At 48.0% G+C, this 72,089-nt stretch overlaps 2 protein-coding genes across 2 annotated transcripts; both read left to right on the forward strand.

Moving 5' to 3' along the window:
• The first annotated feature begins 348 nt into the window (after positions 1–348).
• Positions 349–18,433, forward strand: LOC129382669 (uncharacterized). Its single transcript, XM_055066769.2, has 5 exons — positions 349–536; positions 9,213–9,367; positions 10,922–10,992; positions 16,922–16,993; positions 18,189–18,433. The coding sequence occupies exons 1-5, from the start codon at positions 405–407 to the stop codon at positions 18,338–18,340; spliced, it is 582 nt and encodes a 193-aa protein (XP_054922744.1). The 5' UTR covers positions 349–404; the 3' UTR covers positions 18,341–18,433.
• A 19,337-nt stretch (positions 18,434–37,770) lies between these two features.
• LOC126523388 (uncharacterized) lies at positions 37,771–52,502 on the forward strand. Its single transcript, XM_055066724.2, has 5 exons — positions 37,771–37,905; positions 39,595–39,749; positions 43,074–43,144; positions 51,016–51,087; positions 52,291–52,502. Exons 1-5 carry the CDS (start codon positions 37,771–37,773, stop codon positions 52,440–52,442), a joined length of 585 nt encoding a protein of 194 aa, XP_054922699.1. The 3' UTR covers positions 52,443–52,502.
• The last annotated feature ends 19,587 nt before the right edge of the window (positions 52,503–72,089 follow it).

Below are 72,089 nucleotides of genomic sequence, written 5' to 3' on the forward strand. Positions count from 1 at the left end.
CACTCATGTCGCTCGGCACATGCACATGTCTCGGTTGTTGGGAATTTCAGCACACGTGCGTGCAATGGTGTCGCTGGAAATGAAGCTAAAACGTTCCAGGCACCTGTTCCAAGCACAAACGCAAAAAAGAAATGTTGATCGTGCTTAATGGTTCGAACGTGCTACGCCGCACCACGTGCGTGAAAGTGGCACCGGCGATGCGGCACAAATGTGAGCCCCACTGTGTTATGCCTAAAGAGTGAGTTCACTGAACCTTTGCCACGGCTGCGGCACGTGCGAGATGCCGCGCTAAATGTGCTATATAAAGCTCAGCAGCCTGAAATTAAGCAGCGTTCCAGCTACCAACTTTGCCGCCGTACTCTTTCTTTGAACCTTTGCTTCCGTGTACGTCCGTCTTCCCCGTCATGGCTTGGGTATGGCTTCTTTTGGCTGTCTTGTGCGCGCTTGGCGCTCGCTGCAGGGTGAGTTCTGGACTGACCGCGGAGTCATTGTTGCGGCAGAGGCCCGATCTGGCCGCCTACCAGGACGTCAAAAAGGTGAGGTCGCTGGGAGATCAACAGTTTGACGGTATGATTCACTTCCAGGCAACAAGAAACGTCTAGCCACGCAGAAAGCTTTGCTGAACATATTGTTTAGCTAACATGCTTAACTTTCCAGAGTTCCAGCACTTGCTAAAGTGCCTCGATGACTATTACAGCACAACTAAATCGCTTAATGCCCGATAAAAGTAAATCCGCTCGAGTCCAGATGATAAATATTCTAAATGGATTTTCCTGGAAACATTGGCCGCGTTCGCCATTTTTATGACGACCTCGTTTCGTGGCGGCTGTACGCTCCAAAGCTCGACCATCGTCACCGTGCGGTTATTTAGGGCTCTAAGCTCGAACAATCATCTTTATCGTTCAGCGATTATTGAACGGAAAGGTTCACTTTTCCGCCACGAACAGCAGCGATAGCGGGCTTTTGCAGCCCAAGATATTCGTCCAGACGGCATTTCCAAGAGGCATGCTGCTTTGCAACCGAAACCTACACCGAGCCTCTTTCTGCGGCGACCTGCGCTTCGAACTTTAAGTAAGTGCCATGAAAAATGGGTAATCCAATCTCACGTATTTGCGACAAGCCTCTAAAAAAGCTCAGTTGTATAATGCCCCACGTTCGCAGCGCCTTGAAGAAAACGCGTCGCACGGGAAACGTGAAAGATCCGGTAGTAGTGGTGCATGCTGTTCGTCGAAGCTGATAATAAAGGTCCACGCCCGCAACTGAAATTGTGCTAGTCAGGTCGCACGGCCTGCGCAGGCTGTCAATTCCAACTGAATATGATTGGCGTTCGCCACTGGGTCTTGAGGAATGGCTGCCGGGGCTGCTATTATGGGCTGTAGTCTTTGTCGTCTTTTCAGCCCTGCATGTCACCAAGGTCGGCTGCTGGGACCTCGTCAGCAAAGTGAAATCCGAGAACATGGTGGAAGTTGAAGCTGTGCACAGCGGAACAGCCGGGTTTTGTTCATTCTATCATGAAACCCGCGATCGTCGGTGAAATTTTCGGAGGTCTTTCAGTTTCGTCTTTAATTGCGGTCTCGGTCTAACTGCGTTGCCATGTCGGTCTAACTCGCGAAGTACAAGTGAAAGTATAGGTGGAAGATTTTCCGCGGCGTGAAACACGAAACACTGTTCATGTCCTTTCTTTTCGTGTCACCACTATCATCATCAAAGTCCTCTTCGCTTTCCCTTTCTCCTTTTGTTCCTCTTCTTTCCTTACCCAACACTGAGTAGCAAGCGAGATCATAGTAGTTCAGGCTTTTCTCTCACATCGTATAATATTGCTACGGGAAGGAAGAAGCGTGCGTCTATTTACAGATGGCTTTTAATGGCAGAGCCAATAAGCGTAGAGCATCGATAATACTGCACTCTTCGTCGTCTCCAAGGCCACCATAATCGTCCTCTTCTTCCCACATTACCGACTGTGACATCACCACCGTTGGAAAAAGCACCTTATTGGTGCGGCTCATCGGTCTGAGAAAGGTAAGGTTTGAGACGGCTGACGTGGATGATGTCAGAGAGAGGAGGTGAAGGCACCGTGGCATCCAGCGGAGACACTTCCTATGTGACAGGGGTCACCTGGCGAAGGAGGCGGTGAGTCACAGTATCGCGAGAGGAATTTCTCGGAAAGACCAACATGCCGAGTTGGATACCAAACTAGCACAAGAGCACCTGGTTCGTAGTTCACGTCTTGATGGCGCTGGTCGTAACGGCACTTCTGGCGTGTCTGTGAAGCAGAACGACGAATACGGGCAATCTGGCTATGACATCCCGAGTGTACTCTGTCGGCGAGCCGAGTGTGGTCGGAAGGAGTCTCGAAAGGCAAAGTCAGCTCACGGCCGAAGAGGAGATAGAAGAGTGAATAGCCAGCTGTGTCGTGGCGCGAGGAATTGTAGGCGAGCGTGACAAATGGTATAGCAATGTCCTAGTCGCGATGATCGCAGGAAAGATACATTGCTAGCATGTCAGTTATTGTGCGGTTCAGGCGTTCGGTAAGGCCGTTAGTTTGAGGATGGTAAGCGGTAGTAAGTTTGTCTTTAGTAGCACATGATCGAAGTAGGTCGTCTATGACTTTGGAAAGAAAGTATCTGCCGCGATCGGTGAGAAGGGGACGAGATGCATCGTGGTGCAAGATAACGTCGTGAAGCAAGAAATGAGCGACGTCTGTAGCGCAGCTGGTCGGTAGGGCTCTAGTAATGGCATAGCGAGTTGTATAGTCTGTAGTGACGGCAATCCACCTATTTCCGTCATTTGATATAGGGAATGGTCCGAGAAGATCAACGCCAACGCGAAAAAAAGGGTCGGCCGGTATATCCAAAGGCTGAAGCAGTCCGGCAGGAGGCACAGCTGGTCTTTTCCGGCGTTGACACGACTCACACGAGGCAACATAGCGCCGGACGGAGCGGTTGAGACGGGGCCAGAAAAACCGTCGCCGAATTCGGTCATAGGCCCGCGTGACGCCAAGGTGTCCAGCGGTGGGAACGCCGTGCAGTTGCTGCAGTACAATCTGTTGCAGATGAGACGGAATGACGGTTAGGAGCTCGGGCCCGTTGGGGTGCATGTTGCGGAGATACAGGATGCCATTTTGTAGTACGAACATGTGAAGGGATGGGTCAGACGGAGCAGAGAGCAGGCGTTCGATAATGGGGCGTAACGACTCATCGCGTCGTTGTTCAGCGCCAATGTCTTGCAAGGCAGGGAGCGAAAGAACGCAGATCGGTGCGACATCTACTAAACCGTCCGGTACATCGACGGGATGACGAGACAGGCAGTCGGCGTCCTGATGTAGACGACCCGTTCGTAATTCTGCAACCAGCCATCGACGTCAACGTTGTCGATACCGGAAAACATGCCAGGGTCACGAGGCTGGGCCAGGATGACCGTCCGTGGCGACGACGGGGCCATGGTTGAACTCTCTCTTTCGGATGACATGGCGGCCAGGTTACGTCCGCTGCGGAGTTCCGTCTTGCGCAAGTGATTACTCCGCACGTCCACCAATGATGCTACGGGAAGGAAGAAGCGTGCGTTCATTTACAGATGGCTTTTAATGGCTCAGCCAACAAGCGTAGAGCATCGATAATAGTATGGTATGATATGGTATTGCTTATGCGATGGCGCACACCCACTCTGGGGGATTGGCCAAGATTTGGATGAAATTAGGCAGTCTTTGTTAAATACTAAAATTGGTAAAGCTAACTGGAGGAAATGAACAAAAATAAAATGTTTAAGAATTCAAGACAATCTCTTTGCAGCAATTATAAATTCCTCCACGGTTGAGCAAACATCCCTGTGGCACTTTCCGAGAGGGGAGGCTCCTAGAGAAAGGATATTTATAATTCAAAAGCTTAAACCAAGCTGTGTAAATCTTGATTCTGGAATATTTTTTCTTAAAGAAGTAAACCGGCGGCAGAATATGAAAAAAAAAAGATATATTGTTTCATCTTCTCCACAGACTGGGCACAGAAGGGAGAGCACCAGACCAGCCCTGTGAAGATAGAAGTTTAATTTTGGTATTCGACAACGTAATCGGGTAAAGATGACTTCAGTTTTTCTGGTGTGAAAGGAATTTTTGGGCCAAGGGAATAGGAGGTGCCGATATTCTGAAATATTAGCTACAGCTGGGTTCAAGAAGTCTTGAATAATTGTATATCTCCTGAATCTAGTAGTCGTTAGGTAAGCTATTGTAGGAAGTAATGGTAATACAGGGCCACTGAGGGCCGGTCTCACGAGACTGTCAGCCATTTAGTCCATGACTAATCCTTTATGTCCAGGCACCCAAAGCAATCTAATTAAATTTATGTGGGCAGGCACTAGAAAATGAAATGTACGTAAAAGGTTAGTGACACCATTTGCTGTCAGCGAGGAACATTAGGATAAAGAATCTGTTATTATTACTACCGCCGATATTGACGAATTTAGTTTGCGTAAGGCTAGAACTACAGCTAGAAATTCAGCCAAAAATACGGAAAGGAAGTCCAGAATCCTGATTGCAAATGACCACTCTACAGCGGGAGAGAAAATGCCAATTCCAGATTTTTCTTCACACTGTGAGGCGTCTGTCGCAATGACCGTACTTATAGATAAACTCAACAAATGGTCCTGTAATAAGCCGTTTAATATATTGTTAGATAGAAGTTTTGCATTATTTGGGTAGATGTCCTAAAATATAATTTGTAGGTTCGCTCGCACATCTCAAATAGTCGGTACCTCCCAGAGACGTACATTTAAGGGATTGATCAATGTTTGTACGAAGACCATCTGTGGTGTATGAAAACGATGCCAGTGTACTCCGAAGAATATGGCAGGCTGGGAAATGGATATGTATTCCAATCATGTAATAGGGGATTCATACAATTTTAAGACTGTTTGCACCGTCAGTAAACGAAATCTGCACAATATTGAGGGCAACCTGACTTCTTGGTGTAGTATGTTATTGGCAACACATTTCGGTAATCCGCAACACAGTCGTAGGGCTTCCCGCTCAAGTAGAACAAGGGGACGTAATTTATAAGCGGGAGCACCAGAAAATAAAACACATCCGAATTCTAAAATGGGCCGCACATACATTTTGTATATCATTAAAAGTGCAACCATTCCGGACCGACTGTTGCACAACTTACGTAGCATACCAACTGCTCGCACTCCCTTTTTAACTATATGGTCAATATGGCCGAGCCAGCTGAGGGAACCGTCATATACTACACCTAAATATTTCACCGACTCCACTTGAGGTATAGTCTCGAGGCGATAGGACATCGATATGTTAACGGGATTGCTAAGATGGAAAACCAATATCGAGCATTTTATAACGTTAAGTGAAAGGCGAATTTTGTTTAACCAGGTTTCTATGGCGTTGAGGTAGTTCTGTAGTCGATAATATAGAGAGAATATCACTGTCTGATGCGAAGAAAGCAATGTCAATTGCGTATACGTATGTTTGTACATCTTGGTGAAGACGAATGGAACACATCAAAATATTAACTATTAATGGTGAATGACAGTTCCTTGAGGAACACCTCGTGATTGATTATATATACTCGAGGAAACGCCTCTTAGCAGTAAAATGCTCTCCCATTTAAAAATTCACCAATCCAGTGTGAAAAATAATTTGGAATCTAATATCTAAATATTAATATCTAATAAAATTAAGTGTTCTACACTGTCGTAGGCTTTGGAAATGTCTAATGTCGGAAGAGCACCTATTTGTCTCTGTCGCCGTGCTAATTTTATTCTACTTTCTAAGTCCACGTGAGCATGCCAAATTGAACATGACGGCCGGAATCCAATTTGGCAGGGGCTAAGCAAGTCTTTGTTCTGTATAAATTTAATCATATGGGCATATAGAATTCTTTCAATTAATTTAACCAAATTTGAAGTTAGCGCAATTGGCCTAATGTTATCTATTGTATATCCTTCCCCATGATTTTTAAGAATAGGGATGGCTTTAGCAATTTTCCACGTAGACGGAATCCATGAGAACCGAATTGAGTAATTTACAATAGCTAAAAGGTCATCAGAAGCTTCCTTAAATAAAATTCTGATCATAGTAGATATTACCCCATCCACGCCGGGAGCTGAATCTGGAAGCGGCTCCACGATTTCAGCCAATTCTAGCATGGCGATTTCCGTAAAATCATCTGACGCCCTTCGTAAGCGAGACCAACTTGGCAACACAGAATAAAATCTAATTTATAATCCCCTCACGATTTCTTCTAGTGATTGTTTCATTTCATCGCTACTTAAGATTATAGAGTCAATATTAATTTGACTCGGAAGAACTTTTCTACCGCGGAGAAAACGGAACAATGCAGGCTTATTTTTATTATTAGACAAGAAATCAAAATGCTTACAGTCGAATTCATCTTTGGCTTTAGAAAGTGTATGTTTGAAGACAGCTGGAAAAAATTTATAGTCACTCCAATTTTTGGGACTCTGGTTATGCAATAATTTTTTCCAAGCAGCCTTTCTCTAGTCTCGAGTGCATTCTTCATTCCACCAGGGACTGTAAGAGTTTCTTTTATTCAATCTAATCACAAATTGAGCCTTTTTTTGAGAACTTGCCAAAGCGGAACAGATAATCGTGGTTTTTTGTTCTGTAGGCGCACCAGACAGAGATGAAAGAACATTTCGCAAGCATTTTTTTAAAAATGTTGTAATTTATGAAAGTTCGAACCTGATCACTCATAAATGTTACAGGACGTGCAGCATCAAATACTGTTGGAAGGTGATCACTGCTTGTCGAACAATCAATAGTCGACCAAGAAGTTACGGAGAGACTCGGGCCACGGAATGTAAGACCTAGTGAAGAGTAAGATCGGCCTCTCACAAATGTAATAGATCCGGAGTCTACACACGTTAGTCGATTGTCCAACGACCAGTTGAACAATCGGGTGCCGCACAAATCTGTTCTTAAGCCCCATGAGATATGGTGAAAATTGAAATCACTTGTGATTACAATGTCACGTCCTCAAGAGTTAATAGCACTATCCAGTGTGCTAGTGTCCTGTGCGCCAGATGGAAAATATGCATTAACTACGGTAAAGGGACAACATCCCGGGAGAACCAGCTCTATCGCTAGGATTTCACACTCTGAAGTAGAAAGTTGAAATGAAATTTCAGCCCTATGGGAAATTTTAGATGAGATAAATGTAAATAATCCGCCACCTCTTGTAGGACGGTCTAATCGAAATGATGTGTAGAATTTCATTTGAAAAGATTTCTCAGGATTTAGCCACGTTTCTTGTAACATAATTAAATCAGGATTAAGTTGAGAAGTTAGACAAGTTAAATCTACTGAAGCAGAATATAAAGAGCGGCAGTTACACTGAAGCACTTTTAGTGATCCTGAAAGTGCCGCAGGCGAAACTGCCTTCTGCAGAATGTTTTCCTTTAGCACAACACTGAACTGACTTTTCTTAGCTTTTGAGTGAGGACCAGGGGAGGAGTCTTCATTAATAGAAGACACGGTTCTTTTATATGCTCGAGCATTTTGTCATCTCCAAATCTGTATTAACCAGATTACAAGTTGTAGGGCCCGCGGAAGAGGGAGCTGGAAGTTCAATATCATTATTGCAAGCATCGGCATTTGATCTTTCATGGTTAGTTTGGTGCTCAGGATCGACTGCTTGGGTTGTTACAGGAGCTGGGCAGGTAGTTTGCATCAAATGAGATAAATGACTAGAAACGGCTTGTGAGATACATTCACCAAGGCTCATTGCCAACGTTTCCATAGCTTTTGTAACTGCCTTTTCCACAGCGGCCTCTATAGTTGCAGTAAGTGATAGGTCCGTGGTAAGATTTTGTCTGCCTATTATCCCCGCATAGCCAGATGCCCTTTCTTTCACAAAGTTTATATCCTCCATCCTTGAGCAGTGTCGTCGATCAATTATTTAAATCACCTGTAATTCTTGAGCCCTAACAGAACAGTTTAAATAATTGGCTGGATGATTTCGATCACAGAGACTGCATCGCTCTTCTTGGGCACTACAATCACTTTGAACGTGTTCTTCCCCACATGCGCAACAACGTTGTCTTAATTTACACCCTGCCATACTAAGGCCGTAACACCAGTAATTACGGCATTGAATCAGACGCGACGCCAGGGGTTCAACTCTGAATACAAGGGGCCACACCTTTAGTTCTGATGTGCAGGAAGTTCCAGCAAAAGTTGCAATCACCGATTCTGTTGGGACCCGCTTATTGTCTACCACTAGAGTGCATCGGTAAACAGCAATTACTCCAGTCCCAGACAATCTCTCTAGTGTTTCAGCGGGAGAAAGATCAGCATCGACACCTCTGACTATTCCCTTAGTGCAGGCGAGGTGAGCAGGGATGTAGGCACTCACCGGTAATGACGCGAATGATGAGCACTTAAGCAAATCCGCGACACAGGACTGGTCTGGCGACCGACACACGATACCTCCGCAGCCGAACTGCCTCACTTCCGTGGTGGTCTGGTATGAAGAGGTAGCAGCATGCAGAGATTTCTGGATCGCCTGGAGGTTGGTCAGACGTACAAACTCTCCATTTGAAGGAACCAGAGCCACCGCGATGCTGCTCACACCACTGCGGATGAACAAATCTAGAGGTAATTCATTCGTTGGAATGAGGCCGCCCATGGGGAAAAACCCCTGCCGGGGGAGTTTATGGACATCAGCCTAGGATGAAGCTGGCTTTAGAATCAGTGAGAGCTCAACAAATAAGATTAGTAAAGCCTAATATCACCCAAAACCTGGCCAAGTGACAGAAGCCGCAGCGAGCGCAAGGTGGCTTCGTCGTCTCCAAGGCCACCAGTATCGTCCCCTTCTTCCCAAATTACCGACTGTGACAATCTATATATATATATATATATATATATATATATATATATATATATTGCAACTGCACAGCAGGATGATGAACTAGAGAAACAATGTATGTTGCCGTAGTTTCATTTGCCTTGACACGGAGAGTGTGGACGTTTATTGTCGAGCAAGGGCAGTGTTCTTCGCCCGTTATTGAAAGTTTCCTCATACAAGAAGTCATTGACGTTTTAAGCTAGGGCGTTCCACCTCTTTCTCAGCATTTATGCTGCACAAGCTGACAAAGAATTATGGAAATAGTGACAAGCGGTACGTCTTCAAAACGGTTGCAAAAGGTTGTAGTTTGTACTAGCTGCACGTACCCACTGGACGCAGTGCACGTCTCCGGGTGCCACCTGGTATCTTCTCTACCGAAACGAGAAGCAAGGACCCTTTGGGCCGGGTGACAGCTGCCTGAGGGACACCCAGATGAGCAAGGTGGTCGATGGGAAGGCCCTGTTCCGCTTGCGCTACGGCAATGGCCACGAAAGGTACGTATCGACTCACCTTCGGTGTCACGAACTTCGTGACCTTAGAAGGCCGCTGCAGAAACTCACTATAACCATACACGTTTATGCAGCCTTATATCATTGTACACCACTTTGTTGAAATGTCAACCCTATCAGCTACACATTTGAGTCGTAATTTGAACCGTCTCGCTCTAAAGCAGGAAGTTTGATTGAAAATGAACCTCAGGAGAAAAGCCATGCTAAAACTGGCGAACACTTGTTGCCGCACTTGCTGCGAGTGTATACGAATAGAAGAACAAAAATGCTTGCGCATCCAGATATTCCTGGGGACCCGATCCACAAAATCCTATTGTCCCGTGGTAGGCTCCTCCACTCAAGCTATGGTTATACATCTTCACATCGAGTAGGGTAGATGGGGCAGCCCGTACGGTCATGCACGTGCGAAATGAGCCGCACCGCTAAGTTTTAACAATTTGCGCTAACAAGAGCTTCTTTTTTTTTCACGGGAAGGAGCTCTTTCAAAACCTCAAACATGGCTTCTGTTCACCGAATGACGCTTGCCAAAATATGGGGGCGCATTTGAAGCGCAATAATTTTGCTGTTATTGTTAGAGGTTTCACGTAATTACCGGGTGCCTAACTTTCCCATCTGCTGTGCGTTGAGAACCAGTGTTGAGGTTTCTTGCAATGAGCAGTAATCGTCAACATGTTTCCGGTAAACTGTTGGCACCAAACAGAAATACTGACCGTATGCGTAACGTAATTGCTGCCGGAGTAGCTTACCTCTAACGTGTAACCAAAGAAACTCCTTTCTAATAATTGGACTATATAAGGTTCAAATGGCTACGGGCCGCTTCAAAGACTGCACACACCACCGAAATCAAACGTAGTGATTGCCACGGTTCGCCGAACCATACGTTCGTTTGCAGGCGACGAAACTATTCTGCCGTTTATAATTCGTATATCATTGAATTCGAGTACATTTCATGTGACATTAGCACACTTTCGTCTATAGCCGACAAATACTTCTCTTTGAATGCTAACAGAATGAATCACTTATGTAAAACAGGCGATATTCTGGCATTTTTTTTTAATAACTACATCTGACAATAGTTGACGGTGAGAAGTTCCTCCAGCGCAGGCACCGCTAAATGAAGTACATTTTCTTTCAAGGAGTCAACGTTGAATCAAGCCTCGTAGCCAGTGGTGCAGTGAACAATAATACATGAAGTGCTCGCAGTTTATCCGATAAAACACTACAGTCTTTATTTCTAAACAAGAGCTGCATGAACTTCAAGATAGCGCATGTTCAGAAAAAAATACAAAACAAGCAAGAGAGACCCAGGCGGAATTGAGAAATAAGCTCTTTGGCCATGTGTTGCCTATGTGCCAATAAACATTTCTCGGCAACAAGTTGTTAGCTGATTCTTTGCGCATTGAGTTTCAGCTTAGGAATAAAGTCGTTTTGTTAATCTAGTTAGAATGTTACGTTCTCATGCCCACTTTACAAAGCACGCTCTGCCCTGTGTAGTTCTGTGATTTGAGAACTTGACGCCCTTCGTTTGCATCTTTACAGGAACGCCACGTTCACATACAAGTCTTCTGATGGACGAAATTTTAACGTCTTGCAGACTCAGTTGGATGGCGGTGAGTAATAAGCGTAGCCAGATGGCTCTGGTTCTCACGCTCGTCAATAGGTCTGGGGAACGAATAGAGCAGGTAAAAAGCAGAAAGAAAAAAATTCGCAGTTTCGCCCCGAAGGGTGCAGCACCGATTGCGATAGCAAATTAGTGGATAGCTGTGCGAAGTAAGCAAAGGCGCTTTAGCGACCGCGTAAACTTATAAATATTAGCTTTCTAATTGAACTAACAATCATAGAATGTCTAAGCGTGACTAAACGAGGACGTAGGAAGAGATAGACACACAGAAACAACGCTGTCTTTGTGTGTATGCTTCTTACTACGTACTTGTCCAATCGCGCTTGCACCTTCTGTCATAGATTCAAATCAACTAGCCCGCCAACGTGTTTTAACTAAACATACAAGCACGGTGTCACGTGCGCACATAAACATGAACACACCTCGCTCGATGACCGCGGAAACTCGCTGTCAAAATGCTGGAGTGAGGAATCGCGGTTTCTTAGTTTCAACCAAGCAATCACTCACCGACGTCGACGAGAGAAGAGACCCGAAATGGGTTGCTGCAAACACACTGTAAAGGACTTAGTGGATGCTTCAGGGCGCATGAACAGCTTTCGCATTGAATCACGGGATACTAATTCAATTAATAAAACATGTTTGATGAACCTTTTCTAATTAGAAAGGCCGTTAAGTAGACAAACATTATCCTCGAGGAGGAAGACGACTGATAACCGTATCCAGCAGGTCTCCCACCCGTACATTGTATCAGAAACCCTTGTAACGCGACAGCGTTAAGGAGCTCGTGTCGCCGAAAAGCCGGTGTCGGCGCCGGTGGCGTTGGCCATGAGTGAAAAATCCCGGAAGGCAATCCATAAATAAAAGCAACTTGCAAGATGGGCTGGTGGGAATCGAACCAGGGTCTCCGGAGTGCGAGACGGAGACGCTACCACTAAGCCACGAGTTCGTTCCTTCAGAGCGGGACAAAATAGCCTCTAGTGAATGCGGTGTTACCTTAGAAACGTGCCGTAGAAAGTTATACCGCGGTGTATATCGGTAATTATGAGAATGTAAATTACAGAAGTCGCAGTTAAACGCGTAGCGAAGTACGGTTCCGCTACATTTCTTCTGCACTTTCCGCACACGCAGAGCCATCTTGCGGCAAACACAGAAGACCCCCTCCTCGCAATGTACGGCGCTGCCCCAACAGGTGGCGCGCCACTCGCCCGATTCTCGCCTTCGGCTCGTTTGAGCGCATTGGGGCTGCACGGGGACCGGTGCGAGGCGCGTCGCGGCCCGGCTGTCCGTGCCGATCACGACGTTTGGCTCGCGTAGATTGTTTCCCCCTCTGAGACACCGAGTTCTTTGGTTCGTTCCGCTTGCTCAGGCGCACGTTTCGTTGCCGCGCCGAACGCTGCGTTGCTCGGCGCTCACCGCGTGATTGGTGGGTGCAAAGTCCGATGCGGGGCGCCGCGTAAGTGATCGCTGCGCCGTTGTGCATTGTCTTACACCCCTTGGGGGGTCGACGGGAACGCTAACGCGTTCCACTCTTGAAGGCGAAGCTTAAGCGTTCTCCAATATTTTTAACAGCTTTGATAACGTTAGCACGGACACCTTGTATAGAGGCGTGAAATTTTACGTTTACTGCAAGAGCAGTGACACGCACATTTGAGGCGCGTTCGCCCCGTCGTGGTTTCATGGTGTCTATACCCGCATAAGCGGCCCGCACGTGGAGAATCAACGCGTCTCCAAGGGCGCGCAGTGCACTTGGCTGCAAGAGCGACGAAGCCAAGCGCTTGCACCGTGACAGTGTGCTCAATCGGCTCCAATCTGCGCAGGGCAGCGTTGTGGTTTCTGCTGCTTTCAGCAGCATTGCGCGCACACAGATTAGCATTCCTGCCGAACGCACGTGCGGCGCAAACGAGACTGTGCAGCATACGCTGGTCTGAACGGAACGGAGGGCAACAATTCAAGCCTTGTCGTTTCACTGGGTGCGCCAAAACGCCGACGGTTTCCCTTCGGTTTCGTATCGTGCAGCACCGAGTTGCGACGCCCGCAACGTCCCTGGCGGCTCTCCTCTTCACAACAGGGTTCGGAGACGCCTTCAGCGAAACGCTAAACTTCACAATCGCTTTCAGTTGTGGTACTCTCTTTGTGGTAATGGAGACTGCCACTAAAGAGGGAAACCGTCTATGTCTACCCCCGAAGGGAAACCGTCGGCGAATATGGGCCCGAATACAAAGCCAGGATAGGCACTGCTCGCCTCACGGAGTGGACCAAGCTGCGGAAGATAAGAGAACAAAGAGCTACGAACGAACAGAGCCAACAGCTTCAGTTAATTAAGGACTGGATAGCTCAGCTTCACCAGGATGTGAAGGCGCACACCGAAATGCTTGAAACTTCCAGCACCACTCCGAGCATCGACGCTCGCTTGCTCCACATGTGGGAAGCCCGGTGTAGCCTGCTGAAGCGTTGGAAAAGGCAAAGATTCAACCGCAAGCTCAAGAGGCGAATCGCACTGCTCACACAAGAGGCTGCAGAGTACGCGACCACGCTGTGCCGAGAAAATTGGCTATCCCTCTGCGACAGCTTGAGAGGAAGACTGAGTACTTCCAAGGCGTGGAAGTTATTGATGTATTTAATCAACCCGGCCAGCAGCAAAACGGAATCCCACCACAATATGGCCCGAGTAATTCACCAATTTCCAGGAAACGAGGTGGACCTCCTTTTGACTCTCAAAGCCCAGTGCTTCCACAAACAGCCATCGGAGCCTCTGCCACCCCACACGATCGCGTCAAGCATACAGCAATCTTACAGAGCCTAAACACGCTGGGCTGTGGGGCCAGGACGTACTCCTATATCAGAGATTTTCTCTCAGATAGAAAATCTATCCTAAAGGTCGGGGACCAAGCCACAAACCCCTTTATACTGGGCGGGCGCGGCACACCACAGGGCGCAGTGTTATCCCCTCTCCTTTTCAATATCGCCCTAATAGGCCTTCCGCCGCTCCTTGATAACATTCCGGGGATCCGGCATGGCCTATATGCCGACGACATTACCATCTGGTCGTCCACAGGGTCCATCTGGGCAATGTAGAGCTGCTTGCAGGAAGCGGCAGACGTGGTGAGCGACTATGCTAAGCCATGCGGCCTCAGCTGCGCCCCCAAAAGTCGGAGCTACTCCTGGTGTCACCGCGAAAGAAGCACGCATCCGACTCGCCCACTATCAACATACAACTGGAGGGACACATCATCGTTCTGCCTCAGAGCTTAAAGATATTGGGAGTGGTTTTCCAGTCGGAGCGCACCAACACAATATTAATATACACGCTTAAGAATGCAACAGCCCAAGTTACCCACATGATCCGGCGAATAACAACCAAGACAAGAGGCATCGGGGAGGCGGACACGCTTCGGCTTGTCCAAGCCTTCGTCGTGTCTCGAATAACTTACGCTATTTCATACGCACTAATCAACGCGACGGAACTCAAGAAAATCAACACAATGATCAGCAAGGCATATAAGCAGGCGATGGGCCTGCCGATCAGTACGCCCACAGAACGCCTACTATGACTAGGTGTACACAACACGGCCGAGGAGCTGATCGAGGCACATTTATCCAGTGAGCGAACAATGCTGGCGGTTACGGAAGCGGGGAGGTCCATCCTCTTACGCCTGGGGCTCTCTGCGCCTCTCAGCCATCCGCCGCCTCAGACTGTGAGCTTACGCCATGCCATCCGGTGCAACATCACCGTACGTCTTCAACCTCGCAACATGCACCCAGTGCATCACACAGAGCGAAGGAAGGCCCGGGCCCTGGCCATACACAAGCGATACGGGACTTTACCCTCTGCAGTCTACACGGACGCGGGGTGTTACCCCAGACGCGCTGCCACAACAGCCATCGTAGCCGTCAACAAAGAACATCGGAGCAGCATTTCGCTCACACGAAACAATCCCCTCGAAGCCGAGGAAGCGTCATGGTCCTCGTGCTCTCCCAAACAGAGGTTGAAGTCATAGTGACCGACTCCCAACAGGCGTGCCGCAACTTTGCTAGCGACAGAATTCATACCACTATGCTCCAGATCATCAATCAAAAGCCGCCAACGAGATCAGTCGTGATCATCTGGGCGCCAGCTCATCACCGCATTCCTGGCAACGAGGTCGCCAGCCACGTGGCTCGAGATTTGACCCACCGAGCCGACGCCGAGGAATCTGAACCCAAGCGCATGCACCCTCTAGCCTCGTACCAAGACATCACACAACACTACAAGCTAACCTGCAGAACATATGCACCCCAACACAAGCCGCTACCTAGAGAGCAGGAGCAATTCCTCCGAGCTCTACAGGTTAATACATTCCCCCACCCAACCAGAAATCACCTCATAGGCCTTACACAATTCCCTTCGCAATGCCGCTTCTGCACAGAGCCCGGGTCCCTCAGGCACATAGTAGGGGGTTGCGGAGCGGCATCATTAAATCTTCCGAACCCTTAACCCACCAACGAGCTTTGGGAGAGAGCCTTGGCCAGCTCCGACCTCGAGGATCAGCAATGGCTGATTGCGAGGGCCCAGGACGCGGCCCGAGCTCAAGGCAGTCTGGAATGAGGACGCCTCTCCAAAGCTGCATTCACCCAATAAAAATGTTTATTCTATCTCTCTCTCTCTATTTAGTGGTAAAAGGTGGTTAAAGTCTCTGCTGCCACCAATCCCTAATCTGACCGCGTTTCTTCTTGACAGCAGGATCTCAGGGCATGCCCTCCAATCTATCTCCTTCCGCACCATGTGTCTAAAGGTACAGGCGTTCATGTAGCGTGCTTGGAGCCGCCTTGAGCCGTTGCGTACAGGAGACAGCGTACGACAGCGAAAATAATGCAGTTTTAGTCTGCAAACAGTCCATGAGTATAGGCATGCATATTCTGACCAGTCTCTTGCGCGAAATGGCTCTGTTTGCAAAATAAAATTTGCCAACGATTACGCTTCGTGGCAATGCGATCTTTGAACGCCGCTGCCTTATTTGAATAACAAGCAGCCGCATTAAAAGCACGCAGTGCCGAATGGAGGCGGTTCTGCGTTTCGGATTGGGCAGTACACACCGCGATCCGCCGCTATCGAGCCGGCGATCCGGCGACGTGCTATCGCGCCATATTATAGTGGGTCACCGCAGCGGAGAGGGGGGGGGGGGGGAGATTAGCGAATAATATTTAAGGTTTATTCAGGGGTGGGATGAGCAAACGGGTGGACAACAGGGGTATTGAGTACAGGACACACACTCATTCACTCACAGACAGGCCTCAATGTGGCCGCAAAAGGTTGGGGGGCGAAGGAGAAGTAGGGGGACGAAACGCTATAACTCTCTTTCGAGTCTGCGCTACGGCACTGCGCCAGGTAAGGGGAGGTATAGGGCAAGTGTGGAGGCGGGAGTGGAGGCGGGAGAAGGACAGCCAGGCGCAAGCACTGCCAGAGGTGACAAATGCCACTGAGTTACGCGCCGCGCAAACGGGAAAGCGAGAGATGCGGCTGAGTGCCGTAGAGCCACGCAGCGCAGAGACGGAGGATGCGGAGAGCCGTGGATCACACGTGAAGTGGCAAGGAGCGCCCGCCGCCGGCACCGCGGCAGTGCCACGACAGCGGGAGAAGGGACGGCGAGGGCGGAGTTGATGCTCCGAGAGTCACCGCAACGCCGCTGCTCGGAAGAAGGGGACGAGAGGATAGGCGAGAGCATGGGATCCGGCTTTCAGAGCATCATAGCAAGGCTCCCGTAGTGCGCGAGAGATCACGGCAGGAGTGCGCTGGCGTCGGCTACTGGGCGGGTTAGGGCGAGGCACAACGGCGAGGCCGACGGCGGCGCAAAACGCGGGAACGGGCGCTAAAGAGCTGCGCTTTTAAAAAGCGCGATAGAGTTCGGTCCCATGCTTGTTTTCTACCTCGTTTCACGCAGCTTCACGTGTGGCAAAGTACGACATGCTGTTCGTGGACTGTGCCCACTGCAGGATCGTGAAGGACCAAAAAGGTGAGTATACACTGGTTAGCTGTATACGATTAGGTCTCAGGATCTCTAACCTGTTTCGCATGAAAGATGTTTATTGTTTAAAAAGGAAGGGATATTGCGCTTTGTGTTGTGTATCGCCTTCTACGTCGCATGACGCCTCCGCACTACGCAAACAGGAAGCGTCAGTGGTTGTGGTACAAGTACAATAAGAGGCGCGAATGAGCTAGGTAGGCGAAGGCTGGTTAAGCGCCCACTGATATTTGCTGCTTTTTACCACCGTGGTGACATCGAATCAGTCAAATTTAAGTGGAGCGAGAGTAAGAAGACAAACGTTTATTGAAAAAGAAATGAAGGAAAGCCCTGTATTTGCTTCAGGTGGAAGTCCTAAGTGTTGTCACATATAGAAGATTTTAGAGCTCGTTGTGATTATTACAGTTATTGAACACAACTTAGTACAGCGCAAACATACAAGACATAGTAATGTACATATACCTACATGCCACTAGCATACAATTGTCTGGATGAATTCGTCTGATAACAATATATAAGAAGTATGGAGAAAAAGTAAAGTTGAGAATGATGTGTTTCATTGTCTTAACGAGGCATTCCTGATCCACAAGGCTGCAGATACCTCTGTAAACGGACCTCATCAGCGTCACGTTCCCGTGCGCGCACGAATTCACCGCGCCTTTGCTTTTCTTTTTGTTTCTCTCTCTGCTTCTCTGTGAGGAATAAAATCGCATAAAGGCTTGTAAAGTAGCGCACTCTCTCTTAGTGTGTCCTGTGTTTTCGTTCTGCAGAATATATGTTTCAGAAAAAAACGTCGAATACGTTTAGGCAGCTCTATTGAGGACAAATGTTGTGTGGGCGTAAGCGTCTATAGTGTTTGCTCGCCACATGAAAACACAGTTTTTTGCATGCTAATCACTACATGCCGAAGTATTGCACAACTTTGTTAGTCCCGTTTGCATATAAAGCAGTTTTGAGGTTCCCATGGTAAATAATTAGAAGTTACCGTTTGCGTACGCTATGTTCTATTTAGTCGCTCTGGAACGAGTCAGTACAACGGGCGCACGAGAATTGAACAAAACTTGGAATATTACCGCAAGTTGTTCGTTTGTCAGTTCTAAATGGTAAGATTGGCGATGCCTTTAAATATTACTTGAAGCTTAAAACAGACGACTGTTTACCTAAAATATCCCGCCCCACTCTGCAGGCTCCAAATGTCTACTTTCGGTGCGAGAATCTTCCCTCCGGCGCGGCGTTCCCCAGCATTGCCACTTTCTCTACGACCTGCTCTGCCGGCCATCGTCAAAGTACCAGGTCTCGGACTCCAGCTGCCTCCAAAACGGTCCGAAGTTGGGCTAAAGGATTTCGAAGCGACAGTTCTCTCGCTAGCACAGACTCTTGGACGCAGAACAGCACAGAATAAACCGTTCGTAAGAGGATCACGTGCACACATCTTCGGCTCTTACGCTAATTCTGTTTACTGTATGACTCTGTCGGCTTGAATGGACGTTCCGGGGGCAGGCATCTGTGATATGTTTTGCACCATCAGGACGTGGAGCCGACATCGTGGAAGAACATCGTTTCCTGGCTGGTAATGCGTGCGAAACGGCACCGGGCTTGGGCGTGAATAAAACAGATGGCGTGCGTGCTTCGACCAGTAATGGTGCAGACGGACGTTCCGGATGAAAGCGGGCTTGGGAGGGATGCGGGCTTAGCGAGGTGGGGTATTCGGTTAGTGTAGACCTAGTGGAAATGTAGATTTTGTCTGCTGATAAAGTTCTCATTGGCTGGGCTGGGGTACACGATACAAAGACGCAGGCGCTCCCAAACAATGAAAGCTTCAGAAGCAGACAAAATGGACGTGTCGACTAGGTGGGCACTTATAGAATACGCGACCTCCTCCCCACCACTCTTATAGAATAGCCGACCCCCTCCTCACACCCCTGTTGGCCATTGCGGGAGACAGCTGATGCTACATGGCTAGTGGAAAGGGCATATGCCATCGGTGTCCGGAACGGGTGGAAGACGGGAGTTCGAATCCATTGTCACCAAATTTGTTGCGGCCTGGACAGAGAGACGTCAGCAGCAGTAGCATAGCCAGAAATTTTGTTCGGGGGGGGGGGGGGGGGGGAGGGAGCTCACGTTGCAGCTGGGCTTCCTCCTTATAGAGTTTGTCGAGTGATCCAATATATGAATTGCCTTGCCCTTGCCAAAGATGCTGGAAACGAATTCTTTAACGCAACACACTGTCAAGACAAGTAAAATATTTATTTTTGCATAGAAGAATGCGCTCGTATGTCCCAAAAATTGTGTCCGAAATAACTGATATCAATGCTTTCATGGGTTTTGTCTATGTCTATAAGTAACGAAAATATCACATGAACTTTAGAACTATATCAGTTCGAAACCAGAAAACCAGTGCATTCCGCTGATATGAAAAATGTATCGGCCATCAAACGAACAAGTTGAGGACAAATGTTTTAATCAAACTTTGCCAGTGAAGTACCTTGTTTAGATTATTGTAGATGTGCAACGGTCTGTGAAACTGTTCACTGACGCTTTCATTCGTTCCAATGTATTGCTCAGGAGCAGCTTTCACCAATCGTGTATTGTGAGTAATTGTACCAAAATTATAGTCCCAACAAAAAGGACATATAAAAAGCAGGAGCTCTGCAAGATATACGAGGGCGAGTCAAATAAAACTGAGCCAATGCGAATATATAACAAACGGGGCACTTTATTTAAAAGTAGTCTTTATGAGCATTTATATATTTGTCCCACTGACTAACAAGTCGCGTGATTCGCGTTTCATAAAACTCCTTCTGTTGCTGCTTAAAAAAGTCTGTGACTGATTCTTTCACGTCATTGTCCGACACAAATCTGGTTCCCTTGAGTTGTATTTTTTTTTCAATTGCCCGAAATGTGGAAGTCGCAAGGCGACATGTTTGGGCTGTATGGCGGACGTTGCAGCCGATCCGGCGTTTCACAATATCGGAAACGATTTATAGTCTCTCCGGGTTTAGCAAATTTTATCAGTAATGGCCCGTGATGATAGAAAAAAAAGTCAACAACACCTTTCCGGCGTAAATGACGGTCTTTCCATTCTTTGGGGGTGGTCAATTCGAATGTTTCCACTGTAGGCTTTGCCATCGTGTTTCAGGCTCGTAGTAGTGGCACCATGATTCGTTTCCCGCAGGGGCGTCTGCGTCAGCAGGCGTTTGGTGTGTTGCGACACCACGTACCCGAGCACACGAGGGTTGGAAACTCCCACGTGTAGCCGTGCGCGGCTTAGCCGTGTCTGGGGAAAAGGGGATCCTGGGGGTTGAGCCGATGCTGGGTGTTTGGACCTTTAAGGCCCCCCGGCGGAGGCAACACACCCCTTTGGCCTCTGCTTCACATAGACGGCACCCCCGGACTGACCCATCCGGGGGAAATCGGCAGTCGCCTTTTCCTGTCCTCCTCTCCATTCTTCGTCTTTCTCTCCCACTTTTAAATCTTTCCTGTCTTCTCTTCACTTCTCCTCACTTCCTAGTTTCCCGGCGGCAAGGGTTAACCTTGTGTAGCTAGCCAGCCTTGGTTATGCTGTATTTGGTTATAGCAGCGATGTACGGCTGGCGTTGGCAGGGTTTCTAGCAGGAACTCCTGTCACGTCCCCCTGTTGGGCTCCATGGTGGGTGGTCGGCATCGCGGCCGAAAACCCAACTGTACTTATGGAAAACGCTTTTCCTAAACTCCCTGATCGCCCTCAGAAACGAGGGCGCACCGAAGAGGTCTTTCAGTTTTTCGGACGCCAAGTCCACAACTTTCCTCGTTTTCATGTGATCCACGCAGAAAAACCAGCTAAACAAGTGCGAACAATCTCCCTGTTCCTTGTATCTAAGTCTCTTACCGAAGTTTTTGGACCAGGATATAAGGTGTCGAGGATGGCTAGCGGTGACCTCCTCTTGGAGCTCCGCGATCAGAAGCAATTTGAGAAACTGTCTCAGCTAGTATCATTTGGGGAGACCCAAATAGTAGTAACCCCGCCCCGCACGATGAATACCTCCCGCGGCGTTGTCTCGGACGATGATTTGCTGGAGCTCACTGAGGCTGAGCTGTTGGAGGGCTTCAGCGAACAGAATGTTATAAATGTCAAAAGAATTAAGATTAGGCGAGATGGTAAAGAAATTGCAACCAAACACCTAATACTCACCTTCAATTCAAGTGTCCTGCCCGAGTCAATCGAGGCCGGGTACATCAAGCTCCGTGTAAGACCGTACGTGCCAAATTCCCTCCGATGTTTCAAGTGCCAGCGTTTTGGCCACAGTTCGCAGAGCTGCCGAGGCCGCCAAACTTGTGCGAAATGCAGCGCGCTTGAACACTCCTCTGAAGCTTGTGAGAATTCTCTCCACTGTGTAAATTGTGATGGGGAGCACGCCGCGTACTCGCAATCGTGCCCATCCTGGAAGAAAGAAAAAGAAATAGTGACGATCAAAGTGAAAGAAAATATCTCATTCAAGAAGGCACGCAGGCGCGTAGCATACCTGCCAAAGAAAAGCTTTGCCGAAATGGCGCGTCAGGGGGCAGCGTCACAACGGCCTCCGGCGGCTGTCCGACCCACATACAGTGAGTCGGCAGTTACGCCATCTGCCCCCACGGCGGTTGCAGCTAGCGCTGCTCCGCCAACCCAGCAGACGGGGCCATCGACCCCGAAGGTGGGCGCAGCCGAGGCTGCCCCAACCTCCGAGGCCCCTTCCACCGCTGGCATTGGCCAGCGCAGCCAAATCCCTCAGGGAGCTCCATCGACCTCCGGGCTGGTGGGCGCAGGGGTCTTGCCTTCCGGGGCAGGACTCTCTCGGAAAACCTCTCGCTCGCAAGAGCGCCTGTCCGGCGTCTCACAGGAGGCAATGGGCACTACACCTGTCCTCAAGGTGCACCAAACGCCTAAGGAGCGCCGAGACTCGCTCGAGCGCTTCAGAAAGGGCAAAACCCCTATTACAGGGCCTCGAAAGGGCTCTGTAATCTAAGACATTCCTTCCGTTTCCGTAAACACAGCACCAATTCACTCTAAATATGGATACACCAATAATTCAATGGAACGTCAGAGGTCTCCTTAAGAACCTTGATGACGTGCAAGAACTCATCCAAAAACACAATCCAAAAGTGCTGTGTCTACAGGAAACTCACTTAAAACCACAACACACAAACTTCCTCCGACCGTATGTCAAGTTCCGTAAAGATCGCGATGATGCTGTCGTATCATCAGGCGGTGTTGCCATTTTTATTCATAAAAGTATTTCCTGTCAGCGTTTACAGCTACAAACGCCCCTTGAAGCAGTGGCGGTTCGAGCTGTTCTTCTAAATAAACTCGTCACCATTTGCTCGCTTTACGTACCCCCACACTACAATTTAACGAAACATGAATTCCAATCCCTCATAGATCAATTGCCAGAACCTTATGTTGTTCTTGGTGATTTCATTGCGCACAGCTCCCTGTGGGGCGACTCTCGTATAGATGCGCGAGGTCGCCTTGTTGAACAGTTCCTTTTTTCTTCTGGTGCGTGCCTTCTGAATAAGAAGAAACCCACTTATTACTGTCTTGCAAACAATACCTTTTCTTCAATAGATCTTAGCCTAGTTTCCCCGTCACTACTGTCCGACCTTGAATGGGAAGTTAACAACAATCCTTACGGGAGCGACCACTTCCCCATACTACTAAGAACATATAAAGAAAACGAATATCTACCACAGGCTCCTAGGTGGAAGATTGCGACTGCTGACTGGGAGCGATTCCGAACTCTTACAAGAATCTCGTGGGCAGATATGTCTTCTTTAGAAATCGATGCTGCAGTGGAGTACTTTACAGCATTCATTATAGATGCCGCATCTAAATGCATATCTGAAGTAAGTGGCTTAGCACGCAAACGGCGCGTCCCGTGGTGGAACGACGAATGTAGGACCGCCCGTAAGAAACAAAACAAAGCGTGGGGGTTGCTACGCGCCTCTCCCACTGCGGAGAATCTTAATACATTAAGAAAGCAAAATCCGAAGGCAGGAGAACGCGCCGACAGGCCAGAAGAGAGAGTTGGCAGAAGTTTTTATCCGGTATCAACTCGTATACAGACGAGGCCAAAGTCTGGAACAGGGTTATTAGCATAAGAGGGCGAGAAACGTACTTCCTCCCTTTGGTAAACACACAAGGCGATACCCTCCAAGACCAGGCTGATGCTTTCGGTGAACACATCGAGCACGTGTCTAGCTCCACTCACTATTTGGAGAACTTTCTTAAGTATAAAGCAATAGAAGAACTCAAGCCTCTGAATCGGAAATGCACGCCAAACGACCCTTATAATCGTCCTTTCACCATTGCTGAACTTAAAGCTTCCTTACAGCATGTCGGAGCTCTGCACCGGGTTCCGACAGAATCATGTATGATATGCTTAAACACCTGCACTCCGAGACACAAACCACGCTACTGGCACTTCTCAATACTATCTGGGCTGCTGGTTATATCCCATCAAAATGGAAGGAGGCTATTGTTAGTCTTGTTTTGAAGCATGGTAAAGACACTACATTGCTTACTAGCTACCGTCCTATAGCGCTTACGAGCTGCGTCTGTAAGCTTTTTGAAAAAATGATCAATCGCCGTCTCGTACATCTCCTAGAGTCCAGTAAAATGCTTGACCCATTTCAATTCGGTTTTCGGGAAGGGCGATCTACAACCGACCATCTTGTGCGCATCGAAGCGAGCATTCGCGATGCCTTCGTGCACAAGCAATTTTTCTTATCTCTATTTCTGGATATGGAAAAAGCTTACGACACAACCTGGTGGTACGGCATCCTGCGCGATCTTTCCGCGCTAGGTATCCGCGGCAATATGTTTAATATTATAGAGAGCTACCTAGAGAACCGTACATTTCGAGTAAAAATAGGTCCTGCACTGTCGCGTACATTCATACGGAAAACTGGGGTACCCCAGGGTGGCGTACTCAGCTGCACGCTCTTTGTCGTCAAAATGAACACGCTTCGTGCATCTTTACCACCAGCTATTTTCTACTCCGTCTACGTAGACGATATACAAATAGGTTTCAAATCCTGCAACCTCACAGTCTGCGAGAGACAGGTACAGCAGGCCCTCAACAAGGTGTCCATGTGGACAGACTAAAATGAATTTAAAATCAACCCCCACAAAAGTTCTTGTGTCCTCTTCACAAGAAAGAGAGGCCTGGTCCCAGATCCTTTTCTAGAAATGGGCGGACAACAAATTCCTTTTAACAAAGAGCAAAAATTTCTAGGTATTATACTTGACTCCAAGCTTAGTTTCATTCCACACATAAAATACATAAAAACAAGATGTCTAAAAACGCTGAACTTACTTAAAATCCTATCCCACACAACATGGGGTAGTGACAGGAAGTGTTTACTGAATCTTTACAGTAGCCTAGTTCGATCAAGATTAGATTATGGTGCCGTAGTTTATCACTCTGCCGCCCCGAGCGCGCTAAAGATATTAGACCCTGTTCACCATCTGGGAATTCGCCTGGCCACTGGCGCATTTAGAACAAGCCCTGTTGAAAGTCTGTATGTCCAGATGAGTGGTCACTCCATTTTCAGAGAACATACATCAGCTTTACTTATTTTCTGAAAGTCCGTTCTAATAAGGAACATCCGTGTTTCACAACCGTTAACGACTTGACGTGTGAAACACTCTTTCGTAATAGACCCTCTATGAGATTACCTTTCTCACTGCGTGTAAGAGAACTTGGCGAAGAAATGGACGTCCCATTTCTCGAACATCGCCTAATGCCTTCAGTTAAGCTATTACCGCCCTGGCAGTGGCAGGTGATAGAATGTGACGTATCCTTTGTAAAGGTCACAAAGCACGCTCCTGAGATTGAAATTGCCATGCATTTCCGTGAGCTTCAGTTGAAGTACTCCTGCTCCGAGTTTTACACAGACGCGTCAAAATCAAATGCTGGCGTATCCTACGCTGCTGCTGGCCCCTCTTTTACTGAATCTGACGTGTTGAACCCTATAACAAGTATCTTCACTGCAGAAGTCTATGCAGTGCTGTGTGCAGCGAAACATATAAGGAAACTTAAACTCGACAAAGCCATCATATTCACTGACTCGTTAAGTCTTGTAAAAGCACTCATTTCTTTTCAAAAGCATACGAATCCTGTCTTCAATGAACTCTACTCACTTTTATGTAGCATGTACCTATCACATAGGCATGTAGTAATATGCTGGGTTCCTGGTCATAGAGGAATCGAGGGAAATGTGCTTGCCGACGAGTTCGCCAAATCAATAGCATCGCAAGGCATTCGTTCTGCTGCTGTCCCTGCCACAGACATGAAGCCTTTTCTAAGACACAAACTCCGAAGCCACTGGCAACGCTTGTGGGACGCAGAAACAAGTAATAAGCTTCGCCTAATTAAGCCGAAGTTAGGTTCGTGGCACCCAACTACGAAAATACGAAGAACCGATGTCCTATTCACTAGACAGAATAGGACACACATTTGGCTCTCACAACTTTCTCTTAACCGGTAACGAGCCTCCAGCCTGTGGTAGATGTGGCGAGTGGTTGACCGTCCTCCATGTCTTCCTGGAGTGCCGGGAAGCCGAGAGAGACAGAAGAAAACATTTTCCTTTTGCATATAGCCATTGTATTCCCCTGCATCCGGCTATGTTCCTTGGTGCCGAACCACTTTATAAGACCAACGCAGTCCTCGCATTTTTGAAAGATGTTGTGCTCCATGTCACAAGCCCATTAATTTCGTAGCGCATCCTCTTTCGAGAGGATGCTGCTACGATAGTTCTCTTCGTAAAGCACATGCCTCTAGGCCCTTGGCTTTCAAGGGCTTTGGTGAGGCAGTAGTGCTCTAGACATTTTTAGCACGTCACAGACTTTATATATTGCATCATTCTTTTTTTATGCATTCTAATCTTCATAGTACACGCCAATAATCATTCCCATAATTTTATTACTCGTACATTTTATGGAATTTGCATCAACTCTTTTAGGCCCCTTTACAGCCATGGCGCATTAAGACCATAAACCCATCAGGCACTGCGAACTCATTAATCATTAGCATGGCGCTCTTTGGCCACATCTGGCCCTTGCGCCATTAAACATCAAATATTCATTCATTCACCATGATTCGTTCCCAGTCACAATTGCAGACAAGAAGGCGTCACCCTCATTCTGATACTGGATCATATCAGTCAAGGCAGCGCCGAACTTCTCCGTTTTCTGGCTGTAGCTCAAAATTTTGGACATCCGTTGCGCACACAAGATCCGATAACCGAGATGTTAATGAATTATGGTGTGAACTGAACCGTATCTGATGTTCACACACTCTGCCTGTTCATCGATGCTTATCCTCCGTTCTTGTCTGATCAGCTCATCAACCTTTGCAATTGCGTTGGGGGGGATTGCACGGTGGCTTTGGCGCGGTCTTGGATCATTTTTGGAATTTTCACATCCTTCATTGAACCGTTTCCGCCAACGCTTCACAGTGGCCAATGAAATGCTATGTTCAACGTACACGGCAGCCACACGGCAACTAATTTCTTTTTGGGAAACACCTTCAGCTGTCAAAAACCTCACGGCACCACTCTGTTCAGCTTTTGGAGCGTCCATTATGTTACGCAACCATGTTAAACGTAGTGTATGAGCGCATTAAATAACATTTATCCTCACACCTGCGTGTAACTTTTGTAAATGAGAGATGCCTGTGTGCTACGCGCATGCCTTGCAGATAATGAACCGAACCATTATTGTGCTGGGTTGGTTGGCTCCCTTTCATTTGACTCGCCCTCGCACATAAGAAATGCGAAGATATGCAATGCAATATACAAATGCGAAGATACAGCTTGATAAAGGGCAAAAGAAGTGTCACTGGAAACAAAGTTCACTGCACCTATACACAAAACCTCGCAACAGGATATTTAAGTATACGTATGAGTCTTTAATAAACCTACGTATCTAAGAAAAGTCCGTGTATATAATGCATCGAAAAAGGCAAATAATCATGTTGTGCAATCCCAGATTCACAGAATCCTAAGGCCCGCACTTCCCCCCTCCCTCCACACCCTCTAATGTATCCAGCGCGACGGAAGGTGACGCGCTTCCTCCCGCTTTTCTCCCTTGCGCACACAAGAGTGAGCCACCATCGTCGGCTCACCCATGCCACCGCCCCCCCCCCCCCCTTACGCTTTCACTCGCACATACAGCATGCGGCGCGCGGTCATGATTTATCGGCCTTGGACTTTATATGGAAATGAGGGCGACGGCAGGAATGCGCCTGGAGTGTCCATATAATTGCTATTGAAATAATACAATAAGAGTAACCAGCAACTGAAGCGTCCCGTGGCTCATCGCTTTGCGCAAACGAAGAAGTGGCAAAATCGAACTTTCACCATGCGACGATTCGCTGCGCCGAAAGAATTTCTTTTTTTTTCTTTTGTGGGATGAGGGCACCAAAATGAAGAAGAAAAAACCGAAGGAAAGCATGTTGGCCACAAATGAATTCCTACTTTGGCACCTAATGTGACTACGGAAGGAATATCGAAGAAAAAGTGAGACGCTTGGTCCACAGAGAAACATACGTATAGTGCTCGGTTTCCTACACCGGCGAGACAAGACTTTCCGGAAAGGTTGCGCTCAAGCGAACGCGTTGCAATCCGCCGAGCCCCCAGAGTGATGGCGGCGAGCGACCATTGTTTCATTTTCTCGTATGCTAGCCAGAAGGCGTCCGAAACTCTGCCGGGCGAAAATCCACTCGGCGAGAAGGTGGTCGGCGCAACACGAGAAAAACGCTCGAGCTCTGACTGGCTCTGGCAGCCCGCGGTTCGCGAGAACAAGAAAACTTAAGAGGCTCAATGTGTCCTCGCGAATAAAGGTGAAAGTAGAAAAATAAATGAGAACGTAGTTACCTTTGTTGCCTTTAGTGTGTTGACATGGGTGCTTTGGCGTAGGTGAAAAAAAATTTTTTTTTTCTGTGACATGACAGCACAAATAAACCACCACAACCTTCAACTCATCGGACATGGATAAGGTGTTGATTTGGCTTGTCTCGTTGTATGTTCTGAAGTACGACTTTAGAAACGTCAATGCACCTTCCGCGCCAAATGTTTATAAGAATATTGAGCCCACAAGGTTCCTGAATTGAAAATCTAAAGCATCCCTTTAGAAATGTCAATGCACCTTTCGCATCATAAGTTTATGAGAACTTTATTCCCATAAAGCTACGGAATTGAAATTCATGCGCTCCGTAGATTCCGCGGCCTCCGCGAGATGCCGCGACGAGCCCGCTCGCCATCAAAATGCCGCTTGAAACTTTGTGCTTGGACAGGGCTCTTTGCGTTATGCGTAATGTGACTCCAGGTAGATGGGCGTTGCCGCGAAATCCAGCCCGAGTTCGCAATATAAGCGCTGAGATGTCTTTTCGAGCCTGAAAAAGACATTCTATACAAAATCCAGAATGATTTCTGGCGCCGCCCCTGGCAACGCGCCTGGTCATCACCGATAGGTTTTCATTAGAACTGGTGCTTTTAATGCGATTTGTACTTTAGGGACATTCACGCATTTTTCGGGAGTATCTATTTTCCCGCCCATCTGCCTGTCTCCATCTACAACCATGTTCCCACCAACGTGCGTTGCTGGGTAGTCCATAGTCTAATCGGTAGCGTATCGACCTGCTGTGTTAAGGGAAGCGAGTTCCAAACCAATCGTCGCTTTACAAATTGGTTTACTCGCTATGTGCAACAGCGTATGCGTCTTCTTTCAAGCTGTTTCACGGCAAGTTGGTTCACTGAGTTTGTGCCACTGGGTAAGTGCGAATCGTTGGTGCAGGTAGTGAACTTCAGTGACCAAAGAATTATTTAATATTTGTCCGAATCGAACCTGGTAATGTATGGTAGGGCAATCTCGTCCTAAGGTATTGCCGCGGGGGTGAGAATAGCCCAAAAAGGGATAGGAAATTATAGTCACAGAATATATACAGAGAGAGGCGGCTGCAGGCTAGATAGCAGAACAACAACACGAGCGCTGCTGCGATCGTCGTCTTCACCGTCTTTATGACGCATTCTTCCATGCTCGGCATGATGCGCGCTTCAGTGCGCGGGAATAGTGGGTAACATAGAACCCCCACCGGCGAGAGCGCCGTCTCGGCGTTTAAAGGGGTGGAGACATCTAAATTTTCGCTCATGCGTTCTTCCATTCAAGCGTTGCGTACTGCTTCAGGAAGCACGATACACACCGCGGGATTCATATATACCCGATAAATAATTTAATGATAGCATTATTATACCGAGCGATTTCGGTTTCGGTTTCTGGCCTCCGGGTGATGCTATGGCGTCGCAGGAGAGGAAACGCAACACGGCTTGGTCACGTGGGTCACAAAAAATAGTTACGTAAAGCTATGCTGCGTCGTTTGCTCGCGCATACGCGTGATCTGCCAGCAGAGGTAAACAACTGGCGACTCAAAGTGGATGTCGTGATTATTATAATTATTTCGAAGAGCGACAACATCGGTAAGAAAATATCGTGGCTTGTGAGAGTCGGTGATTCATTTCGAAGCGCCGTCAGCTTTAGCTTTGAAGTGAACCGGAATAGGCCTACTGACGATATCGGCGGCGCCGAACGATCAGCGGCGGTGAAACTGCCGTCGGTGCCAGAGTGACCACACCTCGGGCGCTGCCTGGCCGCTTCGCTTACGGGTGCCGCACAAATGGGCCCCGCCCATCGTCTCTACGGCGAGGTAATCTTGCTGTTGGCGAACAAAACCGCCGTCGCACGGCGGCTGGCGAACGGCAAACGGCATGCGGTGAGTTGCGTGCCGGTAACGTGGATGAGTCCTTACACGTTGAGAAACGCCAATCGAACGAGAGACCGCTCCCAGCTGCCGAACTATGCGACTCGCAGATGCTATATCAACTGCTCTCCGCTACAGCGCTGTGCATGTCTCGGTTAGCCAGGGGCCAGGGTTAGCTCGGTTAGTGTTCTAGAAGCATGTAGCATAGAAAGGAGTTTTAGAATGACAGAAAGCTGAGCTAGTTGGCAAGGATTCATAGTGCAAAGAAGGGGTAAGGTTGTTCAGACACGGACACAAGAGTAGAGAAGCGGACAACACGAACGCCGCATATCCTGGTCCCTTTCGGAGCCGGCCGGCTGGTGTTACACTCAACGTGTAAAGGCCCGTCCACGTTACCTGTACGGCAACTCGCCTCACGCCATTTGCCGTTCGAGGGCCGCCGTGCGGCGTTCGTGTTGTCCACTTCTTAAAGCCTGGGGCTTTACCTCTCATCTTGTGTCCGTGTCTGCACGCCTTACCCCTTTTTTGCATTAAGAAAGGATTTTGATATGCCTGTAGCTCGGTCAAAGTGGAGCCTATGCTCGGTCGCTCGGTTCAGCAGGTACCGTAATGGGCATTTCATCGCTACTCATCATACGTCACGCTTACGTCACGTCCTATAGTGTGCTATGACGTCAATATTTTCGTTCCACCGCTGTCACGTCATAACAGCCGCGCTAGCGATGGGTCTCGACCTCGAGAAGGAGCTTTTAATGACTTTTTGAAGCTGAATTAAAATTATTTTGAAATGTTCGCAGCGTCCAATACCTCGTTGTGGGTGTCCTCGCATACAGAAGCAGCCTACAACAGGCTTTTTATAGCCTCAAAATTTGGTGCCTCAACCCCTTTAAGGAGCAGTAGGAACGTGTCCGGCAACAGAAGGAATTAAGCTGGGAGGCGTGCACGATATCAGTGGCGGACGCGGCAGATGATTGACTGTCCAATGGAGCGATATCGCACTTGACGTCAGTGATCTGGCGTAGGACCTGGTAAGGCCCGGAGTAGCGGGAAAGAAGCTTGGACGACAAGCCAACGTGGCGGCAAGGCGTCCAGAGAAGGACCAAAAATCCCAGAAAGTAATTCACGACTCTATGATGGCGATCTATGCGGGCCTTCTGGGACAGCTTGGAGGCATGAAGACGATCCTTTGCAATCTGGCGAGCCGTTGCAGCCCGACAAGCTGCATCGCGGGCGTAGTTTGTAACAGGGTGCACAGGAGATGGTAAAATAGTCTCGAAGGGCAACGTCGGATGGCGCCAAACAAGAGATAAAAGAGGGGAAAACCAGCGTTGTCATGGCGTGACGAGTTGTGGGCAAACGTCCCATAAGCAAGGCGCTGTCCCAATCACGGTGGTCTGAGGAAGCGTACATGGAAATCATAGTGGTCAGCGTGCGGTTGAGGCGTTCGGTTAGTCGATTGTTTTGCGAATTGTGGGCAGTGGTTAGCTTGTGACGTATGGAACACGAATGAAGAAGGTCGTCCACGACCTGGGACAGAAATGAGCGACCATGGTCGGTCAGCAGCTGTGGAGGAGCACCATGGATGAAGAATAACGTGGTAAAGTAGAAATTGCACAACGTCAGTGGCACAGCTTGTCGGAAATACCCGTGTGATAGCGTATCGTGTTGCGTAGTCCATATCTACGGCAATCCGCTTATTGGCAGTCAGGGATGTTGGGAACGGCCCGGTGAGATCAAGTCCGACGCGGTAGAACAGGACACCGGGAGTGTCTATTGGTTGAAGAGGACCGGCCGGTGACAAGGATGGATGCTTGTGGCGCTGGCAGGACTCACAAGCGGCAACGTATCGGCGCACATAGCGGTGGAGGCCGGGCCAAAAGAATCGACGCCGAACGTGATCGTATGTGCGTGTTGTTCCGAGATGTCCAGCGGTTGGGGCGTCATGAAGCTGTTCGAGAACAGTGGAACGGGGTGTTTCGGGAATAACCAATACAAGCTATGGACCATGGGAGCTGGTGTTGCGTCTGTATAAGATGCCGTCACGAAGCACGAATAATTGTAGGGACAGGACAGAGTGATGAGAGCGTAGACGGTGTATAATTGACTGCAAATTGGCATCGCGCAGCTGTTCGCTGCGTATGTCGGTTAAATCGGATATCGCGAAGACACACGCGTCCGAATCGTGCGCTGATAAGCGGGAAGAACCACGAGATGACGGGATAGGCAGTCCGCATCCAGGTGCAGTCTGCCAGACTTGTAAGTGACGTGAAAGTTGTATTTTGCAGTTTCAGCGCCCAGCGACCAAGTCGTCCGGTGGGATCTTTGAGGGAAGACAACCAGCAAAGCGCATGGTGGTCTGGGATGACCGAAAACGTGCGGCCGAACAAGCATCGCCGCAACTTGCCGACAGTCCAAACTAGTGCGAGGCACTCGGGCTCAGTGATCGAAAATTTGCACTCTGAAGAGGAAAGAAGGCGACATGCACAGGCGATGACGCGGTCTCGTCATTGTTGCTGCTGGGCGAGAACAGCGCCGATGTCATGTCCACTGGTGTCGGTACGGAGTTCAGTTGGGGCTGAAGGGTCAAAATGGGCCAAGATGGGTGGTGACGTAAGGAAAAGACACTTTGTGGACGCATGTGTTAGCGCTGTAACAATTTTCAAATCAAGTATGCACCAACTCGCCTAGTAAGATGTTTTAATGACGTAAGCAAAGTCGTGAGCGTGTGTAACGCAGTGGCCTGTTCGGGACCCCAAGAAAAAGACGTCCTTCAAAGCTTGCGTGAGTCGACGGGCAACGTCGGCGAAGTTCTTGACAAAACGTCGCAAATAGGAGCACGAGCTGACAAAGCTCCGTACGTCTTTAGTGGAACGTGACATAGGAAAGTCTTTGACAACGCGAAATTTTTTCTGGATCAGGTTGCACGCCTTCAGCACTCACAAGGCTGTCAAGCACAGTGATTTCGCGGCGGCCAAAACGGCATTTGGCAGAGTTAAGCTGAAGGCCTGCTTGCCGGGAAACTTCAAGAGCTGCCGACAAGCGGCTAAGGTGGCTTTCAAACGTCGGTGAGAAGACGATGACATCGTCAAGGTAACAGAGGCACGTTGACCATTTGTATCCACGAAGCAGGGAGTCCATCATCCTTTCAGATGTGCCTGGGGCATTACACAGCCCAAAGGGCATTACCTTAAACTGGTAAAGCCCATCGGGGGCAACAAACACGGTCTTTTCACGGTCTTGATCATCGACTGATATATGCCAGTATCCTGACGTCAAGTCGATAGAAAAGAAATAGGCAGAGCCGTGTAGACAGTCGAGAACGTCATCGATCCGCGGGAGAGGGTAGACGTCCATGCGCGTTACTTTGTTTAAGTGGCGGTACTCTATGCAGAAGCACCAGCTCCCATCTTTCTTTTTGACTAGGATGACTGGTGATGCTCATGGACTGCATGCAGGTTCAATGACGCCCTTGGTGAGCATCTTGTCGACTTCATGCTCTATTACTTCCCGCTCGGCATAGGACACGCGATAAGGACGTCGTCTGATTGGGTTGGCGTCCCCAGAATTGATTTTATGAGTGACCACAGATGTATGTCCCAAAGGACGTTCGTTGAAGTCAAAGATGTCGCGGTAGGACTTGAATATGCGCCGCATATCGGCTGTGTGAGAGGGAAGGAGGTCAGGCGCTACCATCTTGTGAATTTCACCGTCGACGAGGTTGTGCGAGGGAGGGGAAGGGGTAGAGGACAAAGAAGCGTCGGTGAAGAATGCAGAAACGGCACACTCATCGATAGAAGAGATGTAGATTAGAGTCGTGCCATCTGGGATAAGTTGCGTACAATAGCTAAAGTTCAATATGGGCCGTTCGATTATACGTAACGTTAATACGGGTGTGAGCAAGAGCGACGTTTTTGGCGAATAAGACGTCAACGATCGGGGTTAGATGTAATCGCCATCGGGAATGGGTGGAAAAGACCACAAGTTCACACATATAACGGCATGAGGCGGTAGACGAACGTAATCTGTTGCATCGACGACACGCCTGCCAAATCCTTTGACCACACTGCTGACCAGAAGGTACCTGATAGACGTTAAAGTGGATGACACAAATGTTGTTGCTCTAGTGGATACTGCGGCTCAGATTTCAGTGATGAATTTGGAGCTTCGTCCCCGCCTTAAGAAGGTCGTAACACCACCCACAGTGCCGTTCATTCGCATCGCTGATGGTGGAACGTTTCCCGTGCCATGGATGTGCTCCGCACCAATAAGCGTTGCTGACCGATCCACAAGTGTACTACTTGCCGTGCTGGAGAAATGCTCCCATAAACTCATCCTCGGTGAGGATATTCTGTCTGCTCATTCTGCCCTTATTGATTCTGGAACCGGCTTGCTTCAGCTAGACCTACCGTGCTACCATGACGCTCCTACTGCACGCCAACCCCGCTTGTGCTCACTGGATTATTTATTTTATTTCATTTGCCTTTATTTCCATAAACACACAATTTATGGGGGATTTCAGGAAAAAGTTGCTCGCAGCAACTTCACGTTCATTGAACCTGGTCTGAGGGCAGCAGGAACAGCCACAGGCACTGATTCAGCACCAACAATCAGTGTCTGTGGCTGCTCCTGCAGCCCTCATACCGGGTTTAAGGCCCGTCAAGTTGCTGCGTGTATTTGTATCTGAACCACGTGCATTTACCATATCCGTAACCGAATTGCTCCGTCAGCATTTAGAGAAGGCGCAACATGTCTCCAGCCTCTGATCTTTTCTATCTTACCTTTCATAATTTGCTGGTGTGGGATCCACACCACGAAAGCATGTTCCAAAATAGAATGATCAAATGTTTTATAAGCGATCAGGCTAACATCCGTAGTAGCCCGCTGCCATTTTTTTCGTTGGTAAGAACAAGTTTTGTTTAGCCTTCGGGAAAATGACTTAAACACGTGAATACCACTGCACTGTACGTTCTTCGGCGACGCCAAAATACTTAAAACGGCGTAGATCATTTCGAGCACCTTCCCCAATGTTATATGTGAATAAAAGCTTATATTTCCCCTTGTTATATGCAGACGTGTCGTCTTATCCTAATTGACTTTCATGTCCCATTGTTTACGCCGTGAACAGAACTCATGAAGGCCCTCATTTAGCTTAATTCGAGCTCGCGTATATGTTGTTGGCGAACAAACTAAACAATCATCAGCAAAAAACTTGACTTCATTAGGTGCATATCAAGCAACACTTAACGATTCTGTACCTCTTTTGTCAAAGTGGGACACAGCCATTCTGGTGGATTGGCCATGAACAGGCACATTCCAAGTGGAGCGTACCGACTCAATAAATCAAGGAAAGTAATGTAAATCAACAAATAAATAATGATCAGCGAAACACTTTATTAGGTGGATATCAAACAACATTCAGGCATTCCGTACCCCTTCTGTCACAGTGAGACAGAGCCATTGTGGAGGATTGGCCAAGAACGGGCACACTCCCAGCAGCACGCGCTGTATGGCTAAATAAAAGAAAGTAAAGTAAATCAACCATTTCGGCAAATATGAGTAACTATCCCGTTAACAGATCGGTGCACTTCAAACCAGGAAGCGCGACATACTGCGATGTGTCGTGCAGTGCAGCGGTCATCCGCGTCACGAACCAATCGGAGCCTCGCTGACGCTGGACCAGTCAGCCATACGAGCCTGACAGCTTGTCGCCGCCACTGTTGCCCGGCCTGTCGAATCCTCGGCTCAAGAAAAAGTGGTCGGTGTCGCCTAGAGCGATTTGGGCGAGTGACGCACCTCTTTATTTGAATAATGCAGCGGGAAAACGGATACCTGAGACCTTATAACGTACAGCTATTCCAATATGTTTTTATTCCAATCTCCTGATGTCAAATTTGCGTAACCTCCGACGCAAGCACCGGGCGGTCACCCACATGGTTGTCTGAACAGACCGATCAAGCGCTCTCCTCGTTCATAGGAGGTCACTTTTGTTTGCTCGTAAAACGAATAACATTGCCTACACTGAACGGCTTGTCTTATCCAATTGGCTGACAAGAGGCGAGGACCACGCTCAATTAGAGAGGGATTCGATAGGGCCGAGCCACTGCACTGAAAATCGATAGTGGGTTGAAGAGGGCGGCGCCGGTGTCTGCGATTGGTCCGCTTTCCCTTACTTAGCTTGCGGTGGCTGGTCGAAAATCTCGGTGGCATGCAACGGAACCTTAAGATTGACGCTAAAACAGATTCTCAGCAAAAAAGAGTTGGCAGAACGAGGTCGTAAACGTGCCCGAAGTGCTTGAAAACGTTACACGACCACGCAAGAAGTTTTATTATACGCAAATAAACCCATGCCCTCCGGCTGGTGCGAGTAGCCAGCACATCAGCGATCGGAGGCAGCCATCTTTTATTGCTTTTGGAACGGGGCAGCATGCGGCTATTCAGAAGAAAATTCAGTTTTGTTCGGCATATTAATGCATCCTTAATGCGTAAACGTCACTTTGACGGAGCGAGGTTTTGCGGTTTTGTGAGGTCGCATGACAGGCAGGTGAGGTGGGTGCAGCCAGAAAACTTTTGACCAATGGTCGAGGGCTAATGGCTAAAAGGCGTCGAGTCATAAATAACTATTTTTCTATTGTTCGGTCAAATAATGCATAATCAGTGTGGACACGTCACATCAGATGGGGAGCTATCGCGGTTTTCGTGACGCGGCGTGACAGGCAGGTGAAGTGGGGGCAGTCCAAAAAAGTTTTGACCAATCGCGGTGGGCTGATTACAGAATTGGAATAGAAAAGTTTGGAATACTTTTACGTCATAGCGCCCCTGCCTCGTGGAAGCTGTACACATTTTTGTAAGTGCGCTTTAGTGACTGGCTAATTAAAACTGCTGCTCTTACCTGCGCGAAAAATAGGTGTGAAATACGGACAAACCGTCGGCACGGCAACGCGCGGCGATGTTTCAGGTGAAGCCGGCGTACTGAACGCCCTGTTGAATTTGCACAGTTGTGTACCTTGTGACCGGAACCGTACACACTGTTTGCATAGCAGCGAAAATGTGCAAGAACGCGGTGCGGCAGGCGACCAAGAGCCGACGCGTACGTATGCCTCGCAACGGCGACCGAAACCTTACGGCAGCACAGAGTTGTGGTCATTATGCGACTTCCCTCATAAGTTTGGAAAGCATGCCTTTCCAATTACCCACCTCTTTTTCAATCCGGATGGTAAGAAAGTTAAGGATATTTGTCTAGAGTTGGCGAAAGTTAGAAACAATAATTTTTTTTCATTCATTTCTTGCGATTTCACATCTCTACTAGTAACGATCCTATGAGTAGGCTCTTTTCTTATTGCTTTCTCAATATCTCATTTAGAAGTAATGCTAGATAAGCGCGTTAAGTGGCTGTTAATAAGCTAAGCGTCAGCTTTCTTTTAATCAATTGCATTATATACTCCCTCTATCAGTGAACAGAACAACGCGACGATTACCCCTGGCGTTGAGGAAATCAGTACAAAAATGAATAAAATACCCTGAGTAAACAGACCATTTCACAGAAATGTGTTTATTTACAACTTTTCTCTCGCGAGGTCATTCACCTCGCTCCACATCGCGCGCACGTCTCGATTGTTGTGAATTCCGCAAGCGTGCGTGCAATAGTGCCGCTGGAAATGAAGCTGCAATGTTCCAGACACGTGTTCCAAAAACACACACACGCACACGCACAAAAAAAGAACAGAAATGTTGATCGTGCTTAATGGTCCGAACGTGCTATGCCGCACCACGTGCGTGAAAGTGGCACAAGCGATGCGCCACAGGTGTGACCCCGACTGTTTTATGCCTCAAGAGTGAGTTCACTCAACCTTTGCCACGACTGAGGCACGTGCGAGATGCCGCGCTAAATGTGCTATATAAATCTCAGCACCCTGCAATTAAGCAGCTTTCCAGCTACCAATTTGGCCGCCATACTTCGGACCTTCGCTTCCGTGTACGTCCGTGTTCCCCGTCATGGCTTCGGCATGGCTTATTTTGGCCGTCTTGTGTGCGCTTGGCGCGCGCTGCAGGGTGGGTTCTGCAGCACTCACCGCGGAGGCATCGTCGTTCCGGAGGCCCGATCTGGCCGCCTACCAGGGTGTCGAAAAGGTGAGCTCGCTGGGAGATCAACAGTTTGACGGTATGACTGGCTTCCAGGCGACAACAGACGTCCAGGCATTCAGAAAGCTGTGCTGAACATATTGCCTACCCAACATGCTTTACTTTCCAGAGTTCGAGCATTTGCTAAAGTGCCTCGATATCAATAACAGCGCGACCAAGTCGCTTAATGCTCGATAAAAGTAAACCCGCTCAAGTCCAGTTAATAGGAAATATTCTAAATGGATTTTCCTGGAAACATTAGCCGCGTCCGCCATTTTTCTGACGACCTAGTTTCGTGTCTGCTGTACGCGGCAAAGTTCGACCATCGTCACGCGTGCGGTTATTTAGGACTCTAAGCTCGAACAGTCCTCTTCATCGTTCAGCGATTATTCAACGGAAAAGTTCACTTTGCCGCCTCGAATAGCAGCACTACGGGCTTTTGCAGCCCGAGATATTCGTCCAGATGGCATTTCCAAGAGGCACGCTGCTTTGCAACCGAAACCTACACCGAGCCTCTTTCTGCGGCGACCTGCGCTTCGAACTTTTAATAAGTGCCACGAAAAATGGGTAATTCAATCTCACGTATTGGCGACAAGCCTCTAAAGAGCTAAGTTGTATAATGCCCCATGTTCGCAGCGCCTTGAAGAAAACACGTCGCACGGGAAACGTGAAAGATCCTATAGAAGTAGTGGAACATGCTGTTCGTCGAAGATGATGATAAATGTCCACGCACGCAACCATCGAGAGTGTTCGTTGCTCTGTTCGCGTTGGATTCTCGCTTACAGTGTGCTAACTGAAATTGTGACAGTCACGTCGCGTGGCCTACGCAGGCTGTTAATTCCAGCTGAATATAATTGGCATTCGCCACTGGGTCACGAGGAATGGCTACCGGGGTTGCTCTTATGGGCTTCGTCAAATTTGTCATCTGTTCAGCTCTGCATGGCTCGCAGGGCTCTTACGACATCGTTGACTAGCTCGGTATACGCCAGCAAAGCGAAATCCAACAAGTTGGCGGAAGTTGACGCTGTGCACATCAGAACAGCCGGGTTTTGTTCAGTGTGTCCTGAAACCCGAGCTTGTCAGTTAAATTTTCCGAGATTTTTAGATTTCGTCTTTAATTTCGGGCTCGGTCGGTCTCACTCGCTAAGTGCATGTGAAAGTATAGATGCAGGACTTTCCGAAGCGTGAAACGCGGAACACTGTTCATGTTATTTCCTTTCGTGTGACCATCATCATCATCAAAGTCTTCTTCGCTTTCCCTTTCTCCTTTTGTTTTTCTTTTTTCGCTACCGAACTCTGAGTAGCAAGCTAGATCATAGTAGTTCAGGCTTTTCTCTCAGATTATATATATATATATATATATATATATATATATATATATATATATTTGTGTGTGTATATTGCAGCTGTACAGCAAGAGGATAGAGAAACAATGTATTTTGCCGTAGTTTCATTTGCCTTCACACAAAGAGAGTACACGTTTATTGTCGAGCAAGGGCAGAGTTCTTCGCCCGCGATGGACAGTTTCCTCATGCAAGGAGTCATCGACGCTTTTAAGCTGGAGCGTCCCACCTCTTTCTCACCAATGATGCTGCACAAGCTGACAAAGAAGGATCGAAATAGTCGCAAGCGATACGCCTTGAAAACGGTTGCAAAAGGTTGTAGTTTGTACTAGGTGCATGCATCCACTGATCGCAGTGCACGTCTCCGGGTGCCACCTGGTATGTTCTCTACCGAAACGAGAAAGAAGGATCCTTCGGAGCGCATGACAACTGCCTGAGGGACACCCAGATGAGCAAGGTGGTCGATGCGAAGGGCCGGTTCCGCGTGCGCTACGGTTATGGCCACGAAAGGTGCGTATCGACTCACCTTCGGTGTCACGAACTTCGTGGCCTTAGAAGACCGCTGCAGGAACTCAGTACAACCGTACAGGTTTGCGCAGTCTTATATCATTATACGCATCTTCGTTGAAATGTCAACCCTATCAGCTACACATTTGAGTCATAATTTGAACCCTCTCGCAGTAAAGCACGACGTTTGATTGAAAACGAGCTCTAGGAGAAAAGCCGTGCCAAAACTGAACACTCGTTGTCGCGCTTGCCGCTAGTGTATACGAATAGAAGAACAAAAATGCTTGCGCATCCATGTATTTCTGGGGACCCGATGCGCAAGATCCTATTGTCGCATGGTAGGCTCCACCGCTCAAGCTGCGGTTATACATCTTCACGTCGAGTAGGGTGGATGCCCTATTGCAAAACCGAGTGCCACAGGGACCCAGTGCGCCGGATTATGGGCCCAGTGCAGCACGCTGGTTGCTGGGAAGGCGCGGCGTACTGGGAGGCACTGGCTACGCGTGCGAAAAACAGCTCTAACGCGTTAAATATGCGGTACCTGGACACCGTATATGTTCTTTTGAATACGGAAAGCAACAAAGAGCGTTTTAGTGCAATAAAAAAAACGTAAAAATAAAAGTGCTCCCAATCGCAAGCCTGGCACTTTACCGCTACGTCACGCTAGCAGACTGAAACAGACGGATAATTTGCCATGTTAAAGCCGAGAAGCAGTTTGTTTCGCAGTGCTACGTCTCGTACAGACATGGTTGATGCGCTATTGCCCAGCAACTAAAACTCACGCCTTTACCAGAAAGAAAAAGTTGCTGTCCGTACTCAGCAGTATGTTTGGAAGTGCCAGAACATCGATTTTCACTTGCGATTGCTATTTTAACTTCCAAAAAAGTCCTAAATGAACCGCCGACCCGGGACGGTGTATGGACTGTTACTGCCGATTTCGATAGCCGTTTCTTGTTCTTCACGCAAAGGATATGAAACGTTTCCTTAGTTCAGTGATGCCTTTCAGTCAACACGCCTGTCTAGTCATATATATTCGTCAGAGAAGCGCAGGCTAGTGCTGGGAGCCTGCGGCGATAGCACATATACCTGTGTTTATGACGCGTCACATCGGCGGTCATCGCTTTTTGTGCTGGCACTGTAGACATGAAAAAATTGTTTATTTAAGGACACCGATGCGAAAGCTGAAATATAGAGTGATTTATCTTTGTTAGAGTTCTTGATTCCCGAGCCTAGACGCGCCGATAGCGTGAGGACGGACTCGGCGGATACGCTAGGCCTAAGCTTCGGTGGGGACCGATCTCGGCGCGGGTGGCTGGCGAAAGCTAAAATGTGTGTGTTTGAGCCTCAGAACTTTTTTTAGTACAATAGGAAAGTGGAAGCGCACGAATCACCCCAGCTTTCTTATCGGTGCGATAATATCAGTCAGCGATAGGCTTCGAACTCGGGGTCCGTTCGCGCGCGTCTGAACGACTTCTGCATTTCATGTCCACTCCACAACACTGCGACAATGGTGACAACTCCCAGTCATAAGTTACGTGCGAACAACTAAAAAACGCGGCGTCCTCTGCGTTTACGTGGTTTCATTCAAGAATTTAGCTATCCGCCCAGTCAAAAGAAAAAATGAAAAAAAAAGGCCGAAAGTGATCTGTTTCAAATGTCCACGAATAAACAGGGCAGCTCACGCACCTTTATTCCAAACTGCGACACGAAATAGGGTTTTATAACCCCAAGATATAGCGTTATTTAGGACAAGAGACTAGTACCAAGCGATGAAATTGTATAAAGCATTTAATATTTAGCACCGCTCGTCCTTGCGTACTGGAACCAGCGCGGCACAAACACAACCAGCGCAGTTTCCAGTGCGAACCGGCGAACTGCAGCGAGAACCAGCGCCTGTACAGCACAAACCAGTGCGCCCCAGCGTCATGGCAGTGGAACCAGCGTCTCTTCCAGTGTGACCCAGCTCTTGTCCAGCGTTCTCACTGGTGTCCCAGTGAGTCTCAGCGAGTACCAGCGTACCCAGTGCGACCCAGCGCCAAAAAGCGCGCTGGTTTCACACTGGAAGACGCTGGTTTTTGCAATAGGGTGGGGCAGCCCGTACGGGGACGTACGTGCGAAATGAGCCGCACCACTAAATTATAACAATTTGCGCTGACGGCACGTTTCATCCGACGGGCAGGAGCTCATTCAAGCACACAAACGGGGCTTTTGTTCCCCGAATGACGTTTTTCAAAATATGGGGCCCATTTTAAGCGCAATAATTTTGCTGTTATCGTTGGAGGTTTTGCGTAATTACCGGGTGCCAATCTTTCCCATGTGCTGTGCGTTGACAACCGGTGTTGAGTCTTCTTGCAGTGAGCAGTATTCGTCAGCATGCTTCCGGTAAACTGTTGGCACCAAACAGAAATACTGACCGTATGCGTAACGCAATTGCTGCTGGAATAAGCAATGTTTACTGTTGCAGGGCATGACATTGAAAAGTGTAAAGGCCGCATCGCAACAGACTACATATCGAAGGAGGTGCTCGGGCAAGCTTACTTCTACTGTGTAACCAAAGGAACTTCTTTCTAATAATAGACTATATAAGGCTAAAATGGCTGCGGGCCGCTTCATAGACTGCAGGCGTCAGAGAAATCAAACGCAGTGATTGCCTTGGTTCGCCGAACCATACGTTCGTTTGCAGGCGCCGAAACTACTCTGCCATTTATAATTCGTATATCATTGAATTCGACTAAATTTCATGTGACGTTATGCACACTATCGTCTATAGCCGACAAATACTTTTCTTTAAATGCAAACAGAATGAATCACTTATGTAAAAGAGGCAATATTCTGGCAGTTTTTTTAATAACTACATCTGACAATAGTTGACGGTGAGAAGCCCCGCCAGCGGAGGCACCGCTAAACGAAGTACATTTACTTTCAAGGAGAGAACGTTGAATCAAGTTTCGTAGCCAGTGGTGCAGTGAACAATATGAAGTGCTCGCATTTTATCCGATAAAACACTACAGCCTTTATTTCTAAACAAGAGCTGCATGAACTTCAAAATACCGAATGTTCAGAAAAAAAAGACAAAACAAGCAAAAGAAATACAGGTGGAACTGAGAAATAAGCTCTGTGGCCATGTGTTGCCCACATGCCAATAAACGTCTCCCGGCCACAAGTTGCTAGCTGATTCATTGCGCATTGAGTTTCAGCTTAAGAATAAAGTCGTTTTGTTAATCTAGTCAGAATGTTGCGTTCAAGTGGCCACTTTACAAAGCACGTTCTGCCCTGTGTAGTTCTGTGGTATGGAGAACTTGACGCTCTTCCCTTGCATCTTTACAGGAACGCTACGTTCACATACAAGTCTTCTGATGGACGAAGTTATAACATCTTGCAGACTCAGTTGGATGGCGGTGAGTAATATGCGTAGCCTGATGGTTCTGGTTCTCAGTGGAACGAATAGAGCAGGTAAAAAGTAGAAAGAAAAAAAAAAATTTTATTTCGTCCTGAAAGGCGCAGCACCGATTGCGATAGAAAATTAGTGAACAGCTGTGCGAAGTACGGGTACCCAGTTTAGCATCCTCATAAACTTGTAAATATTCGCCCCGACGCGGACGAAACGTCGAAAGCACAGCGCATACGCAGCTACCGGCACTACGCGCACTCTGCAAATACCGCAGATCGTTTCGAATATGAGGCGCCCGCGCGGACGCGCACTTTGCCCACAACGCAGCTCACTTTCGAGACACACAAGCACCGGCAACTCGCCCTTACGGCGTCCGCCAAGGGCGTCTACTACGGCATCCGCCAATCGCGGGGCAAAAGCCGTAGCAGACGCTGCAGTTGTCTCCCCTCTGTTCGTAGCGGTGGGTGAGAAATAAAATGGCTGTGGCTTAGCTAAGGTTAAGCCCAGGATGCGAAGCATACTAGCCTTTATTTTAGTTGTTGAACCACTGTTTAGCCTGGTGAACTGCTGTTGCTTGGCTATATTTGGTTCGGCTAGACGAAGAAACAACTCATGCGTTACTCTGCTTCGCCTTCAAGAGTTACACCCGCCAAGGGGTGTAAGACAATGGGCTACGGCGCAGCGACTACGCGCCGCGCATTGGACGCGGTGAGCGTCGAGCAACGCAGCGTTCGGCGCGGCAACGAAATGTGCGCCTGAGCAAGCGATGCACGCCTGAGCCTTAGAAACAGCTCGTTTCTAAGGCAACACCGCGTTCACTAGAGGCGCTTTTGTACCGCTTTGAAGCATCGTACTCGTGGCTCAGTGGTAGCGTCTCCGTCTCACACTCCGGAGACCCTGGTCAAAGCCACCTAGAAAAAAATGTAAGGCCTCCGCATCACCTCCTCTCCCCTCTCAATACGTCACGAGAGTCGGATGGTAGCGGTGGATGGGGGAGCGCTGCGTTTCTAGAACGCGGCGCGCGTTCTGAAAACAAATTTTCTCCGTGGCTGCAACGCTAGAGCGGCAACGCGTGGAGCATTTGCTTGGTGGCTTTGGTGGGGCATGCTGCACCGTAAACGCGATTGCTTTTCTTCGATTGTGCGTGGTTCGTCGTACACGGAAGCGCAACGATGCCTGGCTGTTGTTGCGCACCAAACTGCAAGTCCAATTATGACGGAGGACAAAGTGTCCGAGTGCACAAGTTCCCATCTGACCAAGCCACTCGGGAAGCATGGACGAGAGCAGTTCCTCGGAAGGACTTCTCGCCAACGAAGTACACAGTGGTAAGTATTTCTTCTCTCTATTGTTATTCTGGGTTTCCAGACGAATAGGTTTCGTCAGCATAGTGCGCAATGCATTCGTGCACGCGTGCACAATAGATGGGTCTCTGCACCTGTCGACGCGCTTGTAAATTCAACATTTTCGTCGAGCTTCAAACCTGTAACGGCTTGTTTTTTTTTTTTATTTATTTCAGCTCTGTGAAAAGCATTTCTTGCCATCGGATTACTTGAAGACGACATCTTACACGGACGTCAAGACAGGAAAAGTGGTCGAAGTTGCCATGAAAAACATCCGTCTGAAGAAAACTGCAGTTCCGAGCTTGTTTCCCAATTGCCCTGCCTATTTATCGCGTCCGCAAGTGTGCGTTCGAGAAGCGCCGGCTGCCAAAAGAGCGCGCTTGGAAGCCACATATTTGCAAAAAGCAATAATGCTTTTTCAGCAAACCCAAGCAGAAGAGGACGCCAAAAATCTGGTTGGTAGCTTTGCGGACTTGCTGAAGGCCTTGCCAAGCTTTCAGTGTTCGGACTTCTGGACAGTTTTGAACAAGGGCACCAAGGTTTTCTTTTTGGACTTGTCACTTCAATCTGCTCCTGCAGTCCATACTTCGGTGATCGTGTCCACAGACCTGCGCGTCGAAGTATTTTTTGGTGAAACGGGTGTGAGGAAGTGTGGTGATGTTTTAGTTCCTGAAAAGCTGTGCGACTTGAGAGATTTGAAAAGTGTGTTACACATGATCGAACAGACACGTAAGGATATCAGCACTGAGCGTTCTGAAAAGGCCCGTCATCTACTGACATTGGTTTCGACATTGCTAGAGGAAGTAAGTGCAAAACTTTTCGCATGCGAGTTCCAAGAATGGCATTTGGAAGTGCTTAAATTCTTGAAGAGTCAAGTTGATCTTGTTTTGAATGATGCTGGCCGATATCCCCCCGATTTATTGTTTTCTGCTAGCCTTTTGTTCACAATTTCACCTCATGCATATAGATTCCTGAGAAGTTCGATGAAGCTTAAGATGCCGCATCCTGATACGATCAGAAGACTGTGTTCATCGTACGATGTACGCCCTGAAACGGAGCAGCAAGAATGTAGCTTTCTTTCCTATGCAAAGCGTATTGTAAGCACATATAAAGAGCATGAAAAGACTGTAACGTTGATGATTGATGAGATTCACCTTCAATCATTTTTTGATTACAAGGCTGGGTTCGTTACTGGTGCTGCGGTAAATTCATCGACTGCAGCAAAAACTGCCCACGTATTTATGATACTGAGCCTGCTTTCTTCAAACAAGGATATTGTACACATCCTTCCTGTGGCACAAATCGATGCTAAGGCGCTGCACCACTTCTTTCGGAAAATTGTTCTTGATCTAGAGGCATCTGGTTTTAGAATAATCGCAGTGATCTCGGACAATAACTCCATAAACAGAAAAGCCATGTCCTACTTCGCTAAGCAGGCAAGTGTCAGCATTGTTTACCAGCATCCTGCTGACCCATCATGACCCCTGTTTTTTGTGGTGGACCCAGTTCACATACTAAAGTGTATAAGAAATAATTGGCTGAATCAAAGAAACATTGGCAAATGCATGTACTTTCCTGAACCGAAGAGTGATGAGGCTGAACCAAAGATACTTCCAGCATCTTTCAAGGTATTATGCCAGCTGCACGAAGCTGAAAAGCATGAGCTCTTGAAGCTAGCACCAACGCTCACTTTCAAGGCACTGAACCCCTCAAACATGGAACGGCAGAACGTTAAACTGGCCTTAAAGATTTTTAACTCATCTACTGTTGCTGCTCTCAGTGTTGCAACGTTTCAGCATGCAAAGGAAACCTCTCAATATGTCGAGACCATTTTGACTTGGTGGAACATTGTTAACGTCAAGACGCCAAGAAAAGGACAGCGGTTGCGAGATCAATTGCAAGGTCCAATAGTTTCATCGTCATGTCCCCAACTAGAATTCTTAGAGAGAATAGTTCATGGCTTGATCACTGGAGAAGCCTCGAACATGACAATGGCCGCTTGACACGTGAAACGCACATAGCTTTCAGCCACACTACCCATGCCTTGCACGAACTTGCCATATACTGTCTCAAAGAGCTTCATTTCGAGTATGTTCTTTTGGGCAAATTTCAAACTGATAGCTTAGAGGATCGCTTTGGAAAGTACCGGCAATTGTCTGGTGCCAATTACCACGTGTCTATAAGGCAGATATATGAATCTGAAAACAAATTGCGTTTGCAGAAGGTTCTGGACCTGCCAGATTTGGACATTCTACTACCACCGAGCGCGAACACGTTGGAGACAAGTGTAGATTCAGGAAACGGCCAGTTTCAAGTCACTGTGACCGACTCCGACATTGAGAAAAAAACGTCAAGATAACGGCACTAACCTATGTTGCCGGCTATTGTGCCCATGCAGCTCTAAAAAAGCTGACATGCGCATCTTGCAGTGAAAGCCTTGTGATGCAAGACGTCGATCTAGATGACCCTGAGAATGCATTAATCACGAAGATGACAAGGGGTGGCCTGCAGTTTCCGCGAGCAGTTGTAGTTAATGCTGTACTCTTTACTGAAATTATATTGGACAAACTCAGGACACCAGAATATGCCGTACGATTTTTCAGCCTTCCTAGGCAGAAAGATACCTTTGTCGGCCTTGTGTTCGCTACCCTTCATGACTTTGAGGATGTCGATGTGTGTGATTTCGGTCATCCTGCACAGGAGGTAATGGGGCATGTTGTAAGTGCTGCAGCGAATACACTGCTGAACAGCTTGTGCCGCACAGAAAACGACAAATTACGCAACGCCAAGAACGACCGAAAATTGCAGACCTTGAAGGCCTAAGATGTTTCTCATTATTTATTTTTTATTCATGAAGCTCTGTCTTGTTGAACATCTACGTATGTTTGTGTTGACAGAACCCTTGTAAAAAGAAACCTGTGGCGTAGCTAGGACTTATTTGCCTACATTATCAAAATGTAAACCCTGCATTTTGGCCAATTCAAATGTTATTTGAGTGCATTGTGCTACCTGTGTATGATTCGAACTCTCCATGCTACCGCAATCCATTAATTGCATGTTTTCCTTTAGGACTGAGAGTAGGCCTCTCATTTTTTACTTACTTTTCACCATTATCTCAGTATTTTATGAAGACCAATAAGGTCTGCAAACAAGGCGGGTGGAAATAAAATAACCACAAGAAATGGTACAACAAAGACGGAAGCTTATTCTATTTGAGAATTAGTTGTGCGTGACCCTGTAATAATAAAATTTTAACAATAAAATGAACCTCGATATTCGTGTGTCCAGCGAGGACTGTTTTACGCAATGCAAGAGTGAGAATGATAATTGTATATGGAAGATTTAAAATGTTTGTTTCTGAATGCAGTTCTTATCATTTGTGAATAAAGTATATTCTGTGTCTTCAATATGCAGTTTTCCTCTTTCTTTCTTTCCGTCTAAGGTTAAAGTGACTAAGCTGCATGCAGTTTGGTTGTCTTAGTCCCGACCAAACATCACAAGCACAATAAGGCAGGTCGTGTTGTGATACACGCAAAAAAGAAATGTCGCCAGGCAAGTAATCTAAAGAAGGCATGAAATAATGTTGCTTTCTATGGTGGTGTTGACTGCGGTGAACCAGCGGCTCCCCCTTATTTTTTGCGTCAGCTATACGTGTCTTGCTTTCGAACCGAAGCATATGCATTTAAAAGGTGCTGTCACTTTAAGGACAGCACTAATTTTCCCATGCCATAGTATCCGCGACGCGCAGAGAGACACCCTGCAAGCGCAACGAACCTAGGCGCGGAGACGCCGACGGCGTCGACTGTCCGGCTCATCCGACTAGCATGACGTCACACCGGTGTGCAGAGGCCTTACTTCTTTTTCTAGGTGGCTTTGCCCTGGTTCGATTCCCACCCAGCCCATCTTGCAAGAGTTGAGCCCGGCTTGCAGCTGTTGTGACGTCAGTGCCCTAGCGGGAGGAGCGGGAGTTAGGCCGCAGTACCATCTGTGCGACCGCAGGCGAGCGCACGAGCTGAGACCCGGCTATGTAGCTACGCGGCCGCAAGCGAGCGCACGAGTTGAGCCTCCGCTTTTGCAGCTGTTATGACGTCATATGGTAGCTACGCGGCCGCGCGCGGCGCAGCAAGGAAGAGCGTGGTTGTGCGGCTAGTATGCTTCGCATAAAACATCGAGGCACACTAGCAGCCGCCGAACACTTCCGGCCCGCGTCCCTTGGTCGCGCACGCTCGATTAAACGGCGTTCGCTGGCTCACCCTCACATGTTCTCGCTCGCATATGTAGCATACGGTGCGCGACGACGGTTTTATCGCCCTTGGACTTTACACGGAACCTCACGGCTACGCCGACGGCAGGTATGCGCCTGGACAAGGGCCTATGTTGCGCTTGTCCTTGTTGCCCTTTTGTGCCCCGCGTCTACTCCTGCGCTAGTCATTTAGTATATATATAATTTCTGTCGCAATATAACATCTGCTACCGGCTTAGCTTGTACCGCGGATAACTTACGGCTATTTTCCCACTTCCTCTCGTTTCCCAGTTTCAACCAACCCATCGCTCACCGAAGTTGACGAGAGAAGAGAAACGACCTATGTTGCTGCAAACACACTATAAACGACAGAATCGGTTGCTTCAGGGCGCATCAACAGTGTTCCCGTCGAATCACGCACTCTTAATTCACATATTAAAACATGTTTAATGAACGATTTCAAATTACAAGGCCTTTAGTACACAAACATTATCTTCGTGGGGGAAGAGGACTGATATCCTAATCCAGCAGGTATCCCACCTGTACATAGTACCAGAATTCTTGTTTTAACAGTTTTGCGCACGTTAGCGCGAGCACCTTGTATACAGGCGTGAATTTTACGTTTTATTGCAAGAGCAGTGACAAGCACATTTGTGACGCGTTCGACCAGTCGTACTGTCATGCTGTCTATGCCCGCATGAGCGGCCCGCACGAGGAGAATCACCACGTCTCGAAGGGCGCAAGGTGCGCTTGGCTGCAAGAGCGACGAAGCCAAGCGCTTGCACCGGGACGGTCCGCTCAATCGGTGTCACTCCCCGCAGGGCAGCGTTGTGCTTTCCGCCGCTGGCAGCAACGCTGCGCACCCTCAGATTAGTATTCCTGCCGAACGCACGAGCGCTGCAAACCAGACTGTGCTGCATACGATGGTCTGAACGAAACGGAGGGCAACAGTTCAATCTAAATATCTCATCGTTTCGCTGGGTGCGTCCCAACACCGACGGTTTTCCTTCGGTTTCGTCTCGTGCAGCGCCGAGTTGCGACGCCCGCAACGTAGCTGGTGGCTCTCCTCTTAAAACCACTGTTCGGAGACGCCTTCAGCGGAACGCTAAACTTCACAATCGCTTTCAGTGGTGGCACTCTCTTTAGTGGTAGTAGGTGTTCAAGGTCTCTGCTGCCACCTAGCCCTATTCTGACCGCGTTTCTTCTTGATACCGGGATTTCCGAGCATATCCTCCAATATATCTGCATACAGCGTACGATAGCTATGAGCACAGAGAATATGAGCCCAGGCGTGCATACTCTGACCAGTGTCTCGAGCGAAATGGATTTGGTTGCAAAATAAAATGGGCCGACGGTTACGCTTCATGGTAATGTGATCATTCAGCGCAGCTGCTGCCTTATTTGAAGAACGGGCAGCCGCATTCAGAGCACGCAGTGCCGAACGGAGGCGCACACCGCGGTCCGCTGCTACTGAGCCGGCGCTCCGGCGACGCACCATCTAACCATACTATAGTGGGTCCCCGCCGCGGAGAGCGGGGGGCGGGGGAGAATTAGCAATCATTATTTATTGTTTCTTCTGAGCTGGGGTGAGAAAATGGCTGGATAACAGGGGCATTGAGTAGAGGACACAAACTAATTCACTCACAGACAGGCTTCAATGTGGCTGCACAAGGTTTGGGTGCGAAGTAGAAGGAAGGGGATGAAGTGCTATAACTGTTTTTCGAGTCACCGTTATGGCACTGCGCCAGGTAAGGGGAGTATAGGGCAAGGGTGGAGCCGGGAGAAGGACAGCCAGGTGCAAGCACTGCCAGAGGCGACAAATCCCTCTGAGTCACGCGCCCCGAAAACGATGAAGCGAGAGACACCGCTGAGAGCCATAGAGCCACGCGACGCGGAGACGGAGGAGCGGAGAGCCGTGGATCACGCGCGAGGTGGAGAGGAGCACCCGCCGCCGGTACCGTCGCAGTGCCACGACAGCGGCAGACGGAACAGCGAGGGCGGAGTGGGCGCTAGCATCGAGAGTCACCGCAACGGCGCTGCCCGCAGGAAGGGTGCGAGAGGATAGGCGAGAACCCATGATCCGGCTTTGTAGGACAAGGGCAGAGCAAGGCTGGCGCCGTGCGCGAGAGATGACGGCAGGAGCGCGCTGGCGCCGGCTACGGGGCTGGTTACGGCGAGGCACAACGGCGAAGCCGACGGTGATGCAAAACGCGGGAACAGCCTCTAATGAGCTGCGCTATAAAAATGCGCGATAGAGTTTAGTTTCATGCTAGTTTTCTGCCTCGTTTCATGCAGTTTCTGGTGTAGGAAAGTACGACATGCTCTTCGTGGACTGTGCCCACTGCAAGATCGTGAAGGACCAAAAAAGTAAGTATACGCTGGTTAAATGTATACGTTTAGGTTTCAGGATCTCTAAACTGTATCGTATGAAAAGCGGTTATTGTTTAAAAAGGAAGATATTGCCCTTTGTGTTGTATATCACCTTCTACGTCGCATGACGCATACACACTACACAAATAGGATGCGTCAGTGGTTGTGGTACAAGTACAATAAGAGGCGCGAATGAGCTAGGTAGGCGAAGGTGGGTTAAGCGCCCGCTGATATTTGCTGCTTTTTACCACCGTGGTGACATTGAATAAGTCAAACCTAAGTGAAGCGAGAGTAAGAAGACAAAGGCTCATTGAAAAAAAAAAAGATGAAGGAAAGCCCTGTATATGCTTCAGCGGAAAGTCCTTAGTATTGTTACATATAAAATATTTGTTCTGATTAGTACAGTCTTTGAAGACAATATTGTACAGAGCAAACATACAAGACATATGGACATATAAGACAATGGTCATATACCTACATGCCACTGGCGTACAATTATCTGGATTTATTAGTCGGATAACAATATATAAGAACCATGGAGAAAAGACAAGGTTGAGAATGGTGTGTTTCATTGTATTAACGAGGCATTCCTGATCCACAAGGCTGCAGATACCTCTGTAAACGGATCTCCACAGCGTCGCGTTCACTTGCGCGCACGTATTCACCACGCCTTTCCTCTCCCTTTTTTTCATCTCTCTCTCCCTCTCTGTCAGGAATAAAGTCTCATATAACCTTGTAGAGTAGCGCACTCTCTCTCACTGTGTCCTGTGTTTTCGTTCTGCAGAAATAATTTTTTTCAGAAAGAAACGTCGAATATTTTCAGGCCGCTCACCTAAGGAGAGATGTTCATGTATGCGTGAGCGTCCATAGTCTCTGCTCTTCACATGCAAACAATTTTTGCATGCTAATCACTACATGCCGTAGCTTTGCACTCATTTTTTCGTCTCGTTTGCATATAATGCAGTTCCGAGGTTCCCATAATAAATAACTAGAAGTTACCGTCTGCGTACGTTATGTTTTGTTTAGTCGCTCTGGAACCACTCAATACAACGGGCGGACGAGAATCGGATAAAGCTTGGAATGTTAGCGCAAGTGGTTGTTTTGCCCATTCTAATTGGCAAGATCGGCTATGCATTTCAATATGACTGGAGGCTTAAAACAGATGGCTCTTTACCTAAAATATCCCGCCCCACTTCGCAGGCTCCAAATGTCTGATTTCGGTGCGAGAATCTTCCCTCCGGCACGGCGTTCCCCGGCATTGCCACTTTCTCTACGACCTGCTCTGCGGGACATCGCCGAAGTACCAGGTCTCGGACTCGAGCTGCCTCGACAACGATGCGAAGTTGGGCTAAAGGATTTCAGAACGAGAGTTCTCTCGCTAGCGCAGACCCTTGGATACAGAACAGCACATAATAAACGGTTTGCACGAGAATCATGTGCACACATCTTCGGCTCTTGCGCTATTTCTGTTTACTGTATGACCCTGTCGGCTCGAAAGGACGTTCCGGGGCAGGCATCTGTGATATGTTTTGCACCATCAGGACGTAGAGCCGACATAGTGTGCAAGGACATCGTTTCCTGGCTGGTAAAGCGTGGGAAACGGCACCGGGCTTGGACTTGAATAAAACAGATGGCGTGCGTGGTTCGACGATTAATGGGGCAGACGGACGTTCCGGATGAATACGGGCTTGGGAGGGATGCGGGCTAAGGGAGGTGGGGTATTCTGCTAGTGTACACCTAGTGAACATGTCGACTGTGTCTGCTGATAACGTTCTGATTGGCTGGCCTGGGGTACGTGAGGCAAAGAGACAGGCGCTCAAGAACAATAAGCGCTTCAGAAGCCGACAAAATGGACGTGTCGACTAGGTGGACATTTAGAGAATACCCGACCCTCTAGGGCCGCATCACACTTATAGAAAAGCCAACTCCCTCCCCACCCCCCTGTTGGCCATTGCGCGAAACCGCTGCTGCTACGTTGCTAGTGGAAAGGGCATATGCCATCAGTGTCCGGAGTGGGTGGAAGACGTGAGTTCAAAATCATTGTGACCAAATTTGTCGGGGCCTGAACAGACAGTCATCAGCACCGATAGGTTTTCATTCGAACTGGTGTATTTAATGCGATTTGCACTTTAGGGACAGTCACGCATATTTCGGAACTATCTATATTCGCGCCCATCTGTGTGTCTGGATCTCTAGCCATGTTCCCACCAACGTGGGTTGCTGGGTAGTGCGTAGTCTAATGGGTATGCTGATGTGTTAAGTGAAGCGGGTTCCAAACCAATCGTCGCTTTACAAGTTGGTTTACTTGGTGTGTGCAACAGCGTATGCGTCTTCTATCAAGCTGTTTCACGGCAAGTTGGTTCACTGGGTTTGTGCCACTGGGTAAGTGCGAATGGTGAGTGTAGGTAGCGAACTTCAGTGACGAAAATTATTTAATATTTGTCCGAATCGAACCTGGTAATGTATATCACTGCGATCTCCTCCTATGATATATTAAGACATGCGCCTGGCACGAACTTCTATGTGGCACCGCTAGATGGAGTAGCGTTTCCGGAGGTAAGCGTAAGAGAAGAGTTCGGCTGCAGTACGTGCCTTATACATGACCAAGCACGGTATCTCGCTACATCGTTTCAATGCTAACAGTATCAACGTCGGCGGTCTTCGTAAGATGTTTCCTGCCAAAATTTTATTTCTTTCTCTATTGTATTGACATTCGGATCCGTAGGTATGTTAATACATATTGCGTTATTAGGCGTTCTGCTTTGTTGCCCAGCTGTTTACAAGCCGCGTTTCCTTTTTTTCACAGAATAATAACTTCGTAAAAGTAGCATTATAGACGAGAAATAGACACCCGAGTTCATATTTCGCAGGGATCTCAGAGTTTTCCTAGCACAGAAGTCCCAATGTGGGTATAGAGCGTCCCTTCATGGGCACCGCCATATTGTGGACACTGTGGTGTCATCTAGGGGCAGTCGGCATACTTGCTTGGGCGAGCACTCCGTGTTGTATGCCAGGAATACCCTTGACGGCAGTTTGTGACGGTTGTTCTAGCATCGCGCGGTTTATTTAGTGTGACGTGGCGTCGTCTACTTGGGAAACTGTTCTTAGAAGCGTACTGAAGTTTTTAGGTCGGCATGTACGGAATTTTTGCTGTTGTTCAGACGGACGAAGCACCGAGCCCGATATGTGTGCGCGTGTTAATATGAGATAACAATCATCCTCGGAGATCAGTTTTCCATTTCAGAAAATTTGTTTCAATAACGTAACCTTACGGCAGCATTCTCACTGTAGTTCTAAGCTGTGGTGTAGCAGCAATGAGTGGTTCCGAAACATGACAATACGAATAGCGTTGATACCGTTCTGCTACAGAAGAGGTTGTGCTGTTTACTTCGGCAGGAATTCAGATTGTTATCTGTAGGTACATTGCGTGACAACATCTTTGTTCGATGAGGCTTTCACCAACGACTAAAATCGTTTTCGTCATTAATAACAGCAAACTGTACAGTGTGGATCACACTTGTCGAGTGGTCGAATGAACCTCTGCGCACAGTGCGAATTTTCGAAGCAGTTTTAGATGCTGGGTTATCGACAGGCTTGTTCTATATAGAACGTGGGCCAAGCATGAGGAATGACCACGCCATGTTTTATTGTGGCGTTAGCACGTTTTACAGCGTGAGCTGTTGTGGGCTCATTCCATATCCGTTACGGTTGGCGATGTTCTCCACCGCCACCGCCACCATCGGCGTCCGTCGCAGCTATCGCCAGGCTTCTACCCACAATGGGGGAATGGCGAAGAAATGGTAGGATTGTCTTGAGGAGGAAAAGGAAGGTTAACGAGACGTATACAAAAGTGCTAGAATAAAAAAAAAAACATGTAGGGCTTGTCTGATTAAATCGAGATGGCTTGGTGACTATGTCAACGCCGCGTTTCAAAGTGGGTACCAATAACCCATCATCATCATCATCATCATCATCATTGTATCGGGAAACTTGTCACGTGGTATTAAATGTATGCTGCGTAGCGCTGATGCATACGCACTTTGAAGTTTAGTAGTAGATCATTACACCAGGTGGCACGCCCGGTAGCAGTTGCAGAGGTAGCGGTACAAGGTAATAAGGTTGGCTATGTTTCCTCTCAAGTGTGCTTTTTCTACACACTATGAGGGACTGGGCAAGAAATTGATGGATAGTTCTGAGGAAGAAACAGAATATTAAGAGGAAGCTTTAGCTCCAGCACAACTCCGACGCGGCCAATTCAAATACATGTAAAACGCAAAAACGGACGGACGGAAAAAAAACTTTAGTGGAAAAAGGACCAGCGAGGTTGCCAGCCCAGGCTCAGGCCACCCGGGCATTATGTGCGGTGAGGCATAGCCTTTCCATCGCTGCCCGGGCCCGCTGGATAGCCCATAATTGGTCGTGTAGTTCTGAGCTAGTCAGAACGCTTAGCCATCGCTCCTCGAGAAGGTCCGGTTCTATCTTGTCCTCTACATATACTGATCTGATCTGTGTGCACTTCCATAAGATGTGTGCCATGTCTGCGTGTTCGTGTTTGCAGAGCTTACAGCTCGCGTCTGGATATTATGTTGAATTTATTTTGTTTAAGTGTACTGGGTTTCGGAACGTTCTGGTTTGCAATCTTCTCCAATCTGTTTCTTGAGACCTGTCCAGTTGTTTGTGGGGTTGTGGGTATGCTTCTCTTTGTTTCGTGTAATGTGTCAGTATGTCGTGGTACGTGACCAGTCTGTCTCTGTCGTCTTTTATCACTTTTTCGTCGTCTTCGCCTCCTCCGTCTTCTCCATCGCCTCCGCCGCAGTCCTTCCCCCTTCCCCGGGGATTGCGGGGTGTTGGGCCGTCACTGTCCGCGCCGCGGTGGGTTAGTTTTCGCGCGACTCGGTGGGCCTTTTCGTTGAAGTTGCGAGGAGCATTCATGGTTACTTCTCCCATATGTGCCGGGATCCATTTGAGGTATTTGGGTCTAACTGTGCCTTTCTTAAAGTCTTCTGCTCTGCGGTTCAGGATTTTGACCGCCTTGGTGGAGACCCAGCCCTTTGTGAAATTTCTAACAGCCGTCTTGGAGTCGCTGATTATTGTTCTGTATTGTTGCCGACCGTTGATTACAGCCAATGCGATTGCCGTTTCTTCCGCTGCCTCCGAAAATCTGGTCCTTACGGAGCCCGCAGTCACGGTCTTCCCTTTCGTGTATACGATCGCCATCGCGAAGAGGGAGTTACCTTTGTCAGCGCCGACACCACCATTTTCGTCCCGGTTTCGGGGGTACCACGCGCCCCCTCCCGCGCGCCGTGGTTTTTGAGAATCGTTTTCGATCTCTACATTGTGCACGGGGTGCATGTTCTTCGGGATATTTTCTGTGTTAATTGCGGCTCGGACGCCTGGGTGAATCTGCATCTTGGGGCCGTTCATTCCGTGGTAGTTTATGCCGATCTTTTCCATGATTTCACTGCCCGCCTTGGTTACGGAGAGTCTTTTGAGTTGCGCTATCCTCTGTGCTTCTGCGATTTCCTCCAGCGTGTTATGTACCCCGAGCGGTAGTAACCTTTCGTTTCTTGTGTATTGGGGGAGACCCAGTGCTGTTCTGTACGCTTTTCTAATGAGCGCGTCGATCTTGTCTTTCTCAGCCTTGTTCCAGTGGACGAATGCCGCCACGTACGCGACGTGGATGATCGCGAAGGCCTGAAAAAGCCGTACGACGTCTCTTTCTTTAATGCCCCTCCTGTTGTTGGAGACTCTGTATTAGCCGAATGGTCGCCGTGACTTTCTTTTCCAGGCGTGTTATAGTTTCCGTGTTTGTTCCCCTGGCTTCGATCCAGAGACCTAGGACTCTAATCTTTTGGACCATGGGTATCTACGTGCCTTTCCTCGTGGTTAATCTGATTCCCCTTTTGTGTAGTCCCGCTACGTCTCTGGACGGTTTGCCTAGCCTCCTGCGGTGGTAGAGCAGCAGTTCCGATTTCTCCCGCGAGCATTCTAGTCCGGAGCCCTCCAGATGATTTTCGATTGCCTCCACCGCCCCTTGAAGTCTGTTCTCCATATCGCCTTCACTGCGTCTTTCGTGGTCCAAATCGTAATGTCGTCTGCATAAACGGTGTGATTAATGCCTTCTATTCAGTCCAGATTTTCCGAAAGACCGATCATGACCAGGTTGAAGAGCATCGGTGACACGATGGACCCTTGCGGTGTGCCAGCGCTGCCCATGTCCACCTGGATACTCTCCTCCTCGTCCAGTCTGATTCTGGCTGTTCTTCCCGTAAGGAAATTTCGGATAAAATTATACGTTCGTTCGCCCAGGCCGAGTTGCGCGATTCTGTCGAGGATGGCCGTGTGCTTGACCCTGTCGAAGGCCTTCTTTAGATCACGTCCAAGTATTGCCCTCAAGCCCCGCCCCGTGGGGTCTATGACTTGCTCCTTGAGTTGTATCATGGCGTCTTGGGTAGAGAGCCCTCTTCTGAAGCCAATCGTGTTGCTGTTGTACAGGTCGTTTGACTCCAGGTAGCCGTTAACTCTACTCAGGCAAGCGTGCTCCATCACTTTAGCAACGCAGGAAGTGAGAGAAATCGGCCGCACGTTCTGTACTTCTAAACATTTACCCGGCTTGGCGATGAGGATCACGTCGGACCTCTTCCATTCGTCGGGTATCCCGCCGTTCTGCCAGCACTCGTTGATGTAGTCTGTCAAGCGGCTCTTGGCCTGGTCGTCCAGGTTCCGGAGCATCTTGTTGGTCACTTTGTCGGGTCCCGGAGCCGACTTGGTCTTGATGGTCTGCAGGACCGCCTTGATTTCTTGCTGGGAGAAATCTCTGTCGAGGTCTTCGTTGGGAGAGCCCGAGTATTTCCGGTGTTCAACGGCTGGAGGTCTCTCAAGGTACAGCTTGACGATTTCATCACCCATTTCACGGATGTTTCCTTTGTACTTGTGTCTCAGCTTGGCCATTTCTGCTTTCGCCGCTGTCTTCGTTCCCGACGGGTCCAGCAGGTGCTTGAGGATTTTCCACGTCTTGCCCGTGTTGATGTTGCCGTCCATGGCGTCGCATACCTCGTCCGAATCCTGATTGCATAACTGGGCGCAGTGTGCTTAGATGGTCTTGTTTAGTTCCGCGATTTTGCGCTTTAGATTTCTATTGTGCTTTTGCCTTTGCAGCCGTTTCTGGATGGATTTTTTGGCTTGTACGAGGTGCGCGAGCCTGCTGTCCATCCGCGGAGAGTGACCATCACCGTTGTCGTCGTCATCATGTTCGCGTCGAGCCTCCCAGTCGTGCCACTCCATCTCGGTCGTGGCTTTTCTACGTCTCGTAGCAGCTCTCCGTTCCATTATTCTATGTTTCTTATGGGTCCCTGTTCTCTTTCGTCCCTGATTTTGCGGAATTTGTCCTAATCTACTAGCCGGAACTTATGTTTTATTCCCTTCGTAACGCGGCCCTCTCCTAGGGCTATACTGAGTATCCTGTGATCGCTCCCCAGGTCCTCGAAGGTGTTCTCCCAGGTGATTCTCCCGGCTCTCCTCCATTGCGTTAGGTCTGGTGTGGTGTCCCTATGTGGGCCCGCACCCACTCTGATGTGTGAGGCCGGCTCGTTGAGAAGGGTTAGGCCGGCCTTTTCTATGAGGTCGGCCAGATCTTTTCCCTTCTTGGACGAGTGTCCATATCCCCACTGCGTGTGTGGAGCGTTGAAGTCCCCTGCGATGACGAGCCTGTCGTCGCCGGCGATGGTCAACGTTTTGTTAATTAAATCTTCGAAATTGTGTGTTAGGCCCTTTTTGGACGGGCTGCCATAGACGTTCAGGACGAAAGTGCTGCTCTCCTTCTTGCTGCGTGGCACGACTTCTATGAGGATGTGGCTAATGTCCGTAATTTTTCTCATAATTCGCGGCATCGCGACCAGTCCTTTTTTGACTAATGTGGTCACGGCAATGTCCCTCCCCGTCCCTTTTGTGCGTTCTTTGTGGGTGGCGTACGCGGCAATTTTGGCGTGGTCGAATGTTTCCTGGAGAATGATTACCTCGGGCTTTCTTCTTTTTGCCGTCGATTTAATGTGTTGTGTCATTGTTGATTTTTTGTTTGAGAAGCTGCGGCAGTTCCACTGCCAGATGACGAGTCTTCCCTTTTTGGTGCCCGCCATCTTTACGAGAGCTTCTTCTCCAGCTCTGCGAGCCGCCTGCCGTACTTTAGGGCCTGCGCCTTCCTCTCTGCCTCGCTGTCACTAATGCGCGCCGCCAGCATCTCGAACATTTTCTCCATTTTGTCAGAGAGTTTGTTGAGCATGTCCTCAAGGACGTCAGTTTTTTTTGTGCTAGGTCGGGGTCTCTTGACCTCCTGTACCGAAGCGACCTGTTCGTTGGTCTTGGTCTCCGGGATTTTACGCTTGGCGCCCAGTGGGTGTGCTACATCTGCTAACATATCCACTTCCTCCTCCATGGCTTCGGTGGATGGGGTGGAGACGGAGGCGAAGGCGGCTGACGGGGGCGACGATTGTGTCTGCATTTTGATAAGTATTTCATTAAGTGTTTTCTGTAGTTCGTCAATTTTTTTGGCTGATTCGCTGTTTTGTTTTTTTGCCTTTTCTAGCTCCTGTCTGAGTAGCTGGTTTTCCGTTCGATATTCCTTCACGCGTTCCTCTATGTGATCGTACCTGCCCCTATCGTTACTGGTATTGCCGGACCTTCCCGATTCGCGATTGGCCACTACGTCTGACCAGCTCACCTTTGCTGGTGTCGTCTGTTCTTGCTTCTTCCCCTTCGTGTCGGGCTTCGTCCCCCTCGAGGTGGATATGGACCCACTCCCGGTCCTGTCCCTGTTCCTGGACCTGGACCTCGAGGTCGGTCGTCCCCGCGCTCCCGGCCTAGACCTGGATCTGGATCTGTCCCTGGACCTCGAGATCGGTCGTCCCCGCGCACCCGGCCTGGACATGGATCTGGATCTGGACCTGGACTTGGATCTGGGTGCGGGAGATGGTTGTGTGTGGTTGCTTTCCCCGCCGTCAGGGTCTTGTGAGCCGGCTACTCGCAAGAGTTCTTCCTCGTTTCTTCTCGCTGTCCATCTTCTTAGGTTTACCATGTACGGCGTCTTGTATTTAGCCCTGCAAGTCTGGTCCGCCGTGGGGTGAGCTTCTCCGCAGAGCTTGCACTTAGGTGTGCATTCGTGGTCGTTGTCCAGGTTTTTGCTACCGCACGCCGGGCACAGCTTGTCGTCCGGTCTGGGGCACACATCGGGTCTGTGCCCGAGCCTGCCGCACTCTTTGCAAAAGTCTATTTGTTTCCGATAGAGGGATACTCTCATCATGATGCTGTTGAAGTGCGCCCACGCGGGGACCCTGTTGCCCTCGTACAGTAGTATCACGGTGGTCGTGCTGCCCAGTCTCTTGGCGTACGCCAGGGAAGGGTTCCTAACGTTCACCAGTGCGTGCAAGAGCTGGTCTTGTGTGTAATTGAGGGGAATGTTGCGGATTATCCCCTTGGCCGTCTCTTCTGGTGCCGAGACGTACGCGTTGGTCGTGTGTTTCCTCCCGTTGATTGTTAGTGCCTTGATTTTGGCGACTTTAGCCGCCGTCGTCTCGTCAGGTGTGCTTACCACCAAGATGTTTTGCGTGTGGTTGGGGCAGATCGTGATGATTTCGTCGCTGCTCACTCCTGCTTCATTGCGTATCGCCTCGTCTAGGCTGGCGCTGCACGTGTTTCTGATGTTCAGCCCGTGTCTCGGTCTTACGATTATCTTGATGTCGTCTCTACGTAGCCTGGGCATCTTGCTTGCTCGTAGAATCTTGTTCACTATGCTCTTCCCGCCTTTGCGCGTCGGGCTTCTCCAGCGGGTGCCTTGCTTGTCTGCCTCTTGGGTAGCGTTCGCGCGGCCCTTTCTTTTGTGCGTAACTTCGATCCATCCATCCGCGTCGCCGTCCTCGGCTCGGCTCGCGGCATCATTTCTTTCTTCTCTTGACTTGGTATTCAGGGTTTCCCCCACTTCTGCCTCGTCTACCTCCATTGCGGAAGTGCTTCCGATCCTCTGGCTTACACCGCGACAACGTTTTCCGCCCTACCGGGGGCCGGTAGGGGTCCGCTATAGGCCTAGTCGGCGTTAAGTTTAGCTGGGCTTCTCACTTCGAAAAATCTTCGAAAAAGGTCGCTCACCCCGGGTCTCAGTGTCCCTGGGTTCGAGTCGATTTGCTCTATCCTATGGTGGTCGGTTTTCGGGTATTTCACTCGATAATTCCGCGGAAAACATTCATAAAGTCAGAGCCGTCGCGAAGTGCGTCCGCAGCGCTGACACTTCTTCCGCAAAAACGTTTTTCTGACATAACCCCTGGACCGATTTTAATGAAATTTATTGCATTTGAGAGAGAAGTTTAAATTCTAGTGACCGTTGGAAGCCGAATTTCAATTCACATCTTTAATTCTGTTGCAAGAATTTTCAAATATCTGAAATTTGCAAAAAAAATAGAAGCACGAAGTTTACAATTTCATAGCTCTGCATCAAGAGAAGATGTCGTGGTTCTGTAAACAGCATCCATTAGACCATTGAAAGAGGACAAATTCGATATGTCATTTTATATCTTGCGTGAATTTGTTACGTGTTTCACAAGGGTTCTGCAAATGCTGTGTTTACATATGAATAAATTTTTTGAGATTCATGTGTAACATACCAATTTTGTCACCTGTAGATATACTATTAGATGCAAGTCAGAGAACTTCATTATGATTTTTCGTTGCTTAGTTACAGAGTTGTAAAATGGATAGTTTCGTTTTTCGAAAATTTTCGATCCTTGACAATTTTTTATAAAACATTGAGGACCTAAATCGAAAATTCTAAACCGACAGTCACTAGATTTTAAGTTTTTCTTTCAATGCAACGAACCTCACCTAATTCGGTGCAGTGGTTGATGAGCAAACGAATTCTCCTTTTACATGTATTTAGATAGGAGCACCCGAGCTAAGGCTTCCTCTTCAGCAAAGATGCACACAAAAACGCTGGAATTAAAAACATGTATGGTATACCTGATTAAACCGAGCTGGCTAGGTGACTATGTCAACGCCGCGATTCAAGATGAATGCCAATAACCCGTCATCGTCATAATCATCACTAGCATGGTATCGGTCCACTAGTGACGAGATATTAAATGCATGCCGCGTTGTATGGTTGTATGGTGATGCCTACGCACTTTGCAGTGCCGTAGTATATCATTACACCAGGTGGCGCGCCCTGTAGCAGTTCCATAGGTAGCGGTAGAAGGTAACAAGGTAGTCTACGTTTCATCTGAAGCGTGCGGCTTCTACTCACTATGAGGGACTGGCCAAGATATAAATTGATTGTTTTGAAGAACAAAACGAAGATTAAGGAAAGATGCACACAAAGATGCTGGAATGAAAGACATGTTTGGCACACCTGATTAAGCCGTGCTTGCTAGGTGACTGTGTCAACGCCGGGTTTCAAACTGGATGCCAATAAATTATCATAATCGCCACTAACACCGTATCAGGCCATTTGTCACGTGATATTAATGCATGCCGCGTTGTGCTGATGCCTACGCACTTTGCATTGCAGCAGTATATTTTTAGACCATGTGGCACGCCACGTAGCAGTTGCATAAGTAGAGGTACAAGGTAGTTTGTTTCTTCCCAAGTGTGTGGCTTCAGTCCATTGTGGGTGATTAGTCATAAAATGGATGGATTGTCTTGAGAAAGAAAAAGATTAAGGAGATGTCTACAAGACTGTTAGAATGAAAAACGTGTATAGCATACCTGTTTAGATAAAGCAGGCTAGGAGACTTTTTGTCACCACCGCGCTTCGAACTGGTACCAATAAGTAATTATCATCATCAATATCATCAACAGCGAACCGTGCCACTTATCACGTGATGTGACATGCGAACCACGTTGCGTCGATACGTGCAAACTTCGCATTGCAATCGCGTTGCATTCATCCAGGTGTCACAACATGCAGCAGATGCATGTAACAGTTACGTGTTGCGTGTAGCTGGACCTGATTAACTCAACTAGGCTGGGTGACAATTTGTCAACATCGCGTATCAAAGGGGACGGCACTAAATCACCATCATCATCATTACTGCTTTACAAGTCAAAAAAGTTGATGCAGAAGTTGCCGCTAATGTCATATTAACACAATCGGAGCAAAACATGGAAATACTTCGTATCTTGAAGGAACTGCAGGCACAGTCAGTCGCGCTTTCAGCAAGTAACGACGATATAAAGAAAACCATGGAAGAACTACGGAGCGGACAGCAGAGTATTAATTCAGCCCTCGCCAATATGAATTCCAGGCTTACGACAGTTGAACACTCACTTGAAGCAATTGACGAAATAAAGCAGGATCTCGAATGCACTACTCTTGATATTCGCAAACAAAATCAGCTGCTGCAGGCACGAATTCATGAATTAGAAAACGAGAGTAGTAGAAATAATTTCGTTTTTCATGGTAAAGCCGATGAGAAGGACCATGAAACATGGGATGAAACGGAAAGAAACTTCTAAACGTCCTGTCAAAATACGTTGACCCCGAATTCCTGCCGAATGACATCAATAGCGCTCATCGATTAGGGCGGTATTCTGATTCTGGATGCCGTCCGGTGATTGTGAAGTTCAACAACTTGAAAACCAGAAAAAGAATTCTGAAGTGTAGAAGAGGCATCAAGGAAGAAAACATTCAAGTGACAGGGGATTACTGGTTTGCCATATGCCAAGCACGCAAAAAACTTATTGGCTTCGCCAAATCACTGCCCGGCTCCCCATCTTGTAAACTAAAATACAAAAAGCTGGTCGTGAACGACAGATCCTACATGTATGAGCCTGTAAACGATAAAACATTTGAAATTACCGCAGAACGCACCAAGCCGGTAACCCAGCGCGCTGCATCTAGATCTTGTAAATCTGCCTAATGGTTACCGAGGAGTAGTGACCGTTGTTTAAGCGCAGCTCAAACATCAGTTTTATTTACTAATATCCGAAGTGTCATCAAAAGACGTACTGAACTCTCCTCTGCCATAAGTACGTGCTCCACTGACATAGTCGTCCTAACTGAAACTTGGCTGCATGAATGCATACGTGATTCTGAGATATTGGATTCATCAAATCAGTTCCACTTCTATCGTTGTGACAGGAAAGACCGACAAGGTGGTGGCGTACTTATAGTAGTCAGTAAAAAAATAGAGTGATATTCTCTTCACATAACGTCAAGCATCGAAATTATATAGGTATCTCTTCAACTAGGCTACCGCAGAATAAACATAGGCGCATGCTATCGACCGCGTAATGCCTCTCCTACATTCGTTGCAGAGTTTCATACCATTAATGTCATTGTAACGCGTTACCCTTCGTCATCTGTCTTTCTACTGGGTGATTTTAGCTTTCCGGGCATCGATTGGTCCTCGGTGCAACCATCCTCCTCTTTGGCGCTATGCAAGGAATTCACTAATTTATGCTGACTGTTTAATCTTACCCAAATTATTACTCAGCCTACAAGAATTACTGAAGTTACAAGTATATTAGACCTCGTACTAACAACATGCCCAGAACTGTGTTGAGAAATAACCTACATGCCCCAGTTAAGCGATCATTCTTTGCTAAATTTTTCTGTGAACGTTCCCAACATTCCCATACAAAAATCTGCTAGTCACACTAAAATAATACGCATGTATCATCGCGCTCATTTCAACAATGTTAATAATGAACTAGGCTCTTCCCTGGCCACCTTTTTCGACTAATTCGACTAGCGATCGGGGAACGCAAACTGGCTCTTATTCAAGAAGAAAAGCTTAGATCTCACCAGCCGTTTCATGCCCACTCGCGTAATATATTATTACCAGCATGCGCCATGGTATAACGCGCATCTTAAGCGCTTGTCTAACCGTAAGAAACGCTTCTTCCGTTCAGCTAAAGAATCACGCACTGAACTTCGATGGTCCCGTTATCGCTCTGCAGCTCGCACTTACAATTCTGCGGTCAAGAACGCTAAAGCCAATTACCAGAATAAGCACTCTACTGGGAATGTTGCTCAATAACCCAAGAAAATTTTGGAGCGTCAATAACCGCTGTGAAACGTCTAGAATAATACTAACGAATTCAAGTTACGAACCTATATCTGATACTGCCAGTACAAATGTACTGAATGATGTTTTTTCCAGCTTTTTTTCAAGTGGTGAAACTACGCATTTCTCTCACCTGGCTCATAACAACTTTCTCCCAATGTACCCTGATAGTCATCCATCATGACGGTATAGCTAAAATAACTGATAATCGTAATATATCTTCCCGTGCTGGTGTTCATTGCATTACTACAATGTTCCTGAAAAGTACTAAAATGTATTCATCACTTGCCTTAAATAAAATGTTCCAGCAATCATTAGAAAACGGTTCACTGCCGGGCGATTGGAAGATAAGTAACGTGGTTCCTGTGCATAAATCTGGTAATAAACACTCGTCTCTTAACTACCGGCCCATATGTATTACCAGCCTCCCATGCAAAATATTAGAGCACGTACTCTTTTCACATATTGTCCCTTTCCTTGAATCGAACTCGTTTTTTCATCCTTCTCAGCACGGTTTTAGGAAGTCCTATTCATGCGAAACACAGCTACTCTTATTCACGCACAAACTTCACGCAATTTTAGACTGCCGCTCGATCGTTGACCGCATCTTTCTAGATTTCACGAAGGCATTTGATAAGGTTTCCCATCATCTTTTGTTACTAAAACTGCGCATTGTAGGATTAGACACTAACACTCTAAAATGGCTTGAAGTTTTTCTTACCCATCGTCAGCAATTTGTTGCCGTCAACGATGTTAATTCCACCGTTCACCCTGTTCTTTCCGGTGTACCGCAGGGCACCGTCTTGGGTCCCCTGCTTTTTCTTACATTTATCAACGACTTACCCAGTAACCTTTCTTCTTCTGTACATCTTTGTGCCGATGACTGCGTCCTTTTTCGGGAAATAACAAATGATAGTGACAAGCACATTATTCAGTCTGACCTTAACGCTATCTCAACATGATGCAAAACTTCGAATATGACTTTAAATGCTGAAAAGTGCGAACTTATGCGCATTTCTCGTGTTAATAGTGAATTACCCGTATATACTCTTAATAGTGGGTTACTTGATCCTGTTACAAGATATAAGTACCTCGAAATTCATATTACGTCTAACCTTAACTGGCATGCGCACATTGTGCCCATCACTAACAAAGCTAATCGCATGCTCGGATATCTGAAACGTAACTTTCACGCAGCCCCAACTAGCATCAAACTTCTACTCTATGCCACACTCGTACGTTCACAACTAGAATATGCTTCATCAATCTGGGACCCTGGTGTTAAGAGTTTTCTCGACCTACTGAAGATGGTACAACACAAATCAGCGCGGTTTATTCTCTCTGTCTTTCAGCGTACATCAAGCGTAACCACTATGAAGACTACCTTGGGCCTAACTTCACTTGTATCACGACGCAAAATTGCACGCCTGTGCCTTTTTCACAAAATATTTCATCATAAGTCTATTTACGACGAGTTACTTCTTCCCCCTTCATATATTTCACACCGCATAGATCACATACATAAGGTAGACATTTCTACATGCAAAACTAAAACATTCTCGCATTCGTTTATTCCTCGCACGTCATATGACTGGAACCACCTTCTTTCCTCAATTGCCACAATTCCTGACCCTGTATTGTTTCGGACTGCTGTTACCGCTTCTATTGAATGATATATTGTGTTGATCACTTATTCTAACTTATCAATGTTTAGGTAATTTATTGTTCTCTGCAGTTGTTTGTATTTTCAGTGTTATTATCTATTACCCACTCCCCTCCGTAATGCTTTGCCCTGAGGGTAAAATAAATAAATAAGAAGAAGCTTATAAGTATCGCGCTGGTGTACCATCCGCAGTGATTGCTGCGTCGAATAACGCCATCGGCATCACACAGGAAGTTAGCGCAGGCATATCATAGTGATTTCAATTCTACTAGACTTGAAATGAGTGGTAATGGTGGCTGACGCAAATATTTTGTAGCGATTGGCGCTTAGAAGTTTCGAGGTTGAATGGGGTTGACCCTCTACAAGAGTATGCAGTTTTATATTGCAGTTCCCACACCAAGCAATCAGAGATGATTTTTCCATTCACGCCGGGCACTGGAAGATGCCGGTACTCTTAGTACAGTGAAAACCGATACAGCTAATGTAGTTCACAACATGCATCGCGGCTGATGATGCACGTCGCTTGTTTGCGCACCCAAGAGAAAGTTTTCGGATATTGTCGTAACCGCTGAACCTAAAATCCACACAGTGGCTCCCCGACGACCTTGTGTTAACTGTCATCACATAAATTTCACGGAGAACGAGCTAAAGCATCTCCGAATCGTCTCGCAGCACGCGACAGCAACGTATTCAGGCAACGCGGCGCCCGCTCGCACAAGCTAGAGGGGAGGAAAGGTTCGCTGCGCGCCCTTTCCTCCTCGTCCGGTGAAAGGGTCTGTAGAGTGCACGGGAAAAGTTCAATATAGCGCTACTAGTTTGTTGACGTGTATCATTGTGCTACTGTTTTTAGGATAAAACCTCAACGTCTTGGGAAATTGCATTGCAGTTAAATTAGCCCCAAATTTACGTTAACAGAACAGAGATAGAAAGAGAGATAAAATGAAGGCAGCGATGTGAACCAGTTCACAGTCCGGCTGACTACCCTAAGCTGGGGGAAGGGAGAAGGGGAACAAAAAGAAGATAGATAGATAGATAGATAGATAGATAGATAGATAGATAGATAGATAGATAGATAGATAGATAGATAGATAGATAGATAGATAGATAGATAGATAGATAGATAGATAGATAGATAGATAGATAGATAGTGATATGGCGGGGAAAGTCGGGCACGGAAACAACTAATGAGCCAAAGACGCTAGCAATAGCCAGACGTTCTCACAAAGCACAAAAAGGCTTTCACTCACTTCTGAGCTGATGAACGATGGCGACGGTGGTCTAGCATGGGCAGAACAAAAGCACTAGCTCTGCGAACAGACTTCAGCCTACAATGCTCTATTTCCAGAGGTGACGTAGGGCCAAGCGCTGGCTTCACCTCTGATGGTAGGAACAACAATGACATTGAGTTGCGAGCCTGGATTCTGCCTCAATAAACACCTTCGCTTTATGAGCTCACGTCTCTCAAGGTCGATACAATGGTGCGTCATCACTGATATGGTGCCTAAAGTTGAGAAATATCGTATCAGTAACCCCCGCAAAACGTTGCAGTTTGGATCATGCGTGAGATCCGGTAACGAGCACTTCCGCAGCAGTATGTATAGGTTGCTGTGCATATTGTTAAGAGCACTGCCAGAAACGAAGATGGGGAGGGTCGTGAAGCCGACCAGGTTCTGTTTCACGCGCACTGCCAACCGTTTCGTATACTATCGAAAACGTTGTGAGAAGCTCGTATATATATATATATATATATATATATATATATATATATATATATATATATATATATATATATATATATACTCTAACCTCTCTTCTCCTCGTAACAGTATCAGCATATTCGTCGTATATGCGTTGTCGCCACCAGCGCGCGCGCATAGCCAGAGAGGGAGAGGGGGGGCGAGTGACAAGGAGGACTCTCCTAACCGAGTAGGCGACCACCGGCAAACAAGCTTGAAGCAACCCAAAGCTTTCGTGCGGATGCACAATCCTTTAAGTTATCTCTATTAGTCGGCATTCGGCATTCCCGCAATTCGGTTGAGCAACACCACGTGACCTCCGTATCACCGCCTTTGTGCCGGCCGTTAGTCCGACCGTTACCGCGAAAACGGACGAAAGAGCCTATGAAAGCTATGAGCTTTAAGAATGGTAATGGGTCTTAAGCACCTTCACCACCTATTTCAGGTAGCTGCACATGCTCTTCCCTCAATTTTTTAACAAGATATGTAAATCGGTCAGAGCAAAAAAGACAAAAAACATTGGAGGACACTTAAGCTTCGCCTTCAAGAGTGGAACGCGATAGCGTTATCGCACCCCGTTCCCACCGCCCACGCATTCGCTCGGCATGCTCTTGAGTCACACAAAGACATAGTTTTCATATGCAACACTTCTAAGTCCACAGCACTTCTTTCTAATTACTTGTCCCAGGAGCACCACGCAGACGCATGACTCCTCGCCAGCAGCACGGCACACATCGCAGGGGACCATTTCCCACCAGACGCCCTACGGCGCAGCGATCACGCCAGAGGCGTCCCGCATTGGACGCTGCACCTAGGAATCGCTCTGTGGGCGGAAAGAGGAGCCGGGTCGCCTAAATACGAGGGTTCGAGTGGCGCACACTGGAAGTTGGAAGGGGAGAGAGCGAGAAAACTTATTAAACGCAAGGGTATTGGGGCATCCTCGCACCGGTCCCCGCACGGCCCCAATGCGCTCAAACAAGACAAAGAGGAGAAGCGGGCGAGTGGCGCGCCACCTGTTGGGGCAGTGCCATACATTGCGAGGAGGGGGTCTTCTGTGTTTGCCGCAAGATGGCTCTGCGTGTGCGCCAAGCGCAGAAGAAATGTAGCGGAAACGTACTTCGCTACTCGTTTAACTATGGCTTCTGTAATTTACATGCTCGTGATTACCGATATACACCGCAGTATAACTTTCTACGGCACGTTTCTGAGGCAACGCCGGATTCACTAGAGGCGCTTTTGTACCGCTTTGAACCATTGAACTCAGGGCTGAGTAGTAGCGTCTCCGTCTCACACTCCGGAGACTCTGGTTCGATTCCCATTCAGCCCATCTTGTAAGTTGTTTTTATTTAGGAATCGCCTTCCGGGATTTTTCGCTCACGGCCAACGCCGCCGACGCCGGCTTTTCTGCGACTCGAGCTCCTTAACGCTGTCGCGTTAAAAAAAAAACTCAGTGCCTTCCACTCTGTGAAAAAGGATGACGAGCGAAGCTGTGTATGTGGGCCCCTTAATGGCGCAACTGCACTTCCGCCGCGGGTCGGGTCGGCATTGCACTATCTTCGGCATCGGCCCACGTATGGGTGGTGCTTCACAACTGCTTCACCTGCATGCACGTGACCGCAGGACACACGTACCAAGTTTGTGGGGTCGCGTGCGCGCTGCGACAGGTCTCGTCAAGTTTGCTGTTGTGTCCTGGCGTAACGCATAGCGCGTTCGGCGCATGACACGGCCTGCCAACGCAAGGCTTATTTACCCGGCAGAGAGATGGGCGGAATATCCTGGCATCCTCTCGCGCTTGCTATGATGACGTCGACCAAAGCGGCGACAAGGAGGACGCGTTGACTGCAGACGTTCAAAAATTATTAGGTGCTACAGTTATTACGCCCTTCCACATGAACTCAAAGAAAAGTACACACACACATACAAAATTATGGAGATGCGACGCACTTGTTGGAATCGATGGGAACCGACGCTGAAATGCAGCGATGAATTAAATGTTTCACAGCTAACGTTCATGCGTACAGTTTGGTGATGACAGACAAGTACGACTCACATATTTAATTTTTTCATGATGCTTTCTACCCCTGTGTGGGGTTGTTACACGCATGATGCAGAGCCTGGATACACACTGAGATACGGAAACACAAAGGTAAAGAATGCAAGAATGCATATTTAATGCATGTTCAAATTCATGAATGTCCTCACAACAGAATTGGGTAGTGTATTCCACATTTCTAATACGTGAAGGAATAAAATGAGTAACTAAACCCATCGGTTGGAGATAAATAAAGCCCTATGGTTGTGCTGTTATTTGCGTGTATACTTCTTTACCCGGGGGTCCAATACACTTGCCTATTTGTTATTGCGATGTCCGCAAAATAAATGTTAGTCGAAGCTCCTTCCTGCAGCCCTCAAACGGCTCTGAACCACGTGTATTTAGCACATGCGTAATCGAATTGATCCGTCAGCATATAGAGAGGATGCGGCATGCCGCCAGCCTCTGATATTTTCTGTCTTACCTTTCAGAACTTGCTTGTGTGGGCTACATACCACGAAAGCACATTCCAATATAGGACGATCAAATGTTTTGTAATCGATCAGGCTAACATCCTTAGTAGCCCACTGCGATTTTTTTTACTTGGAAATAAGAAGTTTTGTTTATCCTTTGGGCAAATGGCTTAAACATGTGAATTGCACTGTACTGTATGTGTTATGGCGACACCAAAATACTTAAAGCTGCGTACATCGTTTGCAGCACTTTCCCCAATCCTATATGTGAATAAGACCTCATATGTTTCCCTTGTCATATGCAGACGTGTCGTATTACCCTAGTTGACTTTCATGTCCCATTGTTTACGCCGTGTACTGGACACATGAAGGCCCTCATTTATGCTTAATTTGAGCTCGTGTACGCGTTGGTGGCGAACCAATTAAATAATTATCAGCAAAAAACTTGAATTTATTAGGTGCATATCACGCTACATTTAAGGATTCCGTACCTCTTGTGACACAGTGGGAAACAGCCGTTCTGGTGGATTGGTCATGAACGGGCACATTCCAAGTGGAACGAACCGACTGACTAAATCAATGAAAGTAATGTAAATCAACCGATTACACAATGATCAGCGAAACAGTTTATTAGGTGGATATCAAACAACATTCCGGCATTCCGTACCCCTAGTGTCACAGTGGGACAGAATTATTCTGGAGGATTGACTAAATCAAAGAATTAGGGAAATACGATAAACTATCCCGTTAACAAATGGGTGTACTTCAAACCAGGAAGCGCGACATACTGCGATGTGTCGCGCAGTGCAGCAATCGCGCGCGCTCATCCGCGTCACGCACCAATCGGAGCCTCGCTGACGCTGGACCAGTCGGCCATACGAGCCTGACAGCTTGTCGCCGTCGCTGTTGCCCGGCATGTCGAATGCTCGGCTGAAGAAAAAGTGGTCGGTGTCGCCTGGGCCGATTTGGGCGAGTGTCGCAATTCTTTATTTCAGTAATGCAGCGGGAAAACGGATAACTGCCTCGTGCGCACTTTACACATTCTTG

Source organism: Dermacentor andersoni, chromosome 6 (assembly GCF_023375885.2).
Source record: "Dermacentor andersoni chromosome 6, qqDerAnde1_hic_scaffold, whole genome shotgun sequence".
In the NCBI taxonomy this organism is placed as follows: domain Eukaryota; kingdom Metazoa; phylum Arthropoda; class Arachnida; order Ixodida; family Ixodidae; genus Dermacentor; species Dermacentor andersoni.

Excerpts from the sequence above, each read along its gene's own strand:
- LOC129382669 (XM_055066769.2), top strand. The coding sequence starts at position 405 with ATGGCTTGGGTATGGCTTCTTTTGGCTGTCTTGTGCGCGCTTGGCGCT. Across the intron at positions 537-9,212 it reads CCTACCAGGACGTCAAAAAG|TGCACGTCTCCGGGTGCCAC; the intron begins GTGAGGTCGCTG and ends CACTGGACGCAG. Across the intron at positions 16,994-18,188 it reads GATCGTGAAGGACCAAAAAG|GCTCCAAATGTCTACTTTCG; the intron begins GTGAGTATACAC and ends CCCACTCTGCAG.
- LOC126523388 (XM_055066724.2), top strand. The coding sequence starts at position 37,771 with ATGGCTTCGGCATGGCTTATTTTGGCCGTCTTGTGTGCGCTTGGCGCG. Across the intron at positions 37,906-39,594 it reads CCTACCAGGGTGTCGAAAAG|TGCACGTCTCCGGGTGCCAC; the intron begins GTGAGCTCGCTG and ends CACTGATCGCAG. Across the intron at positions 43,145-51,015 it reads GCAGACTCAGTTGGATGGCG|TTTCTGGTGTAGGAAAGTAC; the intron begins GTGAGTAATATG and ends CGTTTCATGCAG.